General features: G+C 52.5%; 1 protein-coding gene, 1 long non-coding RNA gene and 1 pseudogene across 5 annotated transcripts; 2 read left to right on the top strand and 1 right to left on the bottom strand.

Annotated features, from left to right (window-relative positions):
- The first annotated feature begins 31,543 nt into the window (after positions 1–31,543).
- Positions 31,544–36,457, top strand: LOC100939501 (DIS3-like exonuclease 2; annotated as a pseudogene).
- Positions 36,458–39,391: 2,934 nt separating this feature from the next.
- On the top strand, positions 39,392–50,618 carry LOC100437471 (intestinal-type alkaline phosphatase). 3 transcript variants are annotated; one of them, XM_054549989.1, is made up of 12 exons: positions 39,392–39,558; positions 46,802–46,918; positions 47,033–47,148; positions 47,348–47,522; positions 47,599–47,771; positions 48,017–48,151; positions 48,247–48,319; positions 48,450–48,584; positions 48,667–48,858; positions 49,082–49,202; positions 49,310–49,714; positions 50,225–50,618. In XM_054549989.1, exons 1-12 carry the CDS (start codon positions 39,477–39,479, stop codon positions 50,349–50,351), a joined length of 1,851 nt encoding a protein of 616 aa, XP_054405964.1. In that variant the 5' UTR covers positions 39,392–39,476; the 3' UTR covers positions 50,352–50,618. The 3 variants fall into 3 exon arrangements, with proteins under 3 accessions (XP_054405964.1, XP_054405966.1, XP_054405963.1); XM_054549991.1 differs by having other exon boundaries at positions 49,082–49,198; positions 49,310–50,618; XM_054549988.2 differs by having other exon boundaries at positions 39,393–39,558; positions 49,310–50,618.
- On the bottom strand, positions 45,409–48,693 carry LOC129058165 (uncharacterized). 2 transcript variants are annotated; one of them, XR_010136125.1, is made up of 4 exons: positions 48,572–48,681; positions 47,402–47,495; positions 46,776–47,067; positions 45,409–45,924 (listed from the first exon to the last, which is right to left on the bottom strand). It is a non-coding gene; the product is annotated as an uncharacterized LOC129058165 (long non-coding RNA). The 2 variants fall into 2 exon arrangements; XR_008523112.2 differs by having other exon boundaries at positions 45,591–45,924; positions 47,402–47,798; positions 48,572–48,693.
- Positions 50,619–63,630: the final 13,012 nt, after the last annotated feature.

Raw genomic sequence — 63,630 nt, forward strand, 5'->3', positions numbered from 1 at the left:
GAGTGAATGTGGACACACTGGCTGGAGGGGTGGATAACACAGGCCAGGAGGGGCTGCTGAGGAGCAGACAATTAAGCAGGAGACCTGAAGAGAGTGGGGGCTTGAGCAAGGCAGCACGGCAGCACCAAGGCCCTGGGGCAGTGCCAGCAGGCTGTCTGGGAGGCCAGGGGCTGGATCAGAAGGTGGGTAGATGGGGGAAAGCTTGGGGGGTCAGGAGGGTGGGCGACATGGGGGACCATGAAGTCTAGGTAGAGGGGTGTGGTTGGAGGTCTTTGAGGAGGGCTGTGACCTGACCTGGCTGGGAAATGAGCACTCTGGCTGCTGCCAGGAGAAGGGTCTGGTCTTTTGGATAGAGGATGGGGGTGGTAGAGGGTAGAGGTGAGAGCTGGGGAAGGAGCTGACTCCAGGTGTTTCTGACCTCCCTCCGAAAGCATTCTGGAGCACCCATACCAATATAGCCATACTTAGTGAGTATCGCACTTGCCCCAAGAGAACATCGAAAAGAATTAAATGAAGGTGAAATCAACCACATTTTCCAGGAAAGTTTACACTATTACAAATTTATTTGTACATTTACAATGGTACAAGGAGCACTTTGTCAACATGGTGAAATTCTGTCTCTACAAAAAATACAAAAATTAGCCAAGCTTGGTTGCCCATGTCTGTGGTCCCAGCTACTCAGGAGGCTGAGGTGGGAGGATTGTCTGGGGCCTGGGAGGGTGGAGGCTGCAGTGAGGTGTGATCACGTCACTACACTCCAGCCTGGGTGACAGAGCAAGGCGCTGTCTCAAGAAGAAAAAAAAACAAAAAGACTTTGTGCTCACTAGAAATACTAGAATGATTGAATACTTCTTTATGAAAATTGAATTAACATTGTAAGACGTCTATTTGCCAGGCATGGTGGTTCAATGCCTGCAATCCCAGCACTTTGGGAGGAAAAGAGGTTAGGATTACTTGAGTTCAGGAGTTGCAGACCATCCTGGGCAAAACGGTGAGACCTCATCTCTACACATTTTTGTTTAGTGTTGAGGCAGAGTCTCACTCTGTCTCCCAGGCTGAAGTGCAGTGGCAGGATCTAGGCTCACTGCAAACTCCACCTCCTGGATTCAAGTGAATCTCCCACCCCAGCCTCCCATGTAGCTGGGATTACAGGCGCCTGCCACCATGCCAGGCAAATTTTTGAATTTTTAGTAGAGATGGGGTTTCACTATGTTGGCCAGGCTGGTCTCTAAATCCTGACCTTAAATGATCCGCTCGCCTTGGCCTCAGAAAGTGCTGGGATTACAGGCATGAGCCACCATGCCTAGCCCCAAATTTTTAAAAAATTTAGCCAGGCCAGGTGGCACGTGCCTGTCATCCCAGCTACTTGGGAGGCTGAGGTGGGAGGATCACCTGAGCCCAGGGTAGTTGAGGCTGCAGTGAGCTGAGATTTTGCCACTGCACTCCAGTCTGAGTGACAGACCAAGACCCTGTCTCAAAACAAAACAAAACAAAACAAAACATGTATTTGAGAACCTGGGTTTCAGGACAGTTTTTTCAATTCTGGGTTTCAGTGGCTGTCACAGAAATACGGGAGGTGAACAGACGATAGACTCCAATAGCTGGCCTTACTAAATTATACTCATTGTTAAATTCCATCCATCAAATATGCAAAGGTTTCTGGTAAAATCCAGCTCGTATATTTCTATCTTCCCAGTTGTCAGTTAGTTCCTCATTCTAACCAATGTGGAGGTGCTGCATGATTATATTTTACATGAGTGCTCACGCCCACAGACTTCTATTATTTAAAACTGGACACATTTTAAAATAGATTGTTCTGCTATTAGATTATTCCGTGATCTAGGTTTTTGTTTTTTGTTTTTGTTTTTCATGTGTAGGTATAAGGACTTATCAGTCAGCTATGTTGTTGACCACAAAATCAAGTGTCATGAAAATATTTTCAAACTTCTATTCAAAAATATCCACTTTCCTTAGCATGAGTTTTCATTGAAAGATAATTACCTTCTCATTTTGTCATTGAAATGACATCTTTACCTGAAGGACACACAGGAAGTATGTTTCTATTTTCAATCTTTTCATGGTACACCTAAAATGGAGAGCTTTTCAGTTCAAAGTCAGCAAACTGGATTGTAAGGAGGGAGGCAGAGTTAGGAAGAAAGAGAGGGAGAGCTCAGGACAGGTGGGTTCAGCACTTTGTCATTCTGCGACTCATTCTATGTGGCCAGAAAGTTTCCATGGGTGCACCCACTCCCCTTACCAAGTATCTTAAAGTTTCTATTTATGTTTAAGTTTCTATTATGCGGCTATCTAAACTTTACAAAATCAACCCCACTGCCTTCTGCAACATCCCATGTACGCGCTGGGCTTCTTTCCTGCGCTGATTAGACGGGGGGTGAGCCAATGAGTGAGGGATAAGGGTGAACCTACCTCTGCACACTGATTCGTATCCAGAATGCTTTTTTTGAAAAAACCCTTCCTGAGTAGCTATTCCATCTGTGGTTGCATTTCCACCATTTCCTCATAACGTTGTTTTTATTTAAAAAGGCATTTGCTATTGGCAATATATCTTGTCTGCTATATCTACCTTTTAGTGGGACATGAAAAAAAATGAAAGAAGTGGTTTTTGTGTATTTCCCTATTGGAATAGCAGCCGGCAAATACCTTCAGCTGAGCCACGTTGGGAACATCTGTGCTTTCAGCTCACTGCAAAGCAAACCTCCCACACTGGGTACTTTGCTCTAACAGGAGTTTCTTCCAATCTTTGGCAGTGTTTTCTCCACATATTCCGACAGTGTTTGCTGACAAAGAAATGCCTTTCGGTTTGTGGACAGCTTATTTACTGCTCATTGTTTCTGCCATTTTTCCTGCAACAGAAAGAATTAAGTTTCTCCCTGGTGGTAGGTGTTTTTAGTCTCATGGTATCATGCAAGAAACTTTAAAAGAGCTTTCCAAATATTTGTCATTGCGAATGGAAATATCAGGAAGTACTGGGTTGAACTGCACCTAAATTTAAACACTCACTGATGGGAAAAAATTGCACTCTTTCTTCGGTTCCGGAAGCTTAGTTTGGCCGGGCACAGTGGCTCACGCCTGTAATCCCAGCACTTTGGAAGGCAGAGGCAGGTGGATCACCTGAGGTCAGGAGTTCAAGACCAGCCTGGCCAACATGGTGAAACCTTGTCTCTACTAAAAAATACAAAATTAGCCAGGCATGGTGGCGCATGCCTGTAGTCCCAGCTACTTGGGAGGCTGAGGAGGGAGAATCACTTGAACCCAGGAGGTGGAGGTCGCAGTGAGCTAAGATCGTGCCACTGCACTCAAGCCTGGGTGACAGTGCGACATTCTGTCTCAGAAAAAAAAAAAAAAAGCTTAGTTTTAGATACCTTGCCAACCATGAGGATTTCACACTGCTCATAAGTAATTAAGTAATACCTCCAGGAACAAGGCACCCGGGGCAAACTTCAGCAGTAATCACAGAGTGGGGGAAATTCAGAGTTTTGTTTGCTGATTTTTTATTATTAGGGGCTAAGGTCTGGTCAGGTCTGTACCCCGGGTGACGTGCGCTCTGCCAGGAGTAGTAAGGAATTCTCAGCTCTCCCATCTGCCGTGGTTCATCTGCTCTGGATTTCTGGTGTTAGTTGCAGATTCTTTACGGGAGTTTTGTGTGAGCCTCTTGGCCCTTTTGGAGGATGAGGTGGGTTAAAACTAGATCATATAAGGCCGCACGCAGTGGCTCACGCCTGTAATCCCAGCACTTTGGGAGGCCGAGGCAGGCGGATCATGAGGTCAGGAGATCGAGACCATCCTGGCTAACAGGGTGAAACCTCGTCTCTACTAAAAATACAAAAAAAAAAAATTAGCCGGGCATGGTGGTGGGCACCTGTAGTCCCAGCTACTCGGGAGGCTGAGGCAGGAGAATGGCGTGAACCCGGGAGGCAGAGCTTGCAGTGAGCCGAGATCGCGCCACTGCACTCCAGCCTGGGTGAAAGAGTGAGACTCCGTCTCAAAAAAAAAGAAAACTAGATCATATAATCTGTCAATCTACTTAGGCAGACACACTAAACTCTAATACTCCTCAATTTGCTGAAAGCTTGCGATAGAGGGCGTACTATGTCAACCCCTGGCCTGAGGCACCCAATTCCCTTCCTCCGGGACACCCAGGAACCACATGGGGTCTGTGCCTGCACGAAGGGTGAAGGCACCAGCATGCAGCTCAATATTAAACATGAGCTCTTGGGTCGCTCACTGCCCAGGGCTGTGCTGAGGCATGTGACGAGCCCAGCAAACAGTAAGCACTCAGGAGGGCCTGATGTTCCTTTAACCAAACCCCAAGGTCCAGATTAGTCTTGAGGTGCTTGCAGCCTGGGCAGGCCATTCAGATTGAGCAACTCCTTGTGAGCAGGGGCGTCTCACTCCCTGCAAAATTCAGACCTCAGACGGCACCACAAGTTCAGTCCCCACCAGATCCGAGGCCCCCTGCCCACTGAGTGCCCGTGAGCCCCTGCACAGTTCCAGTGATTGGCACAGGAAGCCTCATGATCGGGGAAGAGGAGTATGCTCCCTGCAGCCTCTCAGGAGGACTCGAGAGGGATCCCAGCTGTGCCCTTCTGGCCTGGGTGCTGATGTTGCATCTGATGATGCCCTGGTCCCACTGGTTCTAGGAATAGGCCTCCCCACCAGGTTAGCATCTGCGTAACTGGCCTTTGCCCCCCTCCCAAGGGGGTCCCCAGATGTCTACAGTGTGTGGGACTTACTATGTGGGACTTGTAATTGTACCCTCTGAGCTAAGGCGGCCCCAGGGCCTACTGACTCCCTCCGACCAGAGATTCTCCCTTTGCTACCAGGCCACACACTGGACCCCAACACCAAGAAGCAGCTGAAGTTCCTCTTGATAGAAGCTTGCCACCTAGGATGCCACCGGGCATGCATTGGCCAGAGTATATTATGTCTTGATCACTGAAGTCAGGTCATAGAGCCTGGACTGCAGGACATTCTGTGGTTACACTATAGGGAGGGTGTCGTCAAGTTGGAGAGCACCTATATTTGGACCCAATAGGTATAGAAACACACCCCGAACCCATCTGGTTCTTGTTGGGTAGATAGAAGGCAATGAGCAACTGTGGGGGGAACAGCCACCTCTGTAGAAATGTCACAGAGCCTGGACTGCAGGACATTCCTGGCAGCCCAGCCACACCCATCTCCTGACAATGCATCTTCTGCGCCACCTCTGGGCTGGGCCACCACCTTCCCAGCTACTGCCTCATGACCCTCCTCTGATACCCCAGCTCTGGGCCAGGCACCCACATGGACTTGTCCATCTCCTGCCCAGTCTTCTTGACTGACAGCTGGATGCTGAAGCGGATGCTGTTCAAGATGTTCTTGTAGTAGGTTTTCCCGTGGACCTTAAACTATGAGGGGCACGGGCAGCACTCAGCTGCAGACTAGGGCAAGGCTGCAGATAGCGCCACAACCGGGCCATGCAGGCCACCTGCCCTCCCAGGTGCCATTAGCAGAGGGGCTGTGGTCAGGCTGGGCAGGCAGGGACACAGTCCCACCTCATACTCCTTGTCCGCAGACCCAGTTTGAAAAGGAAGTCTGGGTAGGCAACCATCACCACCACGTACTGAAGTTGCGGGCCAGAGGGCTGGTGAGGTGGCACGGGGCCTCAGGACACAGCGTCCCTACCCACCCGCTGCCCACCAAGGAAAGGAGCACTAGGCCAGCCTAGGAGTGGGCTTCACGGTGGGGGAGGCAGGCCTGGTCAACTCCACAAAGGCCTTTGTCCCTTCTAATCTCTTTCACTGGCATACAGTAGGTGCCCAGTCAATGTGCATGGGACCAACAGATGGCACTGGGGGCCCCTCACCGCAGCCCCAGCAGCTGTTCTGGTCTCCATGCAGTCCAGCTCCTCCAGGCACTGGCCCAGGATGTACTTGATGTCTTCCACCAGCTGCCACACCTGCAGGGTCAGGGGTCAGGAAGCAAGGGTCAACCCAGCAGCCTTTCACTCTGGTCCATCACTCCTGGCATGAAGGAGTCTTTAAGCACCACTTCCTAAGCCCAGAGCTCAGTGCCAGGCGCCAAGAGGACATGTTGGAGGTAGGGATCCAGACCCTTCCCCTCCGACAATAAGCTCACAGGCTAGAAGAGGAAATGGCTGCAGCAACCACCATGGGCATCCCTAAGGAGATGCCTCCTGAGCATGGCTGAGAAGGTGAGCAGGGGCCTGGCGGGGAAGGCCACCTACCGCTGACAGACCAGGAGGAGGAGGCCTGCGGAGGAGCAACCTGGAGCCTCAGAATGGGCTGAGGCCTAAGCAGGGCCTGGTCCCCCTGCCTGCAGGGAGACATTTGGGGCTCCCCATGCTAGGACCATGGCCTCGGGAGGGCTCCACCCTCAGTTCGGCACCATCCTCCGCACCCTAAACCAGGGCAGCCCACCTTGGTAGCTGAGAAGTGTTCATGTACAAAGAGGGCACCACCAAAGTGGTGGTTGGCCTGGCCCAGGCTGACCCGGGCCAGTTCCTGCAGCTTGTCGCTGCCCTCCATCTCCTGTACCAGCTTGTGCAGCACCTCATGGAATGGCGAGAACAGGTGGTCACTCAGGACAACCACCACGTCCCACACAAGGTAGTTGTGCAGGACCCTGGGGTCAGATGAAGCCAGTGGGGTGTCCAGAAAGACATTCATATGGGCCACCAAGGGCACCACCCCCGCCTGTACTACCCAGCCTGCAGCTGGACCCAGCACCCAGACAGTCCCTCAAAGAAGGGGCAGGAGGTCATCCCAGGTATGTGGAGGCTGAAATTGGAGTGTGCTGAGCTCAATGACACAGCAGGACACTCTTGCTACTGATGCCAGCCCCTGATGCTGATGGGTCAGGGCTTCTATCATTTCCTGATTTGCCATGGGGAGACGGCGTGGGTCCTTGAGCGTGACTGTCTGACTCAGAGCTGGCCTGCAAAGGCCTCTGTTCCTCCCCATGGTGGATAGATACCACGAGGCTCTCCCAAGGGTGGCCCAGGGACAGCAGAGCTGTAGCCACACTTTCTCTTTCCAACCATCCCTAGGTGAGGAAACTGCAGCTCAGGAAGCTCCCAGCCCTGCCGAGGGCCTCGGAAAGCAGAGGGGAGAGCCAGGATTGGATCCTCGGGCTCTGGGTCCTTTTTGAGTTCTGCCTCCTCTAGTGTGACTACTGGACAGAAGTGGAGGTGGAAATTCATGGCACACCCAGCAGGCAAGTCCAGGGGGCAGGGGAGGGGCCTGGGCCACACTCATATGCGGGGTGATCTTCTGCAGCTGCCCCAGCGTCACCTTTTTGTACATGGAGCTGACATCTTGCTGGAAATCATCATACTCTGACACAGTGATCTGGGTGGGGGTAGCGATCGGGGCTGAGCCAGCCTTGCCCCATGGTCCCCTGTCATCAGCTGCCCCCATTACAGCCACAGGGTCTCCTTAGCCTTCTGCTCCACAGCATCAGCACCCAGGAGGCTGAGCACTCGCTCCATGAACACCCTGTATGCTGCCAGTATCTGCACCACGGGAAGGGGCTCATCCAGGGACAGGGACAGGAACAGGCCTAGCCTGGGGCCACCCCTCCTGGGGCCCCAGGCCTTCCCTGCCTCCCCATCCCATGCCCCAGCACCTTCTCACTCTCCTCATCCTGAGCGAGGTACCGGGTCCTCTCTGGCAGATTGAGCCCATCCTGGTCAATCTGGGGAGAGAGACAGGGGCCAGAAGTCAGAGATCCACATGCCAGACTCCCCAAATAGATGGAATTTTCATCCCAATGCCCAGAGAGCGACCAGACATCCATGGGTACAGCCCCAGAAGCACGCAGACCCCAGCCCCTCTTTCCACCCAGACGAAATGACCAAAGCCCCATCCCTGATTGTCTCAGCTTACCCCTGAACGCCTGCACTTTACCTGTCGTGGGCACTTGCGCCGTGCCGCACTGATCCTTGGGGTTCCTGGCTTTGGAGCCAGCCCTAGCCCTCACGGAGATGTCAGCCCAGCCCGCCGGCTCGTCCCTCCATCCCTGCCCTCACTGCCTTCCAGAGGGCTGGGAAATTGCGGCTCCCGCGGCTCCGCTAAACATTTCAGTTAACCCAGGGAAATTACTTGCGCCTTCCTCCCGCGCTCTGCCGCCAAGCGCTCCCCTCCCCTGCTTTCCCTTTCTCTCCTCTTGTGCACCCTCCTCCCACGCGCAGGGACCCCTGGGCAGGCCACGCCCCGGGTCTGTGGCCGCTGGCTGGGCGCTCGGGGATCGCACTCAGGCGGATGACTTAGCGCGAGGAGTTCCTGTAATCTAGGCTGATCTAGAGCGAGAAGAGCGCGGCTGCACTGTACACGCCCTCCACCTTGTACAGCAGCTGGTTGAGATCCCAGCGCGTCGCGACCCCCGGACGCTCCGCCGCGCCGCCCAGGTCCCAGCCGCCGCGGTCCTCCATGACCTCTAGCACGGACCGAGAACTCAGTAGCTCGATCTCGCGCTTGTCGAGGCACTAACGGAAAAAGGCGCGCACCTTGCGCTGGGCCACGCCGCCGGGCCCACCCCTGGGCCGTGCCAGCAGGCGCCGCAGGCGCTCCTCTTTCTGCTCGCCGATGGCCGCGATGGTGCCATAGGTGAGCTTTTCGTTGGGGATGGCGTGGACCCCCAGTCAGCCGCCGCAGGCGAAAAAGTAGAAGTCCTGGCACGGGTCCATGCTGGCGTCCAGGTTGGCTGCCAGGAAGCTGGCGGCGCGCGCTAAGGCCTTGCCCTCGGGGCAGCTCTCGGGACAGGCGCCGCCGCCCGCCGCGACCGGGCCCAGGTACTTGAGCGCCAGCATAGCCGCCAGGATGGCGCAGAGATCAGCGGCGAACACCAGCTCCGACAGCAGGCTTACCTCACGCAGGGTTCCAGCGCGGCAGCCCAGGCCCTGGTGGCGCTGCTCCTTGAGAGAAGCCTGGGGGGCAGAAAGGCCCTTGCACGATCCCCGCGCCGCAGCAGCTCAGGTACTTGACCTCCTGGAACGCGTCGTAGTGCGCCATCAGCGAATACCGGGCTCCATGGCACCGAGGCCGCCGCGGTGCAGCCCTGGGCCACCTGGGCTATGGGATGCGCGCGGCCGCTGGCCTCCTAGTGGGCCTCTGCATGGCCCCAGGGGGCCAAAGCTGCGGGAAGAGCAGAGTCAGGCTCAGGATGCGCAGCAGCCCGACGGGGCTCCCAGGCACCACAAGGAGAGACGCAGGCCTGAGTGCAGAGGCCCCAGCTGCCGGCCTCATTCACTGCGGAAACCAGGGACTAGGAGAGTCTGGCGGGGCCACCATCCCCGCGTGCACAGTGAAGTCGTCTCCCCTGTCCTCTTCCCTGCACACACGTGTCGGATGCTGGATTGGGAGGCCTCTTATGGGAAGGGGGAGGCGCCGGGCACGGGGCTTGGCACGTAGGGGGCCTTCATTGCAAAGCCATACCTCTTCCCTTCGCCTTTCTTGTCCACGACCTGCCCTAGCCAAGGCCAAGTGGGGTGGGGGAAGGAACGAAGGCTGGAGTGAGGAGGTGCGGTCAGGAGCGCGTCTATGCGGCACTTTCAGCTCTCCGAGCCGGACACAGACAGACGCTTCGAAAAACGGCCAAAGAACCAAACTTTGTCCTCGTGGAAGTCTGCGGGATCGACCACTTCAATCCCGCTCGCTGGCTCCTTCTGCTCCGTGGCCCGACGACCCACCCGCCCCTTCCCAAGGGGCACGCGCCATTGCTCCAGGGTCGCGGATACACAACCCACCCCCTGCACGGCAGCGATGGGGAACCCGAGACCCGTCCGTCTCTATCTCCTTTCAGCCCCACTGCTGGCTTCAACAGGTTCTCCCTAGAGCCCACACTTGGGCGAAGTTTCACCCACGTCGGGGCGCGAGCTGGCCAGGCGAGCCCAGAGCCATGCAGGCGCGGCGCGCAGTCCATGGAGCCCCAGAGCCGAGCCTGGGAGTCGCAGCTGGTGGATGGACGCAGACAAAGCCGGGAGGCTCCGCGCAGTGGCTACGAAAGTGACGGAAGTGGCCACGGCTGCAGGGACTCAGGCGCCACTTACCCGGCAGGTGCGCGCCTGAGGCAGAGCGGGTCGGGCAGAAGCCGCTGCCTGAGCAGGAGCGAAGCGGCGCGGACGGCCGATGTCTCCCCCCGCCCGCTGCCTTCTCTGCTGCCGCCCGCCTGCCTGCCTGCCCGAGGGAGGGGACCCGCCGGCGGCTCCACCCTCCTCCTCCCGTCCCGCTCTCCCTTCCTTTCTCCTGCGACCCTCGGGCTACCTGGCAGCGCGGCGGCAGCGGGGACGTGGGTCGGGGGCCGCGGAGACAGGCTTCCTGGGGTCGTACGCGGGCTGCGGTAGGGGACTCCGGGTCCACTCGCATCCCGGGACTAGTGAGGGCAGCGGGTACTCCCGGGAGGAGTCCCCTCCGATCCCGTGTCCCCACTCGGAACCGCCCACCAACCGATTGGAAGGGAGCTGGAGCTACGCAGCTGGGGGCCGTCATGGTCCAGCCCATAGCCCTGGAGCACCGCCCAGGGAGGACTCCTCCTAAGGATTGAAGGGGCGCCGTTGCAGTGCCTGGGCTGCCCGCACAGCGCCTGCGCAGAGCGCACCTTCACCAGGGAGCTTCCTCCTCCGAACCCCTGTCCGGGATCAGCTCTCCCCGGGGTGTCTGGGCTTCTGGTTGTCTCGCCCCCTTCGCCCAGCCTCTGATCCACGGAGAGCAACGCAGAGCCCTGCCAGAAGCAGGCCTGGGACTATGAGTGCGGCCCCCATGGTCCCAATGGGCGGTTGTCCCAGAGCACAGCAATCATTGCCTATAGGAGGTGACGTGGGTTTAGCCTCTGACCATACAGTCCTGGTCACCCTGCACAGACTGCCAATAAAGAGGGATCTGAGGCCCAGCTCTTTGGCTCCCCTGCAGTTTCCCCAAAAGGGAAGCTGAGGCTGTGGGTGAGTGGGTGATGGCCGTGGTCCAGGCTCCAGTTCCCTCACTGTGGGGGGCTTCCCCTACCCCTGTGATATGGTTTGACTCTGTGTTCCCACCCAAATCTCATCTTGAATTGTAATCCCCATAATCCCCATAGGTCAAGGGCGAAACCGGGTGGAGGTAATTGAATCCTAGGGCTGGTTCCCCACATGCTGTTCTTGTGATAATGAGTGAGTCTCGCGAGATCTGACGGTCTTATAAGCTTCTAACATTTCCCCTGCTTGCACTCATTCTCTCTCCTGCAGCCCTGCGAGAAGGTATTTTCCACCATGATTGTCAGTTTCCTGAGGCCTCCCCAGCTATAAGGAAATGTGAGTCAAACCTCTTTTCTTTGTAATTTACCCAGTCTCAGGTATTTCTTCATAGGAGGGTGAGAACGGACTAATACACCCTGATTGCCCAGGTGACCCCATGACTCATATGCAAGAGCATGACAGACCACAGCAGTGCCCAGCGACACCCAGTGAAGCCCTGAGTGACGCAGCTGGATACCTGATGTGAGGGTGGGCGGGTGGGTAGAGTAGCCAGAGCTGCCTTGGAGAGAGAAGGCCCGAGGGGGTGCCAGGCACAGACCGTGAGGGCTTCAGAATCTGACTGGCTGCCTCCCCCCTGACTAAGGACAGATCCCAGTCACCCAACCTATGCACCTTGTCAGAATCAAAATAGAGTTCCTTTTGTTAAAAACCCTGAGAAGTAAAGCCAGGAACACGAAGGGGATTTATCATGCACAAAACCTCATAACAAGAACTATCACAGAAGACTGCAAACAACCAGCTTGCATAATGGCCTTCGCAACCTTTCACCAAAAAATACTTCTGCAAGGACATCTGCCCAGCAACTGCCTGTCCAACCTCAAACTGGTGCCACTTATATCCTTGATCCTTGTAGCCAAGGATGAATATCTCAAAACAATCCTGTGATCCTCCTTTTTTCTTTAAAAACCTTTGTCTTCCTTCACCTTTCTAGATTCACACAGTTTCCTCTGGCCTGCTTATTCCCATTGCAGTACCTATTTCCAAAGAAAGTTCATTTTATTTTAGGGTCTTCCTGTATCTGTTATGCAATGTCACATAGTGGTGTCAGAAGTGGGACTGAAGTGAACTCATCTTGGATGAATCAGTGTCTCCTGGAATCTAACACAGCATTGACTGAGCCCTCTGCAGACTGCCTTTCCAGGAGTTGCTTTTCTGTTCTTGTGGGGGAAAGAAAGAGAAATCAGATTGTTACTGTGTCTGTGTAGAAAGAAGTAGACATAGGAGACTCCATTTTGTTCTGTACTAAGAAAAATTCTTCTGCCTTGAGATGCTGTTAATCTGTAACCCTACCCCCAACCCTGTGCTCCCTGAAACACGTGCTGTGTCAACTCTGGGTTAAATGGACTAAGGGCTGTGCAGGGTGTGCTTTGTTAAACAAATGCTTGAAGGCAGCATGCTTGTTAAGAGTCATCACCACTCCCTAATCTCAATCCACTCCCTAATCTCAAGTACCCAGAGACACAAAACACTGCGGAAGACTGCAGGGACCTCTGCCTAGGAAAGCCAGATATCATCCAAGGTTTCTCCCCATGTGATAGTCTGAAATATGGCCTCATGGGAAGGGAAAGACCTGACCGTCCCCCAGCCCAACACCCGTAAAGGGTCTGTGCTGAGGAGGATTAGTAAAAGAGGAAGGAACGCCTCTTTGCAGTTGAGATAAGAGGAAGGCTTCTGTCTCCTGCTCCTCCCTGGGCAATGGAATGTCTCGGTGTAAAGCCGATTGTATATTCCATCTACTGAGATAGGGGAAAACCGCCTTAGGGCTGGAGGTGGGACATGCTGGCAGCAATACTGCTCCTTAAGTCATTGAGATGTTTATGTATTGCACATCAAAAGCACAGCACTTAATTCTCTACCTTGTTTACGATGCAGAGACCTTTGTTCATGTGTTTACCTGCTGACCTTCTCTCCACTATTATCCTATGACCCTGCCACATCCCCCTCTCCGAGAAACACTCAATAATGATCAATAAATACTAAGGGAACTCAGAGGCCGGTGGGATCCTCCGTATGCTGAACGCCAGTCCCCTGGGCCCCCTTTTTTATTTCTCTATGCTTTGTCTCTGTCTCTTTCTTTTCCAAGTCTCTCGTACCACCTAACGAGAAACACCCACAGGTGTGGAGGGGCAACCCACCCCTTCATGTTCTGGTGAATCTCCTCGAATACTCAGACTCCCTCCCTTTGGTCAGTTCCTTTTTACTTTATAGTAGATCTGTTTTGGTTATAAGGCTCCCTTAAACAAAGGAGCTTACATCCTTATCGGGAGTATAGAGGTTGGAGTTTTGTTTTTGGTTGGGGCGTGTGTGTGTGTGTGTGTGTGTGTGTGTGTGTGTGTGTTTGAGACAGTCTTGCTTGGTCACCCAACAGAGTCCTGCTCTGTTGCCCAGGCTGGAGTGCTTGGCAGGATCACGGCTCACTGCAACCTCCTCCTCCCAGGTTCAAGCGATTCTTGTGCCTCAGCCTCCCTAGTAGCTGAGACTACAAGCGCGTACCACCACGTCCGGCTAATTTTTGTATTCTGGTAGAGACTGGATTGCACCACGTTGGCCAGGCTGATCTTGAACTCTTGACCTCAAGTGATCTGCCCACCTCGGCCTCCCAAAGTGATGGGATTACATGGGTGAGCCACTGTGCCCAGCCACTTTTGTTTTTTTATTTGCTTCTTTGCTTTTGGCAAGCACTTTCTGGTATAAACAGAAGTGCCCTTCTGGTTTGAGGGCTCTTGTTTCTACAGAATTTATTTTCTGTCTAGGCAGCAAGTCTTTTCTGGTGAATTCACTTTTGTTTCTGCATGCCTGGCAGAATATTTTGTTTGATGTGCACACCTTGGTTGAAATTTTGTGAGCACTCTGATTTTGGTTTGGTTTCCCACGTCTGTAAATGATTTGGCTCATTTTTTTCATGCTTGTGAACATCTTCTTATCATCTGATAGCAAAAATAAACATAAATGGTTTGGTACCATAGGAAAACACTTAAAAATAAATAAAAAATGTTGAGTGCAGGCCTGACACAATGGCTCCCGCCTATAATCCCAGCACTTTGGGAGGCTAAGGTGGGAGGATGGCTTGAGCTCAGGAGTTCAAGACCAGCCTGGGCAACATTACAAAACCCTGTCTCTACAAAAAATACAAAGATTAGCCAGGTGTGTTGGTCCATGCCTGTAGGCCCAGCTACTAGGGAGGCTGAGGTGGGGGGGATTACTTGAGCTCAGGAGGCTGAGGCATAAGAATTGCTTGAATCTGAGAGGTGGAGGTCACATTGAGCTGTGATCGCACCACTGCTCTCCAGCCTGGTTGACAGAATGAGATCCTGTCTCAACAACAACAACAACAACGAAACAATTTAAAAAGATGGGTATGAGATAGCCAATTAAAAGAAACTAGGGCATCACTACCTCTAAATACTTGTGCAAACTCCAGGATTTATAGGATTTTCTTTGCTCTCGAGATTCATAAGAAAGGCAATGACATTCTCAAACATTAGCAGCCAGCTACATGGCTTTTTCTCATGCACATTTTAAACTCAGTGGCATGATGGGAATCATTTGAACTCCCCAAGTTTGTTTTTTCCTTATACTGAATTTTAAAATCGCCAACTACAGAGTTAAATGGAGAGCCTTCTAAGTTCTCTACTTCTCTGTCTCTTTTTTCTGCCTACTTGAAATCTGCTGACATTTCTGCTGGTATTAAGATAAACCCACAATGTCACATTCCAGCCAAGACAAAAGCCAATAAGGAAGAGGTCTTAAAAGGCATTCAAATTAATGGTTCTGCACATTACAACAGCTCCATGGCAGCCCACAACCTAGACACCTTTTGGAAATGTAAATTTAGGTTTGCCTGTCTAACAGTTGCTTTGGGTGATGGACCAGTCCATGGAAGGACTGCTATTAGAAAGAATAGAACAAGAGAAATGTTTATAAAAATTAGGCTCTCAGATCAAAGAGGTCAAAATTGTGAGCTCAGAGCAATAATAAAAAGGATCTCTGCCCAGCGTACAAATTGCTTTGTCTGCCACACAGGGCCAGAAAAACCTGAAAAAAAAACCTGCTAAAATGCTTCCCTCCCTGCATGGAACTGTCAAGCAAATAAGAGTGGCAAACAAAAGCAATTGGTTATGGACTTCAAAACTGCTCGGTGCTTTTCTTTCTCTTATAAAATCCAGGCAGTCTTAGTTAAAACATAAACATTTAACATTTAACCCCTAAACTCATTTGAAGCTGAAAAAGGGAAAAGGTACGATCAAAGAAATAAAAATTAAAGACAAACGAAAAAGGAAAACCAAACTGCTTTACCCAAAATTTTGGTTCACAGCCCTCATAAGATTGCTCATGAAGACAAATGAAAATCTTAAAGTTTAGCTTTGGGACCTCTCCCATTTTCTCAGAAATCTCATTTGGATCCAACTGTGTCTTATAAACCTGTGAGTCTGTATTAGTCTGTTTTGCTGTCTCATGACTGAAATGCTCAAGTGAGAGCTATAAAGTCTTATTTGTGTGTGTGTCTATGTTTATGTATGTTTTTGCATGTTGTATGTTGTGTCTCCAATTTGAAATCTGGCACAATAGGCCAGAAATTCCTTAAGGAATTCTATTCAGGTTGACTTGGGTTAATTAAACTTGTTAAAATATATAGTGAGCAGGGCATGGTGGAACGTGCCTGTATTCCCAGCTACTCAGGGGGCTAAGGCAGGAGGATTACTTGAGCCCAGAGTTCAACGACAGCCTGAGCAACATAGCAAGACCCCATCTCTAAAAAAAATATGTATATAGGCTGGGTGCGGTGTCAAACGTCTGTAGTCCCACCACTTTGGGAGGCTGAGGTGGGTGGATTGCTTGAGCCCAGTAGCTGGAGTTCGAGATAAGCCTGGGCAATGTGGCAAAACCCCATCTCTACAAAAAAATACAAGAATTAGCCAGGCATGGTGGTGTGTGCCTGTAGTCCCAGCTACTGGGGAGGCTGAGGCAGGAGAATCACTTTAACTTGGGAAATAGAAGCTTCCATGGGCTGTGATTGTACCACTGCACTCCAGCCCGGGTGACAGAGTGAGACTCCATCTCAAAAATAATAATAATAAATATATATATATATGCACACACACCTGTGTAGATACATACATATATAAATACATGTATACATATTACATTTGCATACATATATAACATAGTAATGAACCCAAATACCTTTTAGTTCATGTGATTTAATAAGCTGGTTTGATAAATAAGCTGGTTTTAAATTTGTTGATAAAAATAGAAATATCTTTAGCATTTTCTTTTCTTTTTTCATTCCTTCCCTCTCTTTTTCCCTTCCTTCTTTCTTTCTTTTTTCTTTTTTTTTTCTCTCTCAGAGCCTCTCTCTGTTGCCGAGGCTGGAGTGCAGTGGTGCAATCTTGGCTCACTGCAACTTCCACCTCCCAGGTTCAAGTGGTTCTCATGCCTCAACCTCCTGAGTAGATGGTACTACAGGTGCTCATCACCACCCCTGGCTAATTTTTTTTGTATTTTTAGTAAAGAATGGGTTTTGCCATGTTGGCCAGGCTGGTCTCAAACTCCTGGCCTCAAGACAAAAAAAAATTAAAATTAAAATTAAAATTAAATTAAATTTAAAAATCAAATGCCTGGCCTCAAGTGATCCACACGCCTCGGCCTCCCAGAGTGCTGGAATTATAGGCGTGAGCCACCAGGCATGTCCATCTTTAGCATTTGCAGTGTACATTTTCCCCTGGGTTTTCGGGTCAGGTAGGATTATGTATGTCTCTGCTAGATGCTTCAAGGTCATAAAACTGTATTTTATTTTTTATTTTTTGTGAGACGGAGTCTCACTCTGTCCCCCAGGCTGGAGTGCAATGGTGTGATTCCGGCTCACTGCAACCTCCACCTCCCAGGTTCAAGTGATTCTCCTGCCTCAGCCTCCTGAGTAGCTGGGATTACAGACATGTGCCACCACGCCCTGCTAATTTTTGCATTTTTATTAGAGACGGGGTTTCACCATGTTAGCCAGGCTGATCTCGAACTCCTGACCTCAAGTGATCTGCCCACCTCGGCCTCCCAAAGTGCTCAGATTACAGGCGTGAGCCACCACGCCTGGCCTAAGGTCATAAAACTTTAAACCCAACCTAAAAACAGAGTGATCTTTGTTTGTGTAGTTCTTTGATAAATAAAACTAATTTAGTATTGCTGGTTTAATGTAAACAGCTCTGTCTTAGAACTTACTGGCAAAATATCCATGTATTTAACTTTAAGCTTCTTAAGTGAACACCTGAGAGTCACAGGCTATGAAAATAGTGAACAAGAAAATACCCAGAAATGAGTACTAGCTTTGTGTAATACCTCAGTATTCATAATTAGTGGAGGTATAACTGTTAAAAATATAAATTAGGTAAATGTAAATGGGATGAATGTCTATAAATGAGCTTTTCACAGAATTTGAAATCTTTTTTCTTTTTTTTTTTTTTTTTTGAGACAGAGTCTCCTCTGTCACCCAGGCTGGAGTGCAGTGGTGTGATCTCGGCTCACTGCAACCTCCACCTCCCACGTTCGAGTGATACTCATGCTTCAGCCTCTTGAGTAGCTGGGATTACAGGCATGCGCCACCACACCCAGCTACTTTCTGTATTATTGGTAGAGACGGGGTTTCATCATGTTGGCCAGGCTGCTCTCAAACTCCTGGTCTCAAGCAGTCCTCTGCCTCAGCCTCCCAAAATGCTGGGATTACAGGCATGAGCCACTGTTCCTGGCCAGCTTTGAAATCTTAAAGTCATGTTATGCTACCTTAACAGACAGATACTCATTAAATATATCAGTCATTTCCAAGTAAGAGAAAACACAAAAACGTAAATTGCTGAACACAAATATAAGTTTGTTTTTGGCTTCTTTTTTTTTTTTTTTTTCCTGAGACAGTCTCACTCTGTTGCCCAGGCTGGAGTGCAGTGGCGCAATCTCAGCTCACTGCAAGCTCCGCCTCCCGGGTTCACGCCATTCTCCTGCCTCAGCCTCCGGAGTAGCTGGGACTACAGGCGCCCGCCACCACACCCAGCTAATTTTTTGTATTTTTAGTAGAGACGGGGTTTCACCGTGTTAGCCAGGATGGTCTCGATCTCCTGACCTCATGATCCGCCTGCCTCGGCCTCCCAAAGTGCTGGGATTACAGGCATGAGCCGCCGTTGGCTTCTTAAATGTTATGGAACTACCAAATTTATAGGGGTTAATACACATAAAAATTATGCGATGGGGAAACATGTTTCTAAAATTATAAATTGTTCCCATCTGTAAAATACTAATATGTGACAGTCATTTAAACATTTTTTGCTTCCTAGCTTTTCACTAGAAATTAAGGTTGCTAAGAACTAAAAATTCTAATTAATTTATACAATTCTGTAGACAAAGTGTACAGAATATGTATGTTTGATGAGAAAAACTATTTAAAATGTATAAAAACATGTTGTTGTTTTATTTGAGTTTTTTGTATATTTAAAAATTATTTTAACTTTTGTTAATTAAAAAAAATAGAAATAGGATCCTGCTACGCTGCCCAGCCTGGTCTCGAATTTCTAGGCTCAATTTCTAGGCCACCTCACAAAGTGTTGAGATTGCAGGTGTGATCCACTCCACCTGGCCAAAATGTGTTTTCATAAATCCAAAATATGGATTTATGAAAGAAATAAAAACAGGATAGAAAGGAACCAGTAAGTAGGAGAGAAATGTGAAGAAAGGTATGAAGATATATTTTTGATAAGTACAGTTAAAAGAAAAAAGAATAATTTGGAATGAGAAAGGATCTTGTATGGTAAGTTTTTGTGTCCTAAAGTAAAATGACTTGTTACCTAAGAAAGGGGAAGTTTACATCAAAGCAGAGGCCTAAGCATGTCATAGAAGTGCTAAGTCATTAAAGGTGTGTGCAGTGAGCCGAGATCACACCACTGCACTCCAGCCTGGGCAACAGAGAGAGACTCTGTCTCAAAAAAAAAAAACAAGAAAAGAAAAGAAAAGAAAATGCTTGAGATATTTCTATTTTATCAACCAATTTAAAACCAGCTTATTTATCAAAGATATAGTTAAATCACATGAACTAAAAGGTATTTGTTCATTACTATGTATATATGTATGTGTGTATAAAACAGCTGTTTTCTATAAACCAGCAATACTAAATTAGTTTTATTTATCAAAGAACTACATGAACAAAGATCACTGTTTTTGGGTTGGGTTTCTAGTTTTATGACCTTGAAACATCTAGCAGAGACACACATAATGTCTTCCCATTTTTTTGGGAAGGATGAATTTGGGAAAGAGATTTTTGTATGTGATCAAGTTGGCTAAAATTAGAAGGAAATTATTCACGAGTCTTTCTAAAGATTGAGCTTTCATATTAAAACTACACCGATATGCTCATCTGAAGGCTCTAGGAGAAGTAAAAAACAAACAAACAAAACAAACCTACACTGATTTAAAAACTAAAAATTTGGTCCCCTATGTTAGTACAACAAGATTTCCTTGAAATATAGATCTGCTTTTATTTTTATTTATTTATTTTTGAGACAGAGTCTTGCTCTGTCTCAAGACTGCGCGCCAGGCTGGAGCGCAGTGGCGCGATCTCAGCTCACTGCAACCTCTACCTCCTGGTTCCAGTGATTCTCCTGCCTCAGCCTCAGGTAGCTGGGATTACAGGCACGTGCCACCACACACAGCTAATTTTTGTGTTTTTGGTGGAGACGGGGTTTCACCATGTTGGCCAAGCTGGTCTTGAACTCCTGACCTCAGATGATCTGGCTGCCTCAGTCTCCCACAGTGCTGGGATTACAGGTGTTACCCACCGCGCCCGGCTGAAATCTGCTTTTAGTAAATCCACAAGAAGCATTAATTTTTACTTCTGTGTTTAACAGCCATCTAAACTGAAGCTTTCTTTTTTTTTTTTTTCTGAGACAGGGTCTTGCTCTGTCATCCAGGCAAGAGTGGATCCCTCCAAAATTCAGATACTATTCATGAGTATTCTTATGACAATATGGTTATTTGAAGTTTAAGAATTTGCTCTCTTTTTATATAGGATACAATTGGAAACACTGGCTATATTACCGAAGCTTTGATTGCAATATATTTGTGAATGTGTATAGAATGCCTGGCTTCCAGGGTTCCCAGCCTTACAGCGAGCAAGTAAAAACTGTCACTTCCTGGCAGGCCCAGGAAACTTCAGACTGCAGAAAAAAATCTAAAGTCTGTCTTGGTTTGGCTTCCTAGCCTCAACAGGTTTTATAATCTGAGATTCCATGTTTTGTTTTGTTTTGTTTTGTTTTTAAGACAGGGTCTTGCTCTGTCACCCAGACTGGAGTGCAGTGGCACAATCATGGCTCACTGCGGCCCTGACCTCTAGGGCTCCAGTGATCCTCCCATTTCGGCTTCTCTAGTAGCTGGGACTATAGGCACATGCCACCACGTCCTACCGATTTTTTTTTTTTTTTTTTTTTTTGGAGAGATGGTGTTTCGACAGTTGCCCAGTCTGGTCTCCAACTTACGGACTCAAGTGATTCACTCACTGTGGCCTCCCAAAGTGCTGGGATTACAAGCATGAGCCACTGCGCCCAGCCTGAGATTCCTGTTCAATCAATGTAGAGAGGAAAAGTTATGTATATGAAGAAAAGCTTTACACCTGTTATTAGACTGTAGCCCTGTGCTTTATTTACGAGTTCTTTGATCTACCCATAGAGAGGACTAGATCCTGAATTCTTCTAGCTTCCTCAAATCCAACTATCTTCCATGGAATTATTATTATCATCATTATTATTATTATTGTGATTATTATTATTATTTGAGATGGAGTTCGCTCTATCATCCAGGCTGGAGTGCAGTGGCGTGATCTCAGCTCACTGCAACCTCTGCCTCACAGGTTCAAGCAATTCTCCTGCCTCAGCCTCCTAAGTAGCTGGGACTAAGGTGTGCTCCACCATGCCCAGCTAATTTTTGTATTTTTAGTAGAGAAAGGTTTCACTATGATGGCCAGGCTAGTTTTTAACTCCTGACCTCAGGTGATACACCTGCCTTGGCCTCCCAAAGTGTTGGGATTATAGGCGTGAACCACTATGCCCAGCCTTCTGTGGAATTCTTAAAAATGGGACCCGCCTTTGGGAGGCCGAGGTGGGCGGATCACCTGAGGTCAGGAGTTCGAGACCAGCCTGGCCAACATGGTGAAAACCCGTTTCTACTAAAAATACAAAAATTAGCCAGGCGTGTAGGCAGGTGCCTGTAATCCCAGCTACTTGGGAGGCTGAGACAGGAGAATTGCTGGAACCCGGGAGGCAGAGGTTGTAGTGAGCTGAGATCGCACCACAGCACTCCAGCCTGGGCAACAAAGAGCAAAACACAGTCTTTTTTTGGGGACCCACTTTGTTCCTAAAGAGAGGGACCCCCACAGGGCAGGGCTAGGAGACATTGACATGGACAGGGACTGCAGGATCAAGGCTCATGGAGTGTTTGGGGCCACTGGGACACCTGGGAACAGGGCCCCATGGAGGCCAGTGGAATCCCAGAGCAGGGAGTTAGTCCTCTCCCCCAACACCTGCTGAGTGACCCTGCTGGAGCCCTTCTTGTCTCTGGGCCTCAATTTTCTCATCTGTAACTTGGGAATAATAACAGGACCAACCAACCTCTCAGGGCTGGTGCAGGGTTTGTATGAGGTGATGCTGTGAAAACCTCAAGTGGCAGCAAGTCTGGCACACAGCAGGGCCTCAGCCCCCTGCCCCCTGTGCACACACACATACACAGATGCATACACACATGCACACGCACGTGCATGAACACATGCATACACACGTGCATGAACACATGCATACACACAGATACACACGTGTATATACACACGTGCACACACAAAACACACAGGGCTCACTCCTCAAGGGGATCTCGTTGTGCCTCAGTTTGCCCATCTGTAAAGGGGGTGTTTATAGCCCCTACTGCATGACACTGCTGTGGAGCTCCGTGAGTCAGTACCTGGAGAATGCCTAGGACTGGGCTGAACTTAACCTGTACAGCGCCATGGGGAGCTGAGTGGAGAAGGTGGGCTTGGATGTTGGGAGCAGAGGGGGCAGCATGGAAACCTAGGGGTTCTTAAAGGCCTAGGTGCCTGTCACCCATGAGGCGGCCCCAAGGGGTCCCTGAGGAACAGAGGCACCAATCTCCTCCTGCCTGGTAAGGGAGCAGGGCTGAGGCCAGGAACAGGCCAGTGAGAGCCTGCAGGGGCCAGGGAGCCTTCAGTGTGACAGCCAAGGACCCGCAGAGCGCCAGCCTGCTAAGGACCCCGGGATGCACTCAGGCCTGGGCGAGGGACTGACCTGGGGACTTCTTGAGGTTTCTCTGACTAATTAGAGCTCACCAGGGAAAACATGGGGTATGCCTGGATTCATTGCCCAGCTCCGAGCTCAGCACGAAAACTCCCGCTTGGAACAGTCTGGAAAGAGGCTCACCTGAGACCCAGCACCCAGGGGCCATGATGTCACATGGGCCAAGGCATCCCACTGCTGCCGTGGCCTGTGGCCCACTCTGCCCTGCCCTCCTAACCCGGGGGCCCAGTGCGTCTCCGTGGAGGGGGAGGAGCGTCAGCAAAGGTGAGCCCGCACAGGGTGCCTTTGGCAGTGACGGGAAACCAAGAGCAGGAAAAGCAACCCTGCTCAGCCCTGGGCGACTCAGACAGGAAAGGGCCTGAGCCCGAGGCAGCCGGGAGAAGGCAGCCTTATCAGGGAGGCTGTGGCGCAGGCCTGAGTGCTGCTTCTGCTCTCATCCAACTGCAGCGGGACAGAGGCAGAGGCAAAGTGGGGGCCTGGAAACAAGGCTTCCAAGGTGGCAACAGTGTCCCAGCCCAGCCAGGCGGTGGCTGCAGGGGGCCATGCGTGTGCGCCTGTGCCTGTGACCAGCCTCAGGGCCTAGGGGCAGGGAGCAGGCCAGGGGAAAGGCTCTGTCCCTGGGGGGTGGCCGGGCAGGTGGAGTGCCAGGTTCAGATGGGTGACCCTGGGCTCTGCAGCTGCTGTGATCTGGCAGAGGGGAGGAGGTGCCCTCGGCAGTCAGGGGCGGGATGATGGTAGTGACAAGGCCCTGCCGTGGACTGAGCCTCCCAGCCCAGGAAACCTGGCTCTGGCCTCCCCTGCAGGCCTGTGATGTCTGGCTCCAGAGGCCTTCTCCTCTGGGCTTTTCCATGCCTGTGAACTGGGCCCCATTCATTTCCCTGTGGTTTCATGGAAACGTCCAATGCATTCAGGAGGTTGCAGTGCGTCCAGGAGGAGAGGGGTCAGCGAGAGGCCCGAGCTGTGACTGGTGGGCCACCCAGCGGCCACGGCACCCTCTGCTGGAGACTGGCAGCAGGGTGCACGGCCAACTGTGGGTGAGGGTCCATCAGTCAAGCAGCTGCACTTTCTCCCCATCCCCCTCCCCCACCCAGGCCAGGGGCTCTGCCTGCGGCTCCCTCTCTCTAGGCCTCCACTTTCTAGCTCCCAGGCCCCCAGCCCCACCTGGCCTGGCCCTGGCCACCAAGATCTCTTCCACTTTCCCTCCCCAGCAGCCTGCAGTTCAGTGCTCCGTAGACCCCTGCCTCCCGGGGCCCTGCGGTTTCCACCACACTACACTCCATTTCCGGCTGCTAAGAACACGGCAGGTTCTACGTAAAGGTGACCGCCACCTGCACCCCATGGGTTGCCCGGCCATGGAGAAGAGGCCATGGTTGGGTACACAGCTTCTGAGACAGGCCCAGCAGCTGCCTTCATGGCCTCGGCAGAGCCCAGGGCTCTGGAGCTTACAGGGAGCAGGTGCCCAAGTGTGGAAAATTTGATCTGCCGAAGAAATGAGGCTGAAATTGGCTGGGAGCAATTCTTATCAAAGCCACGTTAGCAGTTTTCAGCAAGAGCTAATTGAACAAGCTCTGTGAGTGGCCTCATTCCATTAGCAGGAGCCTCCCACAGAGTGTGGCAAGGGCCCTGGTGGCTGAGGGCAGAAGAGGCTGTTTCTGTCCCATATTTGCCTTTGGCCTTTGAAAATGGACACATTTTCAGCTTTGGGCACTAGTCCTGCCCCTCTGCTCCGACTCCCGCTCATTTCCAAAGCCACTCTCTGAGTGTCCTGTGTGGGGAAGGGGTGAGGTGAGTTTCTCAGCACTTCGGCAGGTGCGTGGATCTGAAACGGGACAGCCTTGGAGACACAGCCTCCTTGCCAGGCAGGGTTGAGAGGCCAAGTGCAGAGGAGCCAAGAGTCTGAGGGCCAGGCCCAAGCAGCCTAGGTCAGGAGTTGGGCCCTGCCTTAGCAATGTGCCTGGGCCTGAAGAAAGACCCACGGCCGGCCCAGTCTCCATGGACTCCTCTGGAGCCATGGAGTCCTCAGGGAGGGGACAGGAGGCAGCTGGGGTGTAGCCAGGCCAGAGCTGAGCTGATGGAACCTGAACCCCGCTTTGTGGGGTGGCCATGCTCTGCTTTCTCCTCTCTGCTGTGCCCAGTGGACTGGAAAAGATAGATCCAGGGGCGCAGTCCTCGGGCCCGAGCTCCGGGGTCACCTGTCTGGCATCCAGCCTGTTTCCTCTGTGCTAGGGCTATCAGGGCAAGTGTCTGACCTGGGCCCGCAGGGCGCTGGTCAAGGGGCCCAGGGATGTGGGGTCCAGCCCTCTGTGCCCCTGACTGGCTGTCTGATCTAGGCAAGGTCCTTCATCTCTTGGCCACTGTCACATGGCATGGGCGACACTCCTCAGTGCCTCCAGGATGCTGTAAGGAAGCGGCATCTGACTGCACCCACCCTTTCTGCAGGGACCATGGTCAGGACAGAGCTGTGGACACTGAGCAGGGGCTGGCCTCAGGGCCCACCCAGACAGGCCTCCTCGTCTCCCCCAACACCACAGTGGGGCTCCCTCCTGGGAGCTGGCCAGTTGTCCTCCCCAGGACGGGACCTCAGTCTTCCACCCCAAGCTCCTTCCTCCTGCCCTGGGCCCTGCGGGCTGCCACATAAGCTGGCCGTTCTCCTGGGGTCTTTCCCTCTGTGAGCTCCTCTGCAGATACATTCCGGCCTTTGGGATGCTTCAGACAGCAAGCAGGAAGCAGACAGACACCCCGCATCTCCCCCAGGCCAACTCCGGCCCCATCAGCAGCAACCTGGTGGGGAGCTGTCCACACCTGCCAGCCTCCCTCCCTCCGTCCTCTTGGGTTTCTGAACCAGCCTCTCCAGCCGCACTGCCACTGCAACTTACTCATTCTGGCCAAATCCAAGGGCCCTGTGCAAGCCCCTGCTCTTCTCGGCAGCTCTCACACTGGGGACAACCCGCAGGCTCCTTCGAAGTCCCAGAGCTGCTTTTCGGCCACCTCCTGTTCCTACTACCTCTGCTGGGGAGCTTACCACCTCCTGCCCTGCTGTGCCCAGTTGGGAAGAGGGCGCCCTTGTGGCCCCCAGTCTCCATCCTTGCTCTTTCTTTTCTTTTTTTTTTTTTTTTGAGACGAAGTATCACTCTGCCACCCAGGCTGGACTGCAGTGGCACAATCTTGGCTCACTGCAAGCTCTGCCTCCCAGGTTCAAGTGATTCTCTTACCTCAGCCTCCCGAGTAGCTGGGATTACAGGTGCCCGCCACCATGCCTGGCTAATTTTTGTATTTTTAGTAGAGACGGGGTTTCACCATGTTGGCCAGGCTGGTCTCGAACTCCTGACCTCAGGTGGTCTGCCCGCCTTGGCCTCCCAAGTGCTGGGATTACCCTGCTCTTTTTTGCTTCCTGGGGCTGCTTCTTGGGAGCCTTGGGCTGCTCAGCTTTCATCCCAGCCATGCCCTGCCTCTGGCCCAGCCTCCATCCCTCACTGTGTCTTGATTAAGGTCCCCGTGCAAAGTCCTTCCCTTGTTCCAATAGCCTTCCCCAGCTCCCAGAAAAGGTGCCGGTTGTAGAGTGTGACAGGCACCAGGCTGTCCCTGTGCCCCTCCTGGCGCAGCCCTTCAGTTTCCCCTTGACACATTCTGCCCTTGACTTCTTATTTTCCAAACTAACCTGATGCTTTTCTTTATTTGTTTATTTTTTTGAGAGGGAGTTTCGCTCTTGTTGCCCAGGCTGGAGTGTGATGGTGCAATCTCGGCTCACTGCAGCCTCCACCTCCCAGGTTCAAGCAATTCTCTCGCCTCAGCCTCCCAACTAGCTGGGATTATAGGTGCCCACCACCATGCCCAGCTAATTTTTGTATTTTTAGTAGAGACGGGAGTTTCACCATGTTGGCCAGGCTGGTCTCGAACTCCTGACCTCAGGTAATCCACCCACTTGGGCCTCCCAAAGTGCTGGGATTATAGGTATGAGCCACTGCGCCCAGCCTGTTTTGTTTGTTTGTTTTTGTTTTGTTTTGCCTCCGTGCCTTTGCTATCTCACCCCTTTCCTATAAAACAGTCCTTTCTCACCATCTCTTGGAATTAGTCTTGCACTCAGGAATGCACCTCTGCTGTTGAGGCTCCAGGAAGTTAGGGCCAAGGCCCTCTGGTGCAGCGGTGCAGACCGCGGCCTGGGGGTGGGGAGACTGTGTGGCCAGTCTTTTTTTTTATTATTATTATTTTTATTTTTTACGCCTTAGGCTTTGACCCACACAGAAAGAGATGGAACAGCCTGGGCTGCAGGGGCCTGGAAAGGGACGAGCACGTGGGCAGCACCGCGCGGGGCAGCCGCGGAGGCAGGGGCAGCCGCAGGGGCAGGGGCTGCCTGTTCTCCTTCTCCTGGTGCTGCTCCAAGGGCACAGTTTGGTGACCGCAGCCACTTAGGGAAGCCTTGAGGATGCAAAAGAGAGTGAGGACACAAGGACACTAGCAAAGCCTAGCTCTGCAGGAGGAGGGATGCCGCTCTGAGATGTCACCACCGTCTTGTCTGAGCCCAAGGGTGGTGCTCGGTCCACCCGTGGGGAGCAGGGAGGAGAGAGGACAGGGCCCTGGCTGCCTCTGGCCTGCTTGGGAACGAGCTCCCTCAGGCGGAGCTTGACGATATCCACACGCCCAGCAGCAAGCATCATCGTCAGAAGCACACAGCCCAGAGCTGTGTGCCCAGCAGAACAGGGCACTGGGGCAGGGACCCAGCCTTCTCGGCTCCTGAATTGGAGCCTGGCATGCCCCATCTTAGAGTCCTTCATTCTGTGCAGATGCACTTAGCATCTAGAGTGGGACTGGAGTCCACGACACTGGGCATGGAAGGAAATGGCCCCTGTGATCAAAGAGGCTGACACAGACATGGCGGCTGAGTGCTGGGATGGGCTCTGAATGGGATGTCAAGAAGCAGGTGGCAGGAGATGGGTGGAGGGAGGGCGAAGGACGATGATGCTTGCTGCTGGGTGTGTGAAAGGGGAGGGAAGCTGGACACAGAACCTCATTCCCTGGAGGTAGGACTGAGCCCATGACGGGGGAGCCACAGAGGGCCTTTCCAGGAGAGGGATGGGACCAGCTTTGGCGTGAAGGCTGCAGAGCAGAGCATGACTAGGGAGGCCACCTGGTAAAAGAGACGGAGGCTGGGACAAGAGTGGTGCCCTTGTCAGAGGGAGGCCAGGAGAAGCTTCTAGAAATGTAGCTGCGTGTTTAGCCCAATTCCTAGAGTTGGGGCAACCATGCCAGTCACAACATAGGATGTGTTACAATGATGTCTTATTTTTTTCAAGGCCAGGCCCTGGCACATTGCTTCCCTATTTTACAGGCTTTGAAAGAAATGGAGATTCTGAAAGCTTAACTAATTTATCTGGCAAGGCATGGTTTCTCATGCCTGTAATCCCAGCACTTTGGGAGGCAGAGGCAGGAGGATTGCTTCAGCCCAAGAGTTGGAGACCAGCCTGGGCAACAGAGTGAGACCCCCTCTCTATAGACAAAATTAGCCGGGCAAGGTGGTGCACGCCTGTGGTTCCAGCTACTTGGATGCCGAGATGGGAAGATCAGGATCACTTGGGCCACCAGGGAGGTGGAGGCTACAGTGACCCGAGATCGTGCCACTGCACTCCAACCTGGGCAACAGAGCAAGACCTTGTCTCAAAATTAAAAAAAAAAAAGTTTGAAATCACGCAGCGAGAGTGGCAGGGCTGGCGTTCCAGCATCGTCCTTTAAGATGTGACAGCAACAGGTCCCACTTGAGACAGCAGGAACGCGGCACCCAGTGCTGCCTCTGCACAGGCCCGATGCTCGCTGGCACCTTAAAGGCAAAGGAGACCCGATCATAAATGCATGAAGAGCGCATGTTTCATGGGATTGATGTTGATGCGAGCCACGAGGAGAAGCCCCTCTCCCAATCGCTTGGCCACGAGAGGTGAAGGACGCCCCTCCACCACCCACCAGACAGGTCTTTCCTGGCCACAGATGCCCCAGATCCCTGAATGTCAAAACCGAGCCCCAACCTCCCAGCTGAGCAGAGAAACATTCAGATTCAGTTCCTCGGTGGTTAGGGAAGGCGGCAGCCTTCCTCTGAAGCGCAGATGGCTTCACTCCTTTCTCATCTCATCACCTCTAAGCCCTGCCAGGGCGAGAGCAGCCTTTCCCAGCATCGTCCTTTAAGATGCGACAGCAACCGGTCCCACCTGAGCCAGCAGGAATGCGGCACCCAGTGGCTGCCTCTGCAGTCTTGATGCTCGCCAGCACCTTCAGGGTGAAGGACGCCCTGTCGTAAACGCATGAAGAGCCCTGCGTTTCATATATTGATGTTGTTGCTTTTTCTTCAGAGGAACACTTGTGCACTGCGGGAACCTCTGTCTCTACCAGTGTCACCCTTGCTGTGGGGAGTGTGTACTGTGTGTGGGGGGCTGGTGGCTTTCCCCTGCTGTCTGCCACAGCATGTGAGGGGCTCGCTGAGCCTCACACCTGCCCTCCCCTTCCCCGTCCCCTCCTGCCCCGGGGAGGCCCAGACCCAGGGAGGAGGGGTGCTGGGAGTGAGTGCCAAGGAGCTGGGGTCCTGGCCCTGCAGCCGCTGTCACAGCACAGCCCCACCCCAGACCTCCAGAGTGGTGGGGCCCTGGTGGTGCAGGCTCCAGACGCTTGGCTGATGCCAGGCCTGGATCCAAGGCCCCGTCTCCGAGGCCTTAGCTTGCTGTTCTGGAAGGTGATGCTGGCTGGCAGCCATTCCCAGCCTCTCGGAGAGCAGTTGTCAGGCAGTCCCTGAGCTCCAGCGCCCCATCCCCCTCAGGGCCCAGTGATCTCATGCCTGTGCCCCTGGTGCTGGGAGGAGCGGGGTGGCACTAGGGCCGGTGCCCACATCAGAGGAGGAAGGTCTGAGGCCGGGGCAGGGGGCAGGGCGCCCTCCCGTCCAGCAGCCCACTCCGCCCCCTTCAGGGCTCCCGTGGCCCAGAGTGTGGAGCGGCACAGCCTGACCACCCAGGATAGCTTGGGGCGTTTCGGAGGTTTGGCTGCCCAGGCTGTGCACCTAGCACTGCTCCCCAGGAGAGGGAGGGAGGAGGTCAGGGGAGAGGGCCCTGCTGACCGGGTCGCTGTCACAGCCTCCATCTCTGGCCCTGGGTTCCCATAGGAGCGCCTAGGCTCTAAGCTGGAGCTGCCCCATCCCAGGACCTTGGGGAGGAAGAGGCTGGGCGCCACCTGCTGGCCCACCAGGGAATTGACAGGGTGGGGGACTGTGGAGCCTGGGGTCCCTATGCTGCCGCAGATGAGAGCCCTGACCCCCACCTTCCCCACCCCACCCACCCTGCACCGTCCAGCTCAGTTCTCCCACCCGTGGTGCGGGGTCCCATTTGCAATGGTGAATACTGAACTTGGTACAACTCTGGCTGCTGGCAGCTGGGCTTGGCCTGCACCTTTCTGTCCCCAAACTCCACTGGGGACCCACCTTCCAGTCACCCCAGGGTGCCATCACCACAGCCAGGGGCCAGCCCCACCTTCATTCACTCCTGCTCAGAGCCCACCTCTTCTCTCCGCCCCCATCACTACCTGCAGCATCAGAAGGACATGAGGGCAGCAAACAGCCCCTGCAGCTGTCCTCAAACATCATGGCCAAGGCTGCGCCTGGGAAGCGGACTCTCTGCGGTGCCAGCTCCCTCCTCAGTGCCCTTGACCTTTGTCTGGGTCCCTGCTTGATGTGGCCCAACTGACTGGGCCAGAGCTCCACAGGCGCTGTCCCGACTCCCAGCCCCAGGAGGGAGGGAGAGGCTGAGACCGAAAGGGAAGCAGAGACTCAGCCACACCAAGGGCCCTGGCAAGGTGGACCTCTCCTCCAAAACCTCACCAGGCTTCACATTCAAGGTCACCAAGAATGCACTTGTTCTCTGTCGAGGGCAGGGGTGACTCCCGGGACTGTGCTGGGCTCCAGGGAGGGCAGGTAGCAGAGTTGCCAGGGAAGCAGCTTGCCTGAGGTCTGTGGTCTTGGCAGGGGCTTCAGCAGCGGCCCCGCCCTCTCTCTGTCCCCTCCCTCCTGTCCTTGTCCTCGTGTTTACTGAAGACCATGAGGAGGGATGTGGAGAGCCCCTGCAGGAACTGAGAGCAGGAGCCTGGCTCAGTCCTGAGAGGCCCCCAGATATTCCGTTCCTAAACCCATAGAGGGTGGGGCACGGGCATAGAGGAGAAACCAGGGCCGCCCCGCACAGCCCTGCTCTTTCACCCTGCCTGACTGGTGGCCTCCTTAGCCTGCAGCCTCAGTGCAACCCGCTATGGGGCCATGCTGCCCCCTGCTGGCCACACTGCAAAATGCAGCCCAGGGTCGGCCTGGAGGCTACAGGTGTCCCTCTTCCCCCAAGCCTGCAGCTGGGCTGGAGGGAAAAGGGGGCACCAGGGAACAGCCCGGGTACTCCTGCCCAGAAGGATTGTCCGACTGCATGGGGAGAAAGTCCAGAACCGTGTCTGGCACATGGTAATCTTTGTGGAGTGAGTGAACGAATGAGTGAATGAACTATGCCTTTGATGCTTTTCGGTGATGATGACGCAACCAAGATAGATCACGTGAGCCATTTTCCAGCAGGAACTGGGACTCCTCTTGGGCTGACAAGATGTAAGTACGAAATCTAAATAAGATTCCAATGGCACTAGACAGTGACACAGGTGACCCTAGCTATAAATGCCCATGGAAGGGAATTCTGTCTGACATTCAGGGAAGACTTGGAGCGGGGCAAGGGGACAGGATTGATGGCAGAAGTGAGACTCATAGGGCATGTGTGGGAGACCCCTGGCTGTCCATGTCGGGGGAGGAGGGGCAACAGGAAAGCAGCGCCTGGATCTCGAGGGACTTGGCCGGCTCAGTCCTTCCATCGGGAGCCACGTTCATTCACAGCGACTGTTGAGTCTAACAACACTCAAGTACAGCAAAGCCGGAGCAGCAGGCCCTGAAAGGGTGACTCCAGGGTCTCACCCCACCCTGACTCCTTCCCTCCTGCTGCCTCAGACTCTCCTGTGTACCCTCAGAGACCCTGTCGGGAGGCTTCCCTCCAACAAGGCACCGTCCCCAGGGAGAAGGGAGCCCATCACTCCTGGCCCTGTGGGGTCCTCAGTCCACTCACCACTGCCACATGCCCCAGGGAGTCCTCGGACTAGGGCCTGGGCCGGGCCCCCCTGGGTTCCTATGGCCTGGGCGAGCATGGTGCCCTCTTACAGCCTGGGCTGCCCGAGCGTTCCAGGCGTCCTGTCATTCAGCACAGATCTTTCCTCGGTGCCTTCTCTGGATTGGGTGGGCTGCTGAGCTCTGGAGCTGCTGCGGTGAATTATTTAATAGATAGGTGCTTCCCTGCTCTCCAGGGTCCCCCTCTGGGAGAGCCGGCACAGGAGCTAACCAGTCAGAGGAGAAGGCGGTGTAGACCGACTGGTGCAGGGGAGACCATGGGGGTGCTGGGCAAGACAGGGACTTGGCGGAACGCATGAGATGAGGCAGCTGGGAGGTTGTCTTTAAGCTGAGACCTAAAGGGTGATAGAGAGCCAGGCAGGCTGCAGCGTGGGAAAGCCTGCGCAGCTGTCCCCCAACCCCAGCGGTCCCTCCCATCCCATCCACCCTCTGCAGGCTCGTGGAGGAGTTCATGCTCTTGGCCAACATGGCAGTGGCCCACAAGATCCACCGCGCCTTCCCTGAGCAGGCCCTGCTGCGCCGGCACCCCCCGCCCCAGACAAGGATGCTCAGTGACCTGGTGGAATTCTGCGACCAGATGGGGCTGCCAGTGGACTTCAGCTCCGCAGGAGCCCTCAATGTGAGTGGTGGGCAGGATTCAGGGGAGGCCCTGCTTGGGAGAAAGAAGAGAAAGACCTGGAAGGTGGGGGGACCAGTGGCCTCTGCTTCCCCCCAGAGTCCCTCCCCTTCAGCCAGGTCTCTCCTGTAGGGAAGGAGGCCCTGGGAGAAAGGGCCCCTCTGAGTCACAGGGGCCCTGACAATGGGACCTGCCCCTTCACCAGGACTGTGCCAAGCGGGGAGATCCTGGAGGCCTAGCAGAGGGCATGGGTCCTGTGGCCAGAGAGGGCTGGTCTTGGGCCCAGAGGCTTTCAGAGTGGAGGCTGGAATTGTAGGAATCCCGGGAATGTTCCTGGTGGGTACTTTCAGGTGCCCCCTGCCTGGGGCAAAGCTAAGAAACCCAGGGCCTTGGCTCTGGTCCTGGAGGAGGGAGACATCTCCCCCAGACCCGACCCTGGGAGGGGAAGGCAGGTGCCCTAGGCCAGAGAGCTGGAGCCCAGTGAGTCCAGGCCAGCCAGCAAAAACACGGAAGGGACTGACCTCAGGCCAGCGTGGGCCACAGGGTGTAGGTGGCTGCCCCCTCTCCCCACCCATCCCCTCTGAGCAGGGCTGAGCCCCACAGGCAACTCCTCCCCCCAGAGCCGGGCATGAAGTGCTCAGCGGATGACAGGGTCCAGAGTCTCTCCCTGAGCTGGACCACACGTCACACAGGTTTCTGGGATTTGCTTCTAGAAAAGCCTGACCCAAACGTTTGGAGATGACAAGCACTCACTGGCCCGGAAGGAGGTTCTCACCAATATGTGCTCCCAGCCCATGCAGGTAAGGAGGGCCCAGCCCCAGCCTCCCCCGCTCCAGGGAGCACACTGGCCCCAGACCTGTGACCTCCACATGCAAGCACAGGCCCCCACTGTTCCTGCCTGCTCTGGACATGGCTGGGTGGACAGGGGCTGCTCCTCCTCTGCCAGAGGGTGGGAGAGGAGGCCGACCCCAGGCAGCACCTAGGAGGGGGCACCCTGAGCCTCTTGAGTTTGAGTCACTGCCTCCTGCTCAGACTCGCTCAAGGACAGTGTACCCTGGAGCTGAGGGGCTACTGAGACCTCCATCAGGCTGGGGTCCTGGAGGAGAGACAGGGTCCCATGTGGCTTCCTGTCCCAGGGAACACTCCTCAGCCTCCACCCCCACATGTGGAGTCCAGAACCAGCTATCGGCCTCTGGCCAGTGTGGGAAAGAAGCAGACTTGGCTGGGGGCCTAGGCCGGGGCCCGCAGGGAGGTGGCAGCCTGTGGGGTGGACAGCTGGGCTTGCTCTGGGACGCCTGTCACAGCCCCCCTGGCTGAGCTTCCCCCATGCAGGGCCCGAGCATCCTGGGACCAGGACGCCAGAGGACCCTCGGGTCAGCGAGAGCAGTGGATGCTGATGGGTCGGCTCTGGGTCCCAGCCCGGCCCAGGGGCAGGGACAGGCTGTATTTCAAGGGCTCAGTCACGCGGCAGATTCAATCTGTTCACAAGAACTGGATGGCTTCAGCTGACCTCAGTGGATTTATTTTCTGACACTTCAAGCTCTGCTGGGTTTGAAGCCATCAGGGCCTGCTTGAGCCTGGCTGCCCTGACCTGCCCCCAGTCACAAGTGTCTGCTCAGCCAAGCACCTGCGGCACCCACAGCGGAGAGGGGCTGGGCCGTGCCCACTGGGCTCTCTCTGTTCCATACTGCAGTGGCTCTAGGCCTGGCAGAGAACGTACAGCAGCCCCTGAGTCCCAGAACTGCCTCTGGCTCTGCCCTGCTGGGGCCCCTCCCATGCCCCCACCTCTGACGCCATCACCTCCAAGGAGGTACAAGCCAAGCTGGAGCTCCAGGAATCAGAGCTGCTCCGGAGTCAGCCAGAGCCTGAAAAGGCTGCATTCTCCTGGCTCGCCTCCCAGGGAGCTCAGAGGCGCCCTCGCCCAGGAATCCAATGGCAGAGAGTTACCAGGTCTGCGGTGCTCCTGTTCCTCAGCCCTGGGAACTGGGGTGGGGCCAGGGCAGGGCAGCAGCAGAGAGTGCAGAAAGGTGTGAGGGTGCACGCAGTCCCCAGTGAGCATCTGCATCAGGACACCAGGGCTGTCCCAGGGATGGCTGGGCCTGTGGGAAAGCCATGGTCCCCACCCATCCCACCCGACCCTGAGCCACCTCCACCAGCCAGGAGGGGCCAGGGCCCTTCATCAACCTCACCCAGGTCATCTGGGGAACTGGGCCACCACTGAGAACAAAGCCCAGACGTGTCTGGGAGTGGAGGCTGTGCCCACCTCCCCCGGAGACTTGCCCCCGACTTAACCTAGGGCCTAGCAGGGGCTGGAAGGGAAGTGGAGTTAGGGAGCCGGGCAGGTCACCACCAGCTGCGCCCTGGATTCCAGGGCCTGTGTGCACAGAGTAACAGGAGCCAGCTGTCTGTCTGGCCAAGGGCACAGGAGGGTGAGTGTGTACAGCAGCCAGGGAGCAAGGGAGCCAGCGAGACACACAGGAGTGACCTTGGACCTCTGCAAGGAACCCGTTCACTCGCTCCCAGGCAGCAGCACTGGCCTTGACACCCAGCCTCAAAAGCTCGGGGACTGCAGGACAAGCAACTTCAGGGGCTGTGGCCCCAGCTGGGACGGGCTGTGCGCTGGTCCCTAGAGACTCTCGGTATCTCCCCCTGCCCCAGTCCTGCCTCCTGCCCAGCACAAGGGCCTTTGGAACTCAGCCCTCTGTGTCTCAGCCCCCAGGAGGGTCAGGTGGTCAGAGACGAGAAGGGCTGAGGCTGGCAGGCCGGAATCTGCCTCCCTTGGCTGCTGTGAGATGGAGTACCGGGGGGCACAGAGGTGCTGGGGTGAAGCGTGGCTTTAGCTGGGTGGGATCAATGCCAGAAGGGATGAGGTCAGCCTCGACCAAAGGTGTGCCTGGGTCCAAGAGGTAGCGCCAGGAGCCTGAGTCCTGTGTTGCACGGGGCAGGGAATGGCATCCTGGGCTTTCTCGCCTGCCTCCCACTCTAGCCAGATGGAGCAATGGACTTGGCCTCCTTGAGCAAAGACCCACAGGCTCCTCAGCTTCTGCTTGTGTCTCCAGCAGACAGCGTCTGCAGCCCCCGGTCATACATGGCCACAGGCTTCCCCCTCCTCCTTCCTGGGCCAGAGTAGCAGCCCCATCCCCATGCTGGGGAGGGGTAGACCAGAGACAGTTCCCTCTTGGTGGTTCCCAGCAGTGACTCAGCAGCGATGGCACATGTCTGGGCCATTCTCAGTGCTGCCACCTTGAGGGCATTTGGGAGGTCCAGGCAGGCCAGATTTGTCTCCTGCAGAGAAGTATGGGCACCCCTGGGCTCTGCCCAGACTCCTGGCCTCCCCTTGGGTCCCCTTGTGCAGAAAGGGGTACTGGTCCTGGCCCTGGTCCTCCCTGGCTTTGCTCAGCAGCCAGCAGCCCATCAGATCTGTGCACACCAAGGCTGCCGATAGCAGGGCTGTGGGTGGTACAGGCCCTCCGGGACTGGCCAGAAAGCTCTGGGCTGGCCAGGCTCTGACCAGCCCTGCAGATGGCACTGTACTTCTGCTCGGGGCTGCTGCGGGACCCGGCACAGTTCGGCACTACGTGCTCATCATGCCCCTGTACACACACTTCACCCACAGTGGGTGCTCGGTAGCCCAAGACCATTCAGCGGTGATGGTGGAGGTCCAAAGGTCGGGCAACCCAAGCATAGGGGAACCTGGCCTGAGAACTCTCCCTATGGGCCGGTACTGCGGAAGCTGCAGGGGGTCTACAGCCAGCCCTGGACACAGCCAAGAAGAGGGCACTGACCTCAGAGGGCCGCTTTCTGCTGCCCTGGGAGCTGGGTGCTGGGATCCTAATCTGTCACCTGGGGCGGAGCACCATGCAGCCCATCCCCCAGCCATCACCCTTCCCCATTCCCTGCCCCCAACCCTCATGCCCCATACAACACCACCCACAACCCCGCCCCCTCTTCCCAGGCTATAGGGAGCGACTGACTAGACATGGCGCCCGACACCCTGCAGAAGCAGGCAGACCACTGCAACGATGGCCGCATGGCGCCCAAGCGCGTGCAGGAACTCAGCACTGGTCTCTTCTTTGCCATTCTGGTCAAGGTGAGCCCTCCAGACTGGTGCCCCTCACCTCCCTCTGGTTCCCGACCCTCCTGGGCACCTACTCACCAGGAGGCCTCGAGGAGCCCAGGGCAGTACCAGGAGGTGCCATGGCTGCAGCACTGTCCCTGCAGGAGAGTGGCCCCCTGGAGTCAGAAGCCATGGTGATGGGCGTCCTGAACCAAGCCTTCGACGTGCTGGTGCTGCGCTATGGCGTGCAGAAGCGCATCTACTGCAACGTGAGTGCCCTGGGAGAGCCCAGGGGTGGGCGGGGCAGCCCAAGCCATCCCGCACTGGAGGGGTACAGGCTGTGATGGGTCACACTCCACCCCTCGCTCCCCCAGCGCTAGCACAAAGCCCACTTGATGGGCCTTGCTGAGACGCCCAGCTCTCAGGCCCAGGGTCAGGCCTGGCCCCCTTCCCCAAGGACCTAGGAACCAGAGAGCAGGCCCCTCCATGGCCAGTACAGCTCGGCAGGGTGTGCAGGCTTTGGGGACTGTGTTTATAGGAACGTGAAGGAATGAAAAGCCAGAGAATGGTCCGTGGCCGCTCTGGAAACTGTGTCCCCTGAAGACAAGGAAGAGAGCTGTCCCTGGCTCGGCTCCTGCCCTGAGTGACTGTTGATTCACAGTTCTCTCCAAGGGGACGTGGGCCTGTCCTAACGCCGCCTTAGGGGCTTGGCTCCAGCTGGCCCTGGGGTCTGCAGGTCACCACCTGCCCCTGTGCCTGGCTTTGAATTTCCTAACATCCAGAGTGCCCTGGGAGTGCAGTGTCCAGCCTGTTGTGTGCAGTAAACGTGGTGTTCATAACCTGGAGCTGGGCAGAAAAGGAAGGACAGAGTCCCCCTGCAGACCCTCGGGGCTCTGTGTCCTGCAGTTCAAGCCTAGCTCACCCCGCAGTGGGCCCAGCCCCGCCTGCACTGACAGATGGCACCAGCAGGGGGCGCAGCGCTCCACTGCCACAGTTCTCTGTCCACACCTCAGTGCAGTCAGCCCTGGACCCCCCACCACTTGCCCCCAGTAGCACACAGAGTCACGGGCCTTCCCAGCTCCCACCCCTGGCCCTTGGTCACTCTCAGCTGCTGCCTCAGCCGAAGGTGGCCTGGCAGGGCCTCCCTGAATCTCCCCCCAGCCATGCAGGGGTGGGCCAGGGCCGAGGGCCACCTCCAAGCAGTAAAGCCCTCCAGGGTGGAAGGGCAGGTGGCCACCTCTGTGTCCCATCCCACTTAGTCCTGGCAAACTCTCGCCTGCCTCCTGCGGTGTCCCCTGCCCTATTCTGTGTCCCCTGGGCTCCCCCAGCACTGCAGCCTCCCGGGTAGGGTTTCAGGACCCCCAAGCCCTCCCAGCTCACCCAGACCCTTCCTGAGGGTCCTGCTTTCTGGCACCACCTTCCCTTCCTTGGGGACAACCACAGTGCAGAGAGGCGGGGCTCTGTCTGTCCCGCTAATGCAAGGGTGCTGGCCTTCTGGGGTCCTTTAGAGAACCTGATGAAAGCTATGAGTTTACAAGCAAGAAATTGGCACCGTTTTCACCAACAACGTGCCCTGTAGGTGGACCCGGGCCCTCAGGTTGTGTTTCATAAGCCTTGGGAGCACTCAGAATGCATCTGACTCCCCAGTTCTGCCCTGACCCAGGGCATTCATCCTGGAGCAGGCCCCCGTTACAGACAGGCGAGCAGAGGCTTCCAGAGGCCAAGGGAGGGTCCTGGGGTCCTGCTGCAGGGATGGAGGCAGAGTTGCGCCTCGTCATCAGGCCCTGCCGTCCTTGTCCCCTCATGGCCGGGCTCTGCACAGGTCATCGCCATCTTCAGCCTGGTGGAGGTGGTCCTGCGGGCAGCCATGGCCCTCTAGTATAGTGCTGTCCTGAGGCAGCCAAGCAACCAGGGCCACCTGGGCCCCGAGGAAGAGGAGGAAGAGGTCGAGTTTGAAAAGGAACCTGAGGGCTGATGTGCTGGCCAAGCTCAGCCGACCCTCCTGCCCTACCCCGCTAGCTTTAGGAATAGGACCTGATGACACCAAGGGGGATTTTTTATTTAGATTTTAACAACTCAAGGGTTTGCTTTTGGTTTTACTTTTGCATTTTATTTAGTGTTTGCAGCTCAGTTTTTAAACAAACTGCAGGGGAGAGGATGGAGCTGGAAGGAAGGCTGAGACCTGGCCAGCAATGAGACCGGCTCCCCTTCTGCCTGGGCCCCACTGCCTTCTCCAGCCCAGGTAATGGAGCCTTTTCTGCAAATCAGTGTCAGGGAATAAAATCAAGTGTGGAGTGCCATCTGGTGTGTGGGGCGCCTCTGGGAAGCCTGGGCAGTGGAATGCCCCTTGCACCCAGGGCAAGGGACCCAGCCTAGGCTCCACCCCTCACTGCTGAGCCGATGTCACCGCCCAGAACCTTCCTGTCAGTTCCAGCACGATTCAGAGTCGGCTACGTGGCAGATTGATGCCGGAGTCTCATTCTGCCTGATTAAAAATGTAATTAGTATGCAGGACTGAGAGCGCCCCCGTCACCCTGACGCATGTGACTGTGTCCAACCCTGCCCCCACTTCCTCTCTGCACCAGCTCCGCAGGGCCTGCTGGGGGTCACGGGTCCTGTGACACCCTCTCCCCGCAGTTCCTTGGCCAACACTCTGAATGGCCCTGTCTATACCCTGGGTCTGAGTCAGTGCCCTGGCAGCTCCAGGCCCAATCCTGTGCTCTGGGGACAGAAGCAGGCTTGGGCCTCGGGGAAGGGAGGAGGGCCCTCCAGTGCCTTCCCAACCTGGCCCCGTTGCCCACCCAGTGTCCCAAGCACCCACGGATCCCACCTGCCTCGGGTCCCGGGCGGAGCTGGCCGGCCACTGGGCAGTCCCTTCCCCAGCCAGCCTGACCCCAGCCTGCACTCCTTCCCCCTCCGTAAGGGAAGCTCCGTGGCTTGGCTTCCTCGAGAGCTGCCAGAAACTAGGATGAAAGCCATGGTGAGCACGGCCTCTGTTCCTCTGCACCATTTCCTGGGGTGTCGGGATTAACAAGCTCATTTGATCTGGTTACAGTGAATTTTCTTCAAAGAAACACTCAATAGGGTCCTTGTCAGAGTGCCTTGCAGCACCTGAACGACAGTGACTGGGCACGGCTGCCTTTGTTCTGCCACCGTCAGACGAGGCTGGCTGTGGGAGGTGACCAAAGACATCCCGCACCTGCCCTCAGAACCTTTCCCTCCTCCAGGGTTCAGCCACCTCAGGCAGCCTTCAGTCTGTGCGTCCTACCACCCCCGAGATGTCCCAGAGGCCACAGTCACCCCATCTGTTCCTGTCCCCAGAACCTTCTCCTGGAGCCAAGTATCTGCAGGGACAGACAGGTGAGCATCTGGGGGTTTGATGTTGGGGTGGAGAAGGCTGTGGGGTGCTGCCCTGGCCCAGGCAGCCTGACTGTGAGAGCCCCAAACAGGAGACATCCCAGCCCCTTCCCCTCCCCTCTATGCTGCCCACCCTCTGACGAGCAGTGGCCAAGTTCCTCTCTGGGCTTCTCAGGCCAGGCTGGCCCTGTCCCCCAGGGCCTCCCACAAAGCCTGGGAGCTGTTCCCTCACAGGCAGCACAAACCCAGACGGACACCTGTCCCTATGCCCCAGTGCCCCCAGGCCCCAGTGAGGAGTAGCCAGGGGGATGAACAAGGGGGTTCCTGCTGCCTGGGCTTGCTTGGGAAGCAGATGCTGGGCTCAAAGTTTCTTCAGACAGCCTCACCTTCCGTGCTGGCCCCAGAGCATGGCGGGTCCCTGGGGCTGTGGAGGCCATGGCAGCCCCATCCCACCCCACCCCATCTGGGGAAGTGGAAACCGTATCCATGAGGGTCAGGTCAGGTCTCTGCCTCCAGTGACCTGGCAAGGTTGTGCCCAGCCAGGACCTGGACTCAGGCCCAGGCCGCCCCACACCCTACCCAGAGCTCAGAGAAGACGACCCAGACTTCTCCCCACACCAGTCACGCCGAGCCCCCCGTCTGCATTCACTCCTTTAAGGAACATGGTTGACTCAGTCCGGTGCTGTGCAGTCACAAGATGGCTCTCCATGGGTCCACTGGGGGCCCAGCCTCTTATGTGGCCCCTCGCTAAAAAGGACTCAACAGAAAGAGTGACCAGGCACCGACCCTCATCTGCAGGAGGACTTGGCCATTCCCTGGGCTGTCCCACGGCACCTGCCGGCCAGGGCCCAGGGCACAGAGCGAGACTGTCTTTTCCTCAAGGAGACACCGTGAGGGAGGGAGGGAGAGGTGGACACCACCAACCTCATTCCATGATCAGGGACTGGCGATGCTCAGAGAGGCCAGTGAGTGTGTTCCCTGCCCTGAAGGGTCAGTGCCGGCCCGCTGGACACAGGGGAAGATGGCGCAGGCAGTGACCTGGCTTGGGGAAGGAGCTGAAGCTCCCAGAGCTTGCAGCCACCCTCCTGGCGAGAGACTGACGCCTCCCCAGTTCCTGTTAGGAAGGACCTCAGGAAAGAACTGGGATCACGCAGCCTGGGGTGGCGGCCTCCTGGCCCCTGAGGAGGATGTCAGGCCACAGAAGGGAGGGACGGGCATGAAGCTTGGGAAGCGGGCTCCAGAGGAGGAAAGGCCTGTGCAGAAGCAGCACCAGAGGCCACTGCAGCGGCTCCACCACCCAGCAGCGCCGCCACGAGGCAGGAAGTGGGAGGCCAGGCAGGAGGGGCTGTGATGGCCCAGGTGCCGGGAGGAAGGGCTGAGAGGGGACAGTGCAGACATCCAGAGAGGCCTGGCGGGGATGGGCCGCCAAAGTCACAGGTGGGATGGGCTTTCTCCAGGGAGTTCTACAGCACAGATGGTGCTGCTGGCCTGGCCGTGGCCAGCTCTGCACATGAGCCTGCCCCAGTCCTTGCTGGGCATGGACGAGAGAGTGGTTCCTGGTTTGGAATCAGAATTCAGGGGCTGATGGCAGTCGGGATGGGAATTGGGAGGGGTGAAGTGAATTAAATGTTTGAGCCCTGGTGGAGGCTACAGGATGTGATACCTTTCATGTTAAAGAAGGTTCTGGAGAAGGGGATGATTCTTGGAATGATGAGTATTAGTTTCCACATACCTGAGTTTAGGTTCCGGATTTAAAACCTTATTGTAAGATCATCTCTTTGAACCTTTTCTCTAATTGTGGGGTTTTATGGTTTGGGGGAAATTTTACTTATTTTTGTTGTTGGTTTTTTGGTTTTTGGTTTTTTGAGACAGGGTCTCCCTCTGTTGACCAGGCTGGAGTGCAGAGGCTGGAGTGCTGTGGGGCAATCAGGGCTCACTGAGGCCTGCACCTCCCTGGCTCAAGAGATCCTCCCACTTCAGCCTCCCCACTAGGTGAGAATACAAGCGAGTGCCACCATATCCAGCTAGTTTTAAAAATTTTTTGTAGTGATGGGGTCTTACTATGTTGCCAGGCTTGTCTCAAGCTCCTGGGCTCAAGTGATCCTCCCGTCTCAGCCTCCCAAAGTGTTAGGATTATAGGTATGAGCCACCACGCCCGGCCGATTTGTTTTTTTAGCAGATAGAAAATCATTTGAGGGGGAAACTGATCCATTTAAATAATTTATTTTACTTAAAAAACAGTTTTGCTCAACCTCGTTCGTGAGCTGTGTTGTGTTCTTAATGTTTATCAATAGTACGTTGCTCGGTTCTGGAAAGCACTTAGCCAGATATTTAAAAAGCAACAGAAATTGAAGTGCAAAATAGAAGATGGAACAAAAACTCTCCAATAGTGTATTCAACTCAACAGGTTTTCAACTCACCAGGGTGCTATTGGAATACAATTGTCCTCCTGGATCCCGTCATACAAGATCAAAGTTAAACCACTAAACACAATTGCAGCATCCTTGACTTCATAAGCTTTCCTTTCCGCACATCCATATAGACACCCGAAGCACCCTTCAGGGCAGAATTGTCTTTTGTCCCTCGCTCTCAGGGGACAACCATGCACTAGGGCCAACCTGCCAGCCACCCCTGCCACTGTCACTACTGCCGGTGTTGGGGGGCGGGGGTGAAGGAGGTGGCCAGATCAGGGCTCAGGGCACCTGGCTGAGCGCCCCCTCCACTGAGCCCGCTCCTGTGCCTGCAGCTTCCCACAGGCTGAGGCCCCAGTGCCCTGCTTGTGCTGCTGAGGGGGCTCCACGGCCTGTTGAGAGGCTTTCCCAGGAAGCCCATGGGGAGGAGGTTGGGGTGTCTCCTGCCTTGGGGGTGGGACAGTCCCTTCTTGTTCCCACCCCAGGTACCTGACCCAAGTTCTCGTGTGCATGAGGAATGCCTGGATGTCCCTCCCTGGTAGGTGGGATGGGCCAGAGGGAGGTCCTGCCTACACAGCCCTTAATTAGGAATTTAGAGATTTGTGCTCTAGGAAGGAGCTGCTTCCGCTACCATTTGGCCAACTGTGTGGTGTGCAGACCCTCAGCTTGGAAAAAGGTTTCAAGGATGTTCAGGAGTTGCCTCGTGTTCATAAAGGTCAGGGTTCACCTCTTCCCCCCTGCTACCCCTGCTAACTCTGCAGCAGGCCCTGGACTAATTAAGTCCTCGCAACAGCCCGGAGACCTAGGCTCTGTGAAAGTTGTTAGAATCAAAATGGAGCCACTTTTGTCCAACCCTAAGAGCAACAACAAAATAATGCGGCCAGAAGGTTCTGAAGGAGGGCCCTCCCGCACACCTGCCTATGATCAGAGCCCTTCCGAAGCCTCTGGGAAGGGCACAGATGCCTGCAACAAGACCTTTTGCCAGGACTTTGCAGGACTTTGCAGCTTACTACGTGAGTCACAAGGATGGCTAGCCAGATGCACAAGAACACTTGCCTGATATGCTGTGTCCACTCATAAACTGATGCCGGTTCCTGGGATAAGCCCCTGGAATCAGTGTTCTCTTCCTTTCAAAACAGCTGTGTAGGTGGATGTGGTGGCGAGTGCCTGTAATCCCAGCTACTCAGGAGGCTGAAGCAGAAGAATTGCTTGAACCCGGGAGGCAGAGGTTGCAGTGAGCTGAGGTAGTGCCACTGCACTCCAGCCTGGGCAACAGAGCAACTCAAAAAAAAAAAAAAAAAGACAAAAACCAAAAACCGACCATGCACTGCTCCTTTTGCCTTTCAAAGCCCCCCTTGCCTCCCCTCCTCCGATGCACCCCTAGTTTACTAAGGCCGGGGCTCTGCATGCAGTGCTGCTGCTTGTTCCCAATTAAACTCCATAGTTTGGGAAAGCCTCTCTCTGTTTCTTGAGGTTGACAGGACTATCATTCTTCTTGTTCGTAGATGAGGGAATTAAGGCTTGGAGAGGTTCCGTTCTGAAGGACATTCAGTAAGTGGTGGAGAGAGAATTTCAGCTCAGATCCAAAGGCTATTTAGTTTATTTCTTTTAAATCCATGCTTCTTAGCACTCAGCTAGTCACGTATCACCTTGACAACTTTTTGCCATAGCCACATTACTGCCTGTGGTATTATTTACTGAATATTTTTCCCTACGTAAGCTCAGATTTGCCTTAAATCTATTAGAAAAGGAAACTTGTAACTGAAAAATGGAAGACCACCATCTCTTGCCATAAACAGAAGCAACTGTGTATTCCACACACACACCAAAAGCAACGTCCTTACAGCCTCCTTAGATGTTTTGAGTCTAAAGCATTCTTTATCTTGTTAAAGGGGAGATGGCAAAGTTAGGGTGGCAGTGAAACTAACCAAAGGTAGGGAAACTATGCAGAGTCCACAAGGCATTTCTTATTTTTTTCTTTTTCTTTTTTTGAGATGTTGTCTCACTCTGTCACCCAGGTTGGACACATATCTGGTTGTCAAGGATTAGGGACAGGGAAAGAGGTAGAGGAAAGAGGTGGCCTGGTTATAAAAGGTACCCTGTGGGGTTGGAGCTCTTCAGCATCTCAACTATGGTGCTGTTACACAAACCTACTTAGGTGATAAAATTGTATACACACTCCCACACACATGCACACGAATACAGGTAACACTGGGGAAATCTGAATAATAACTGTGGATTATGCCACTGGGGGAGACTAAGCAAAGTGCACAGATATCTCTTGTAATTTTTTCTTTTTTTTTTTTTTTTTAGACAGGGTCTTGTTCTGTCACCCAGGCTAGGGTGCAATGATATGGTCTTGACTCACTGCAACCTCCACCTCCTGGGCTCAAGTGATACTCCCACCTCAGCTTCCCAAGTAGGTGGAGAGAGAATTTCAGCTCAGACCCAAAGGCTATTTAATTTATTTCCTGTGGAGGGACCACAGGAGCACGCCATTTCGCTCTGCTAATTTTTGTATTTTTTGTAGAGATGAGGTTTTCCCATGTTGCCCAGGCTGGTCTCAAACTCCTGCGCTCAAGTGAACCTCCCGCCTCAGCCTCCCAAAGTGCTAGGATTACAGGGGTGAGCCACTACGTAGGGCCTCTTGTATTATTTCCCTTTTTTTTTCTTTTTTGAGACAGACTCTCACTCTGCCACCCAGGCTGGAGTGCAGTGACACGATCTTGGCTCACTGCAACCTCCACCTCCCAGGTTCAAGCGATTCTCCTGCCTCAGCCTTCCAAGTAGCTGGGACTACAGGCGCATGCCACCACACCTGGCTAATTTTTTGTATTTTTAGTAGAGATAGGGCTTCACTGTGTTAGCCAGGATGGCCTCCATCTCCTGACCTCATGATCCACCCACCTCAGCCTCCCAAAGTGCTGGGATTACAGGCGTGAGCCACCGCGCCCGGCTTGTATTATTTCTTACAACTACTTGTGAATCTATCGTTCTATCAAAAATTCCAACTTAAACATGAAACTCAGGGTGGCTATAAAGCCTCCTGACTCATCTTGACTTTGGAATCAATCAATCAATTAATTGCCTCCCCATTAGTGAGTCTCCTCTGACTTTTAGCCAAGAATGTTCCTAACTCAGCAAGATGAAGCAGGAGGTAGAGGAAACTAAGGGGGCAACAAGCAGGGGGCAGGAAGGGCCCATGAGGGCGACATATTCCCTGAGAGCCCCAGGACGACTAGCGGGAAGCCAGGAGGGTGCAGGCAGGAGGACCCAGGAAAGCTCAGCCTGAGGGAGGCCTTAGGCATGGTGGGGAGTGGGGCAGGGCAGGCAGAGGCTGGGCAGCAGGTGAGGTCCCCTGGGTTCAGAGGGCCAAGCCTGGGGTTTGAGCTAAACAGGCTTGAGTGGAGAAGGGGCTGCTGTGCTTGGGCTGGGGTGGGTGGAGCTGGAGGAGCCTTTTCTTCTTGAACCAGTTTTTGAATTGTGCTACAAAACACGGTACATCAAGTTTACCTCCTTCACCATTTTCAAGTGTACAGGGCGGCAGTGTTGAGTACACCCACAGAGTTGTGCAGCTGATCTCCAGAATGTTCTCATCCTGCAACCTTGAAGCTCTGTCCCCATTAAACTCCAACTCTAACCCTAACCCCAACCCTAACCCTAACCCATTGCCTCCTCCCTCAGCCTCAGGCAACCTCCATTCCACTTCTGTCTCCATGTATTTGACTCCCCTAGGGACCTCAGAGAAGTGTGTTCATGCGTATTTGTCCTTTTGCACTGGTATATTTCACTGAGCATAATGTCCTAAGGTTCATCCATGTTGTAGCAGGTGTCAGGGTCACCTTCGTTTTCAAGGCTGCGTGATACTCCATTGTATGTGTGTGCCCTTTTTGGTTTCTCCATTTCTCTGTTGCTGGACACTTGGGTTGCTTCCAGCTCTTGGCTGCTGTGGATAATGCTGCTGGGAACATGGGTGTGCAGTATCTGTACGAGTCCCTAGTTTGCATTCTTTGGCTACACACTCAGAGTGGGATGTCTGGACTGGAGCAATACTTTTGAACTCAGCCTGAGGTTACCAAACTCTCTGAGCTCCTTATCAGAGGCTACACTTCTGGGTGTGCCCGGGGCCCATGGAAAACAGACTCACCCCAGGCTCCATCTACCTGTGCAAGGGAACAGGGGTCAACCTCAAGTGCACAAGCTGCTCTGGAAGACCCAGCCCAGGCCTGGCTGACCCAGGGCACTGGCCCCTCCCCAGCCTGCGTCCTCAGGACATAGGTGTGGGCACCCATACACACCAAGTGGGTTCTAGGGCAGCCAGGCCACCTAACATGCCTCCCTTCACACTCCTCTGGGGTTCATGGCATTGTGAGCCCTAACCCGGGCCCTGGCCTAGGCTGTGTGTTTCCGGTCTCACCTCTCTTCACACCTTGAATGAGGTGAATGAAGGAGTGGCAACGGGTCTCCCACAAGACACTGTGAGCTACACCCAGTCCCTTCCCTTTAGCAAGCTTGGCTTCAGGTCACAGGACTGGGCGGGGTCAAGGTGGACACCAGGGGTGTGGGGAGGGATGTGAAGCATTTACAGCCAGGGGCAAAGTCCTCCCCTGATTTAAACCCAGGCAGCCTGCTCTGCAGCCGGTTCCTGGTGTCCCCACTTCGTCTCCCTCCTGCTGCCCCCAAGACATGCAGGGGCCCTGGGTGCTGCTGCTGCTGGGCCTGAGGCTACAGTTCTCCCTGGGCGTCATCCCAGGTAATGAGGCTCCCCAAGCTGTTCCACACACAGGGCGCCCCCTCAGCCAGGCTGACCTGATCTCTGCTCTCCCCCTGGCCAGTTGAGGAGGAGAACCCGGCCTTCTGGAACCGCCAGGCAGCTGAGGCCCTGGATGCCGCCAAGAAGCTGCAGCCCATCCAGAAGGTCGCCAAGAACCTCATCCTCTTCCTGGGCGATGGTGAGTGAGCAAGGCCTATCCAGCCCCGCAGTCCTCACAGCCCCAGCACCCGGGAACTTCAGTGGTTCCAGGCCAGCCCCGGGGCCCGGGACTCACACATTTCTGCTCCTTCAGGGATGGGGGTGCCCACGGTGACAGCCACCAGGATCCTAAAGGGGCAGAAGAATGGCAAACTGGGGCCTGAGACGCCCCTGGCCATGGACCGCTTCCCATACCTGGCTCTGTCCAAGGTAAGGGCTGGGCCACCTCAGAGTCCTCCAAGCAGAGGAGAGGGGTCAAGGATATGGAGTGTGGCAGGAGGGAGGGAGCCAGGACAGCTGGGGACTAAGGAGCTGGGAGCAGTTAGGATCCCAGAGGACCAGAACCAGGTCCCTGGTTGGGGTCTGGGTGTCTGCCCCGAAGTAGAGCTCAGGGTATTTCCATTCCTAGACATACAATGTGGACAGACAGGTGCCAGACAGCGCAGGCACAGCCACGGCCTACCTGTGCGGGGTCAAGGCCAACTTCCAGACCATCGGCTTGAGTGCAGCCGCCCGCTCTAACCAGTGCAACACGACACGCGGCAACGAGGTCATCTCTGTGATGAATCGGGCCAAGCAAGCAGGTGAGCTGGGGCCCGCTGCGGGGTCAGGACCAGGCCCAAGACCTTGGTCACCGATCCTGACCTCTATCACCCTCAGGAAAGTCAGTGGGAGTGGTGACCACCACACGGGTGCAGCACGCCTCGCCAGCCGGCACCTACGCCCACACGGTGAACCGCAACTGGTACTCAGATGCTGACATGCCTGCCTCGGCCCGCCAGGAGGGGTGCCAGGACATCGCCACACAGCTCATCTCCAACATGGACATTGACGTGCGACCCCAGGGCCAAGGGCTGGGGCTAGGCAGAGGGGAAGGTGGGGGCACAGGCTCAGATCCAGGCAACCAAAAGCCTGATCTGGGTCAGCAGGTTCTGGAGGTGGAGTTGGGGATGTAGAATGTGCAACACAGGCTGGGCCATTCCCACAGCCCTGGGGAGGGGAGCCAGGGGCTGTGCATGAGGAGGGGGCATGGGGCCAGCCAGGCCCCCAACCCACCTGCCCCATCCATTGTCCCCAGGTGATCCTTGGCGGAGGCCGAAAGTACATGTTTCCCATGGGGACCCCAGACCCTGAGTACCCAAGTGATGCCAGCCAGAATGGAATCAGGCTGGATGGGAAGAACCTGGTGCAGGAATGGCTGGCAAAGCACCAGGTGATGGGGGCTGACGGGTGTGGAAGTCATGGCAGGGGGAGGCCAAGTGTGTGGGTCTCAGGGCTGTGGGCTGAAGCCTGGCTCTGTCCCTGCAGGGTGCCCGGTATGTGTGGAACCGCACTGAGCTCATGCAGGCGTCCCTGGACCAGTCTGTGACCCATCTCATGGGTAACGACCCCCTTCCTGCTGTGGCATTCCTCAGACAGCCTCAGAGGGTGCCATCCGAGCCTATGTGCCCATTTGCCAGCACCCTCCCACTCACAGCCTGCCAATCACCACCAAGCTCCTTGTCCCACAGGCCTCTTTGAGCCCGGAGACATGAAATATGAGATCCACCGAGACCCCACACTGGACCCCTCCCTGATGGAGATGACAGAGGCTGCCCTGCGCCTGCTGAGCAGGAACCCTCACGGTTTCTACCTCTTTGTGGAGGGTGCGTGGTGGCCCCTGGGGAGTGGAGGAAGGCGGGGCGGGGTGGGGCAGGTTCAGCATCCCCCGCTCTGGCCTTCCTGCAGGCGGTCGCATCGACCATGGTCATCACGAGGGTGTGGCTTACTATGCGCTCACTGAGGCGGTCATGTTCGACGACGCCATTGAGAGGGCGGGCCAGCTCACCAGCGAGGAGGACACGCTGAGCCTCGTCACTGCTGACCACTCCCATGTCTTCTCCTTTGGTGGCTACACCTTGCGAGGGAGCTCCATCTTTGGTAGGCCTGGGGAGAGTGGCAGGTGCTGCTGCATCAATTATGTGGGTGAAGTTTGAGCCTCAGTTTCCTCCTCCGTCAAATGTGTGTAATGCTGGCACAAGCCCTATAGGAATCTTGTGAGGACCGAGCCCCTGAACAGGCAAAAAGTGGCAGTGCCTGGCACATAGGAGGCACTCCCACAGCTGTGGTCAGCTCAACTACAGGGACCCGCATCTCCCTACAGGGTTGGCCCCCAGCAAGGCTCAGGACAGCAAAGCCTACACGTCCATCCTGTACGGCAATGGCCCGGGCTACGTGCTCAACTCAGGCGTGCGACCAGACGTGAATGAGAGCGAGAGCGGTGAGTGAGGCTGAATGGCCCGTTCAGGGGGACCAGGGTGCCAAGGATGGGGGCATTCGCGGGAGGGGGAAGCCGCCTGCCTGCCCTGAACTGCACTCACCCTCCTAACAGGGAGCCCCGATTACCAGCAGCAGGCGGCGGTGCCCCTGTCGTCCGAGACCCACGGAGGCGAAGACGTGGCGGTGTTTGCGCGCGGCCCGCAGGCGCACCTGGTGCATGGTGTGCAGGAGCAGAGCTTCGTAGCGCATGTCATGGCCTTCGCTGCCTGTCTGGAGCCCTACACGGCCTGCGACCTGGCGCCCCCAGCCGGCACCACCGATGCCACGCCTCCCGCCTGCACCACAGACGCCGCGCCCCCGGTTCCTGCGTCGCTGCCTCTGCTGGCCGGGACCCTGCTGCTGCTGGGGGCGTCCGCTGCTCCCTGAGCTCCCCACTCCAGAGTTATCATGCTCCCCACCTCCAGGCGTCCTGCCCTGTTCCCCGTCCTGAGCTGCCACGTCCAGCGAACACATACAGGTGTCCTGCCGTTGGACCTTCACCTCCTAGAGATAAACCAGCCTCAGCTGGTGCAGCGGGGCCCTTCTTCCCTCCGCATCCCCTTCAGGGAGCAGGAGCCCAGGGCGCCCTGGGAGCTGAGCCTGGGACTCCCAGGACTTCCCCCCAAGGCTGCTCTCTCATTCTTCCTCCCAAACCCCAGAGACTGCAGATTTGTGCCATGCGGCTGCCTGCACCCCAGACAATAAAGGGACCAAAACCACCCAGCCCCCACCCTGCCTCTAGCCTAAGGAAGACCAAGCAGGCCTGGACCCAGAAACGTCCCCCAACCCGGGACACAACACACCCAGACCGCGTGCCCCACCATCTTAGCTTCAATCCTGGTAGCACCTGGTGGACCCAAGGACTTGGGTGGATCAGGACACCTGAAGAAGAGAAGCTTCCGGCAACCCTGCAACCCACCCAAGGAGGCTACTGGGGCGGGGATCCCCAGGGGGGCTTTGACACAGTCCTCTGCTGTCTCCCCACTAGGATATTCCACACCGCTGCACCAGACCAAGGGACCAATGAGGCAGAGGCTTGCCCCAAGTCACAGCCACTCAGATGCTTCCTGCCCCCCAGTGCCCATTCCAGGTCAGGAGATCCAAGGAGTGCCTGAGGAGCTCTGGGTACAGGGCAGCAGCCCAGAGCCCATGGACCCTCCCAGGACATCTGGATGCTGGGCATAGATTTCTCAACAAGGAAGACTCCCCTGCCTCCTCAAGGTCTCCATTCTCCTAGGAGACAAAGCAATAATAAAAAGAAGTGTTTGACAATGTAATGCCAGTACTACTTCCTAGGAGAAAAATCATGAGTGAGTGTGGGCAAGGTATCTGGAGAGGTGGATAATGCAGGCCAGGAGGTACTGCTGAGGGGCAGATGATTGAGCAAGAGACTTGAACAGAGTGGGGGCTTGAGCAAGGCAGCACAGCAGTGCAAATGCCCTGGGGCAGTGTCAGCAGGTGCTCTAGGAGGCCAAGGGCTGGATCAGAGGGGTGGGGGTGGGTGGGCAGAGTGGGGAAAGCCTGAGGGGTCAGGAGAGGGGGGTGTGCGTGGGGGACTGTGAAGTCTGGTTAGAGGGGTGTGGTTGGAGGTCTTTGAGGAGGGCTGTGACCCGCCCTGGCTGGGAAATGAGCACTCTGGCTGCTGCCAGGAGAAGGGTCTGGACTTTTGGGTGGAGGGTGGGGGTGGTGGCAGGCCCAGGTGAAAGCTGGGGAAGGAGCTGACTCCAGGTGTTTCTGATCTCCCTCCTAAAGTATTCTGGAGCTCCCATCCCAATACAGCCATACTTAGTGAGTACACACCTGCTCCAAGAGAACATTGAAAAGAATTAAATAAAGGTGAAATCAACCACATTTTCCAGCAAATTTTGCAGTATTACAAATTTATTTGTACATTTACAAAGGTGCAAAAAGGCATCTTGCTTTTGCCAGAAATAGTAACGTCATTCAATATGCTTTCTTATTTACTAAAACCTTGAAATAAAATTGTAAAACATCAGTTTGAAGGCCTCTCAGGGTAGTTCTTTTTTAATTCTGGGTTTTAGTAGCTGTCACAAAAATATTGGAGGACCATGATCCCACTTGTGAATAGCCATAGGACTCCAGCCTGGGAAGCATAGCGAAAATCCGTGTCTAAATAATGAAATAAAAGGATGAATTTTATGGTATGTAAATTATATCTAAATTTTAAATAACAGATTCGAATATATAATCTGCTTTCAAGTTTTTTTAAATGTGTAGGGATCAGGGTTTTATCAGTCAAATACATTTTTGACCACAAAATTCACATGTCAATGAAAACATTCTCAAACCTCAGTTCTAAAAAATGTTTTCTTTGGCATGAGTTTTCATTCCAAGATGATTACGTTCTCATTTTTTCATTGAAAGGACATCTTTACCTTGAAGGAGCAGATGTAAGAAAAGTACAATTATTTTTCAAGCTTTTTCCTGATTGCCTAAAACAGACAGCTCTTGTCATCTCAAAAGTGTCAGCACTTTGGTCTTTAGGAAGGAGGGAGCCCGGGCGCAGTGGCTCATGTCTGTAATCCTAACACTTGGGAGGCCAATGTGGGCAGATCATTTGAGGTCAGGAATTCGAGACCAGCCTGATCAACATGCTGAAATTCCATCTCTACTAAATATACAAAAATTAGCCAGGCATGGTGCCGCATACCTGTAATTCCAGCACTTTGGGAGGCAGAGGCAGGTGGATCATTTGAGGTCAGGAGTTTGAGACCACCCTGGTCAACATGGTGAAACCCTGTCTCTACTGAAAAGACAAAAATTAGCCAGGCGTGGTGGCGGGGGCCTATAATCCCAGATACTCCGGAGGCTGAGACAGGAGAATTGCTTGAACCTGGAGGTGGAGGTTGCAGTGAGCCGAGATCACATCACTGCCTCCAGCCTGGGTGACAGAGCGAGACTCCCTCTCAAAAAAAAGAAGGAGGGAGGTGGGAGTGGGGGTGAGGACTGAAAAATTACCTATCGGGTACAAGCTCATTATATGGATATTGGGTTCACTAGAAGCCTAATCTCCACCAGTATGCAGTCTACCCATGTAATAAACAAGCACATGTACCCCTGAATCTAAACTTTAAAAAAAGTATATTCACAGGAAAAAAAAAAGACTTAATCACAGGGAAGCAGAAACAGACATACATTAAAAATTACTGATAAATTTTTTTAAAATAAGGGGAGAGGGCCAGGCACGGTGGCTCACGCCTATAATCCCAGCACTTTGAGAGGCCGAGGTGGGCGGATCACGAGGTCAAGAGATCGAGACCATCCTGGCTAACACGGTGAAACCCCGTCTCTACTAAGAACACACAAAATTAGCCGGGCTTGGTGGCAGGCGCCTGTAGCCCCAGCTACTCAAGAGGCTGAGGCTGGAGAATCACTTGGGAGGCGGAGGTTGCAGTGAACTGAGATTACATCACCGCACTCCAGCCTGGGTGACAGAGTGAGACTCTGTCTCAAAAAAAATAAATAAATAAGGAGGGAGGGAAAGTTAAGCAGAGAGGGAGGGGAACTTGGGGCAACCCTCTTCGATATTCTGCTATGAAGATAAGTCATTCTGTGTGGCTGGAAAGTTTTCATGGTCACACCCAATCTCCTTACCGAGTATGGGAAAGATTCTACTCTAACGCCACAGTCTTGGCTTTATAACATTAGCCCACTGATGGTCTGCAACATTCTATACCCTCCAGGCTTCTACCTCTTCCCTGCGCTGATTAGACCGTGGATGAGCCAATGAGTGAGGGGTAAGGGTGAAGCTACCTCTGCACCCTGATTCGTATCCAGAATTCTTTTTTAAAAAAACCCTTTCTGAGTAGCTATTCTATCTGTGGTCGCATTTTTACCGTTTTTCCCATATGACATCGTTTTTATTAAAGAAGGAATTTACTGTTGGCAATATATCTTGTCTGCTATATCTTCCCTTTAGTGGCTCAAAAAAAAAAAAAAAGGAAAGAAAGAAAGAAAAGAAAGAAGCGGTTTGTGTATTTCATTATTGGAATAGAACCTGGCAAATACCTTCAGCTGAGCCATGTTGGAAACATCTGTGCTTTCAGCTCACTGCAAAGCAAACCTCCCACACTGGGTACTTTGCTCTAACAGGAGTTTCTTCCAATCTTCGGCAGTGTTTTCTTTACATCTTTCGATGGTGTTTGCTGACAAAGAAATGCCTTTCGGTTTGTCGACAGATCATTTATTGTTCATTGTTTCTGCCATTTTTCCTGCAGCAGAAAGAATAAGTGTCTGCCCGTTGGTAGGTGTTTTTTGCTTTATGCTATCATGCAAGAAACTTTAAAAGAGCTTTCCAAATATTTATCATTGCTTAGGGAAATAACTAAGAAGTACTGGGTTGAACAGCACAGAACTTTAAACATCGCTGGGAAAAAAACTGCACGGGTTTCTCTTCAGTTCTGAAAGCTGAGTTTTAGACACCTTGCCAACCATCAGGATTTCACACTGCTGATGACTTAATAGCTCCAGGCACAAGGCACCCGGGGCAAACTTCAGCAGTAACCACAGAGTGGGGGAAATTCAAAGAGTTTTGTTTGCTGATTTTTTATTTTAGGGGCTAACTTCTGGTCAGGTCTGTACCTTGAGCTCAGCCAGGAGTAATAAGGAACTCTCAGCTCTCCCTTCTGCCGTGGTTCACCTGCTCTGGATTTCTGGTGTTCACTGCAGATTCCTTACAGGAATCTTGTGTGAGCCACTTGGCCATTTTGGAGGATGAGTTCCGTTAATACTAGATCATATAGGCCGAGTGCGGTGGCTCACGCCAGTAATCCCAGCACTTTGGGAGGCTGAGGTGATCGGCCATCACCTGAGGTCGGGAGTTCCAGACCAGCCTGACCAACATGGAGAAACTCTGTGTCTACTAAAAATACAAAATTAGCTGGGCATGGTGGCGCGTGCCTATAATCCCAGCTACTCAGGAGGTTGAGGCAGGAGAATCACTCGAACCCGGGAGGCGGAGGTTGCGAGATGGTGCCATTTTACTCCAGCCTGGCCAACAAGAGTGAAACTCGGTCTCAAAAAAAAAAAAACAAGATCATATAATCCATCAATCCACGTAGACGCACTAAACTCTAATCTTCCGCAATCTGCTGAAAGCATGCAATCCAGAGTGGATATTGCATCAACCCCTGGCCTGGGGCACCAAATTCCCTCCTTCTGGGACACCAGAGAACTGTGTGGGGTGGTACCTGCATGAAGGGTGAAGGCGCCAGCATGGAACTTGATATTAAACATGAGCTCTTGGGGCGCCCACTGCTCAGGGCTGTGGCAAGGCATGTGGCAAGCTGGAGCAAACAGTAGGCACTCCTGAGTGCCTGACATCCCTTTAACCAAACCCCAAGGTCCAGGTGAGTTCTGAAGTACTTGAATACTGGGCAGGATGCCCAGGCTGAGCAACTCCCTGTGAGCAGGGCCATCTCACTCCCTGCAGAGCACAGACCCCAGAAGGCACCACAGGTTCAGTTCCCAGCAGATTCGAAGACCCCTGCCCATTGAGTTCCCTTGAGCCCGTGCCCCTGCACAGATCCAGTGATTGGCACAGGAAGCCTCATGATCCAGGGAGAGGAGCACACTCCCTGCAGCCTCTTGGGAGGACTCAAGGGGGATCCCAGCTGTGCCCTTCTGGCCTGGGTGCTGACGTTGCATCTGATCATGCCCTGGCTCCACTGGTTCTAGGAACAGGCCTCCCCACTGGGTTAGCAGCTGCATAACTGGCCTCTGCCCCTAGAGGAAGCCTCCCTGAATCTCAGCCTCCCAGAGGGGCTCCAGAGGCCTTCCCAAAGCTGTGTGGGATTTGTAGTTGCACCCCTTCATCTAAGGTGGCCCCAGGGTCTACTGACCCCAGCTGACCATTTACTGCCAGTGCACACACCAGACCCCAACACCAACAAGCAGCTGGAAGCTCCCCTTGATAGAACCTTGCCACTAGGGATGCCAGTCTTTGCTAATGCACTTGGCATGGTGCCTGGGAACCAGCCACATGGCTCTTGAGCTGCCCTTCAAGGAGGAAACAGAAGCCCCCTGTCAAAAGATGAGGCCACCATCAACCCTTAACAGGGAGGTGGCCAGGCCCTGGTGCCCTCTTCTGGCACTTTCTTTGTTCACCAGATTTGCAAATTTATCAGCCAGCACAGTTTCCCCACCTCCACCCACCCTGTCTGGGCTCCTTAGAGTAAAGGAAAATTCTCCCCAAGGAGCTACCTTCAGATCTCTCCACACAGATTCCTGACAGCAGTCCCTGCAATGGTTTGGTTCCACAGGATCGTAGAAGCTTTTTAAAATTATTATTTATGCAAAATATAGACAAGGAAAGATGCGATTTGACTGCCCCATGTGACAGCTTCTTGGGGATTTGAGCTGCCTGCCGGTCCAATGAACCAGCCGTGAGCTGCTGCCAGAGGCTACGGGATCCTGGGTGGCAGCTGAGGTTGGGGAAGCCAGGAACCCATCTCACTCCCTTGCAACCTGATGAGCTCATGCTGGACACAGGCCCAGCTCGGGACTGAACGGTGTAGCCCTCTGGCACCTTGAACCTTGCACCAGGGTGGTGGGGAGGGTGGGGAGGAGGAAGCATTCACTGTGACCAATGGGGTTGCTTTATATGTGGATGTGTTTATAGCTTTTATTTTATTTGTGTGTGTGTTTATTCTTTCTTTTTTATTTTATTTTATTTTATTTTTGAGACAGGGCCTAGCTCTGTCTCCCAAGCACTATCTCAGCTCACTGCAAGCTCTGCTTTCTGGGCTCAAGTGACCTCCCAAGTAGCTGGGATTACAGGTGCACACCACCACACCTGGATAATTTTTGTATTGTTTATAGAGACAGGGTTTTGCCATGTTGTGCAGGCCGGTCTTGAACCCTTGGACTCAAGCAATGCACCTGCCTTAGCCCCTCAAAGTGCTGGGACTGCAGGCGTGAGCCACCATGCCCTGGCCAGTTTTATTTTATTTTTAATTGATAAATAAAAATTATATGTATTTATGGGGTACAATGTGATGTTTCAATACATGTATACATTGTGGAATGATCAAGTCAGGCTAATTAGCATATCCGCCACCTCAAATATTTATTATTTCTTTGTGATGAGAACATTTAAAATCCCATCTTTGGCTGGGCGTGATGGTTCACGCCTGTAACCTCAGCATTTTGGGAGGCCAAGGAGGACAGATCACCTGAGGTCAGGAGTTCAAGACCAGCCTGACCAACATGGCGAAACCCCGTCTCTAATAAAAATACAAAAATTAGCTGGGCATGATGGCACATGCTTGTAATCCCAGCTACTCAGGAGGCCGAGGCAGGAGAATCACTTGAACCCAGGAGGTGGAGGTTGCAGTGAGCTGAGATAATGCCATTGCACTCCAGCCTGGGTGACAAAAGCAAAACTCCGTCTCAAAAAAAAAAAAAACAAAAACAGTAAAATCTCATCTTTTGGCTATTTTTAAATATACAATACATTATTATGAACTATAGTCACCTTGCTATGCAATAGAACAGCAGAACTTATTCCTCCTACTAGCTGTAACTTTGTACCTGTTGACCAACCTCTCCCCTTACCCGTTCACCTCCCCTCTATGCCTGGCTTATTTCACTTCCTCTTGGTTCATCCATGTTGTTGAAAATGACAGAATTTCCTGTTTTTATAAAGCTGACTAGTGTTCTGTTATGTAAATACACCACGTGCTAAAAATCCATTTATCTGTTTAGGAACACTTAGGTTGTTTCCATATCTCGACTATTGTGAATAATGGTGTCACGACCATGGCAGTGCAGACATCTCTTCCGCATACAGATTTCAATCCTTTGGGTATGTACCCAGTAGTGGGGTTGCTGGATTATTTGATACAGGTAATTCTCTTTTTTTTGTAGAGATAGGGTCTCACTATGTTGTCCAGGCTGGTCTTGAACTCCTGACCTGAAGCAGTCCTTCCCCCTTGGTCTCCTAGAGTAGAGTGCTGAGATTATAGGCATGAGCCACAACACCTAGCCCTCCAGGTAATTCTATTTTTAGTCTTTTGAGAAACCTTCATACTGTTATCCAAAATGGCTGTACTAATTTGCAATACTACCAACAGTGTATAACGGTTCCCTTTTCTCCACATCCTTGTCAACACTTACTATCTTTCATCTTTTTTATAACAGCCAATCTAACAGGTGTGAGGTGATATCTCATTGTGGTTTTAATTTGCATTTCTCTGATGATTAGTGATATTGAGTACTTTTTCATATAACTGTTGGCCATTTGTATGTCTTGTTTTGAGAAATGTCTGTTCAAGTCCTTTGCCTTTTTAAAATAGGGTTATTTGCTTTTTATTATTGAGTCATTTGAGTTCCTTGTATATTTTGGATATTAGCCCTTTACCAGTGTATGATTTGCAAATATCTTCTCCCAATCTTTGAGTTGTCTCTTCACCCTATTAACTGTTGCCATTGCTGTTCAGAAGCGTTTTAGTTCGATGCAATACAATTTGTCTCTTTTTGCCTTTGTTGCCTGTGCTTTTGGGGTCATATCCAAGAAATCTCTGCCCAGACCAATGGCATGGAGCCTTTCCCCTATGTTTCTTCTAGTAGTTTTATAGTTTCAGGTCTTGCATTTAAGTCTTTATTTTGGGTTGATTTTGTATAAGGGGTGAGATAAAGTCCCATTTTCATTATTCTGTATGTGGAGATCTAGTTTTTCCAAAACCGTTTATTAAGAGACCGTCCTTTCCCCATTGTCCAAGACCAGGTAAAGTAGCTCGTGCCTGTAATCCCAGCCCTCTGAGAGGCCGAGGTGGGAGGATCACTTGAGGCCACGAGTTTGAGACCAGACTGGGCAACATAGCAAGCCCCATCTCTGGAAAAAAAAAAAAAATTTAATTAGCTCAGCATAGTGGCACACACCTGTAGTCCCAGCTACTCAGGAGGCTGAGGTATGAGGATTGTGAGAGCACAGGAGTTTAAGGTTACAGTGAGCTATGATTGCATCACTGCACTCTGACCTTTTTTATGCTCTCTTAAGTGGGATTGTTTTCTTAATTTCTTTTTCAGACAGTTAGTTGTTAGTATAAAGAAACACTACTGCTTTTTGTAAGTTGATTTTGTATCCTGCAACTTTACTGAATTTGTTTATCAGTTCTAACGGTTTTTTTGGGGGAACTGTTTAGGATATTTTATATATAAGATCATGTCAGCAAACAGAGACAATTTCACTTCATCCTTTCCTATTAGGATACCTTTTATTTCTTTTTCTTGCCGAATTGCTCTGGCTAAGATTTCCAGTACCATGTGGAACAGAGCAGGCATCCTTGCCTTGTTCCTGATCTTAGAGGAGAAGCTTTCAACTTTTCACTGTTGAGTATGATCTTGGCTGTGGACTTGTCATACATGATCTTCACTGAATTGAGGCACATTCCTTGCATACCTACTTTGTTGAGAGTGTTTTTTTTTTTTTTTTTTTTTGAGACGGAGTCTTGCTCTGTCGCCCAGGCTGGAGTGCAGTGGTGCGATCTCGGCTCACTGAAAGCTCCACCTCCCGGGTTCATGCCATTCTTCCTCAGCCTTCCAAGTAGCTGGGACTACAGGTGCGCACCACCATGCCAGCTAATTTTTTTGTATTTTTGCTAGAGATGGGGTTTCGTCGTGTTAGCCAGGAAGGTCTCAATCTCTTGACCTCGTGATCCACCCACCTTGGCCTCCCAAAGTGTGTTGAGAGTTTTTTTTACCATGAAAGGATTGAACTCTGTCAAATGCTTTTTCTGCATCTATTGAGATGAATATATGATTTCTTGTCCTTCATCCTGCTAATATGGTGACTCATGTTGATTGGCATATGTTGAGCCAAACTTGCATCCCAGAGATAATCTTTTTTTTTTTTTTTTTTTTTTTTTGAGACAGAGTCTCACTCTGTTGCCCAGGCTGGAGTACAGTGGCACAATATTGGCTCACTGCAACCTCCGCCTCCCAGGTTCAAGCAATTCTCATGCCTCAGCCACCCTAGTAGCTGGGGCTTCAGGCGTGCACCACCATGCCTGGCTAATTTTTGTATCTTTAGTAGAGACAGGAATTTGCCATATTGTCCAGGCTGGTCTCAAACTCCTGAGCTCAAGTGATCCGCCCACCTCAACCTCATGCTGGGATCACAGGCATGAGCCATTGCGTCTGGCCCATGGTGAATGATCTTTTTAATGTACTGGTGAATAGGGTTATCTAGTATTTTCTTGAGGATTTTTGCATCCATGTTCATCAATGATATAGCCTATAATTATTCCTTCTTGTAGTGTCTTTGTCTGGCTTGGTATCAGAGTAAGCTGGCCTTGTAGAATGAGTTTGGAAGTATGCTCTCCTCTTCAATTTTTGGGAAGGGCTTGATAAGAATTGGTATTAGCTCATCTTTAAATATCTGGTAGAGTTTAACCATGAAGCCATCTCATTCTGGGATTTTTTTGTTGTTGGTGGTAGACTTTTAATTACTGATTCAATCTTCTTATTAGTTATTAGTCTGTTCATATTTCCAATTTTTTCATGATCCAGTATTTAGGTTATATGTCTAGGAATTTATCCATTTCTTCTAGGTTGTGCAATTTGTTGGCATATAATTGCTTATAGCAGTCTCTTATGATCCTTTGTATTTCTGTTATCAATGGTAACAACTCTTCTTTCATCTCTGATTTTATTTGAGTCTTCTCTGTTTTTTCTTTATTAGTCTAGCTAAGAGTTTGTCAATTTTGCTCAGCTTTTTACAAACCAACTCTTAGTTTTGTTGATTTTTTTCTATTGTTTTTCTAGTCTCTATTTCATTGATTTCTGCTCTGATCTTTGTTATTTCCTTCATTCTGCTAATTTGTTCTTCTTTTTCTAGTTCCTTGAGGCATAATATTAGCCTATTTGAGATTTTTCTTCTTTTTTGATATAGGCATTTATTGCTATAAACTTCCCTCTTAGAACTGCTTTAGGCTGGGTGTGGTGGTTCATGTCTGTAATTCCAGCATTTTGGGAGGCTGAGGCGAGAGGAGTGCTTGAGGCCAGGAGTTTGAAACCAGCCTGGTCAACATAGTGAGACTCCATCTCTACAAAAATAAAAATAAATTATCCAGGTATGGTGGCACCTGCCTGTAGTCCCAGCTACTTGGGAGGCTGAGGTGGGAGGATTGCTTGAGCCCAGGAGTTCAAGGCTACAGTAAGCAGTGATTGTGCTGCTGCATTCCGGTCTGGGCAACAGAGTGAGACCCTATCTCAAAAAACAAAACAAAACAAAGCTGCCTTTGCTGCATCCCATAAGTTTTTGTATATTGTGCTTCCATTTTTTGTTTGTCTCAAGATATTTTCAAGTTTACCCTTTAATTTCCTCTTTGATTCACCAGTTGTTCAGAGAAGCATATTGTTTAATTTCCACATATTTGTTAATTTCCCATAATTCCTTCTGTTATTGATTTCTAGTTTCATACTACTGTGGTTGGAAAAGATACTTGATATTATTTCAATCTTTTTCTGTTTTTTTGAGACAAGGTCTTTCACTGTCACCCAGGCTGGAGTGCAGTGGTGCTGATCACCACTCACTGCAACCTCGAACTCCCAGGCTCAAGCAATCCTCCTGACTCAGCCTCCCTAGAAGCTGGGACTACAGGCATGCATTACCATGTCCAGCGTCTCTATGTGGCCCAGGTTGGTCTCAAACTCATGGGCTCAAGTGATCCTCACGCTTCAGTCTTCCAAAATGTTGTGATTATAGAAGTGAGCCACTGTACCCGGCCAATTTCAATCTTCTTAAATTTGTTAAGACTTATTTTGTAGCCTAATATATGACATACCTTGAAGAATGTTTTATGTTCACTTGAGAAGAATGTGTACTATGTTGCTTTTAGGTGGAATGGTCTATATATATCTGTTAGACCCATTTGGTCTAAAGTGTAGTTCGAATCTGATGTTTCCTTATTGACTTTCTGTTTGGATCTGTGAGGAATGCTGAAAGTGAGGAATTGCAATTCACTACTATTATTATGTTGTAGCCTACGTCTTTCTTCAGATCCCTTAAGGTTTGCTTGTTTGGTTGCTTGATTGACGGATTGTAGGGATGGGGTTTTGCTATGGTACCCAGGCTAGTCTCAAATTCCTGGCCTCAAGCAATCCTCCCTCCTTGGCCTCTCAAAGTGCTGAGATTGCAGGCATGCTTCATATATTTAGGTGCTCCAAAGTTGGGTGCATATATATTTGTACTTGTTATATCCTCTTGATGAATTCACCACTATAGAATGTCACTACACAATGACTTTGTCTCTTTTTACAGTTTTTCATCTAAAGTATATTTTGTCTGGGCCGGGCACAGTGGCTCATACCTGTAATCCCAGCACTTTGGGAGGCCAAGGTAGGTGGATCACCTAAGGTCAGGAGTTCGAGACCAGACTGGCCAACATAGTGAAACCCTGTTTCTACTAAAAATACAAAATTTAGCCAGGCGTGGTGATGCACACCTGTAATCCCAGCTACTCAGGAGGCTGAGGCAGGAGAATCCCTTGAACCTGGGAGATGGAGGTTGCAGTGAGCTGAGATCGCATCACTGCACCCCAGCTTGGGCAACAGAGGAAGACTCCATCACACACACACACACACACGCACACACACACACAAGTATATTTTGTCTGAAATAAGTATAGCTACCTCTCTTCTCTTTTTTATCCAATTTGCATGGAATATCTTTTTCTATCCTTTCACTTTCAGTCTATGAGTGTCCTTTAAGGCAAAGTGAGTCTTGTGTAGGCAACATATGTTGGGTCTTGTTATTTTATCCATTTAGCTACTCTGTGCATTTGATTGGAGAATTTAACCCATTTACATTCAAACTAATTATTGATAGGTAAGGACTTACTAGTACCATTTTGTCCATTATTTTCTGGGTATTTTGTAGATCTTTTGTCCTTTCTTCCTCTTGTTTTTTTCCTTTGTGATTTGATGGCTTTCTATACTGCTATGCTTGGGATCTGTTCTTTTTATCTGTTGTGTATCTATTATAGGCTTTTGCTTTGTGGTTACCCTAAGGCTTACATAAGCCATCTTATACTTAACTGGTTATTTTAAGTTGACAACAACTTAACTTTGATTGCACATATAAACTCTACACTTTTACTTCTCCTCCTCCCATTTTATGTTTTTGATGTCACACTTTGCATCTTTTTATAATTTGTATCTTTTAAAAAATCACTGTGGCTCTAGTTGTTTTTAATAGTTTTACCTTTTAACATTTGTACTGGAGATATAAATGATTTACTAACTGCCATTATGGTATTACAGTGTTTTGGATTTGACAATGTACTTACTTTTACCAATGAGTTTTATACTTTCATATGTTTTCATATTACTGCTAATTAACATCCTCTTCCTTCAGCTTGAAAAACTCCTTTTAGCATTTCTTGTAAAGCAGGTCTAAAACAAAAACCCTCTCAGTTTTTGTCTGAGAAAGTCTTTATCACACCTTCATTTTTTAGAGACAGAATTGCTGGGTATAGTATTAGTTGGCTTTTTTTTTTCCTTTCAGGGTTTTGAATGTATCATCCCACTCCCTTATGGCCTGCAAGGTTTCTGTTGAGAAGTATGCTGATAGTCATATGGGGGTTCCCTTATACATGATGATTCACTTTTCCCTTGTTGCTTTCAATATTCTTTTTAACGACTGACAATTCGATTACAATGTGTCTTGGTGTGGATCTCTTTGGATTCATCTTATCTGGAGTCCTCTGGGCTTCCTGGATCGGGCTTTCTATTTCATTCCCTAGGCTTGCAATGTTTTCTGCCATTATTTCTTTGAATATGTATTCTATCCCTTTCTCTCTCTTTCTTCTCCTTCTGGCATGCCAATAATGCATAAGTTGTTAAGCTATCTTCAATCCTTTTCATTCTTTTTGCTTCTCATATTAGATGATTTCCAGTGGCCTGTCTTTGAATTTATAAATTCTTTCTTGTGTGTGATCTAGTCTGCTGTTTATCCTTTTTCAGTTCAGTTATAGTATTCTTCAGCGCTATGATTTCTGTTTAGTACTTTTAAATAATTTCTGTCCGTTGGTTGAAATTCTCAGTTTGTTTTTGTATTGCTCTCCTGACCTTGGTGAGCATCTCTATGACCATTATTTTGAATTCAGTTAAGTCACATATCTCCACTTCACTTGGATTTGTTCTTCAGTGGACATTCGTATTGTTCCTTTATTTAGAACATCATCCCCTGTTTCTTCATTTTCCTTGACTCTCTATGTTGGTCTCTTTGGATTAGATAGGACAGCTACTTCCCTCAGTCTTGTGAGACTGGCCTCATGTAGAAGAATCTCGCCAATCCATTTAACCCGGGATTTTAAGATGTCCCTCAAATCTTTGTGTTTGTCCAGACTGCTACCTCTGTTTGCGATGGCC

The sequence above is a fragment of the Pongo abelii genome, chromosome 11, assembly GCF_028885655.2.
Source record: "Pongo abelii isolate AG06213 chromosome 11, NHGRI_mPonAbe1-v2.0_pri, whole genome shotgun sequence".
Lineage (NCBI taxonomy): Eukaryota > Metazoa > Chordata > Mammalia > Primates > Hominidae > Pongo > Pongo abelii.

Excerpts from the sequence above, each read along its gene's own strand:
- LOC100437471 (XM_054549988.2), top strand. The coding sequence starts at position 39,477 with ATGTCCCAGAGGCCACAGTCACCCCATCTGTTCCTGTCCCCAGAACCT. Across the intron at positions 39,559-46,801 it reads GTATCTGCAGGGACAGACAG|TTGAGGAGGAGAACCCGGCC; the intron begins GTGAGCATCTGG and ends CCCCCTGGCCAG. Across the intron at positions 48,585-48,666 it reads TTTCTACCTCTTTGTGGAGG|GCGGTCGCATCGACCATGGT; the intron begins GTGCGTGGTGGC and ends GCCTTCCTGCAG.